Raw genomic sequence first — 72,089 nt, 5'->3', positions numbered from 1 at the left:
TGTCTGTGTGTGTGTGGGGGGGGGGGTATCTGTCAGTGTTCCCTCTTGTTCGCCATTTATATTTCAGAGCAGAAACCTAAACCTTGCATTAATACTAATTAGGTTGATATTTCCAGTGAGATGGTGCCAAATGTATCTTTGTTTCAGGTGGACCGCCTGTAGGTGTTCCTGGCAGTCTGGCTCTTTAACTCATGTCTTGCGAATAGCATCTGTTATAATGATCTAGATAGTGAGCGCATGCCTGTCAAAGGAAGAGTTTAGGAACATTTCAAATCATTTTTACGGATGGTCTAAAGCTGTGTTCAAGCTGCTATTCGGGGAATGAATAATCAATGAGCCCCAGAAGTATTAATTAGGGGCCCTTTCCTGTCCAAGAGTAGGGGGAGCAAGTTACCGACATCAAATCATATTAATACTACCTTTGTTTACCAGCCGCTTGGGTTTATGGGATTCCAGGTGAACGCTCCCTGCCACCCCTGTATATTATTCAGCTGTTTGTTTTGTTACACTCGGGAAAGGTTGCGACTTAATGTTGCATAAGCAAAATTAATTACTTAGACTAGACCCACTTTGAATTATTGATTAACTCCATAAACACGTTGCTGTGTTTTTGCATCCTAAAGCGGATGGAGCGTTGAAACGGAAGCTTGCTGTTGAAACATGAGCAAGGCTATCTCTCCCACTGTGTCTCTGACAGATCTGGCAATCAATGTCCAGGTCCTGCACGTATTGATGTCCTCCGAAGCATTCAAAGTCTTGTGGATCTACAATTAATGACCTACAGCATCCACTGCAGCCTCGATGCTATAACATTACCATCCCTCCTAGTATAGTTCCTGATGACTGAGAGCTTTGTGGGCTGATTCATGTAGCTACCATCTAATTCATTATGAAGCTGCATTGAACTCCATGTCCTGCTGCTTCAACAGTACATGTATGATTACTAACATCCACTCACTCTTTAGCTCTGTTGGTATCTCAATTTGATCCAGATATAACATGATCCAAGATCCTTATTAAATTCAAATTAAATACTGAAAATACTTCTCACTTCTGTTCTCCGACTTCAGAATGCCATTGTCAATGGACACAAAGGGCAGCCCTTCATTGTGTTTAAATGTCAAGAGCATTTCAAAGCCCCTTTTTTGGCAAATGTGTGTGTGTATGTGTGTGCACATGTGTGTGTATGTGTGTGCACACGTGTGTGTGTGTGTGTGTGTGTGTGTGTGCCCAAGACCTGTGTGCTTATTCTCCATTAGATGGTGGCTCACAGCTGGCTCCATCAATTACAGTGGCACGCTCTGTGCCTTATCATTGTTTCTCTCTCAGCGGTGCTTCTCGGCTATTGTTTGCGCTTGAGAGTGGGGACACAAGCATAGGTGTGCCGGTCATGGTGTGGCTTTCAAGCAGGATGTGGGCAATGCCAGTCGACTGGCACCTGCCTCAGGTGGCATGGCGTGTATGCCAGAATTGTCCACAGGCACAGTTTCTAAATTAGCTCTTTATATTGAACTATATTGATATACTGATCAATTGTCCTAAAGGCTTTCTCAAAAGAACGGCTTCATATAATGGTTATGATAACGGTTTTGGTGCACCATGTGGTGCTTGGTGTGCCACGAGAAAAATAGCATGCGATTGCGCATTGCCAGAGTTTCCCCCGCTGAGGTATCTTCTCCCTGCCAGGTGCTGGTGTGGGCAACAGATAACTGTCGGCCTGCCCGGGGCGTTCTTTGTTTGCCCTCTCTGGGTGTTTGTTTGAGCCCGCACACAAACGGGGGATCATTTTTTAGTTCATTTTTTGCTCGAGTGCAAGTGGCTCTTATCTCTGCACTCCTTCCTGGGCGCTCGGTCATAGAAAAACAGCCTCACTTGTTTCCTGTATCTGCCTTTTCCTTCTTCCTTTCATCTTCCACTCTGCCTGTTTTTCTGTCTGTCTACCACATTTATTCTCTCTCTCTCTCTTCAGTGGTCATCACTTTTCTTTCATTATCTAAAACCTGTTCACCACCTCTCTTTCCCTCCGTGCTCTCCTGCTCTCTCTCCTGCTCTCTGCTTTTCTTTTTCTGACTGTTTTCTCTCCCTATTCTCTCTCTCTCTCTGTCTCTTTGTCTGTGTGTGTGTGCGCGCGTTTGTGTGTGCGTGTGCGTGTGTGTGTGTGTGTGTGCCCGTGTGTGTGGCTGTCTTTCACTCACACTCTCCTGTCTTTCACTGGTACACACTCTCTGTCCATCACTGAATCTCCTCCTTTCCTGAGACACAGAGCACAGAAAGATAGACAGAGAAAGAATGAAAAGAAATAGAGTGTGAAAGAGAGAAATCACTGGGCACCATCATAAACAGCCGTTAATCAAGCCTGACACACACATATACACACACACACACACACACACACACACACACACACACACACACACACACAAACACACACAGAGAGAGATAGAGAGGTAACATATAGAACATATAAAAACTTTGTTCAGAAAATGACTTAATAAAATATCTCCTGGCTCCAGTAATCCTGTCACACAGTTGAGGTGAGCTCTACTTTCTCATCAGGTTTTCTGTATGAGCTCAATCTCGCTCTCATTCCACTCTCCTGGTGAAGTCATGTACCAGTGCTAAGGCTTTTTCTGCACTGCGGATAGAGGGAGTAATTAGCATATCACAATCAGGTTCAGTTAAAATTTGCATAAGAGGTTTCAAAAGATGAATTAGCAAGTGGCAAAGGTGACAGCAAACAAAAAAGCCATGTTTTGATTTAATTGGATGCCACATTAATTTATTTGAAGACCAGTTCATTAAACAGATGGCTTTCTCTATCAGTAAATAATGTGTGTGTTTTAATGTACTTTTTTTTTCTTGTGATGGGTAGAGGGGGCCATGTTTCATTAATCAAAGCGAGCTCCTGGATGTTTTGAGTAGATGTGGATTATAGAGGGCATGTTCATCGATAGAGAACAGTGAATCTCTTGTTCCACGCGGGTGGACTTGACTTGGTCTGGCAGAGAAAAAGGAGTGGGCAAGAGGTTTCTGTGTGATCCCCTCTCAGTCTTATCTCTCTGCCGGCTTCACTTAGCGGAGCACGGGTGGTGTGATTGCTCTGGGAGTTTGAGCACGTGCTGGCAGCTTCTCCTTTTACAAAAGTATGGGATAAAAATATTCAATTTGCTTGAATTTCCGTGAATAAAGTCACTCTTCCTATCTCTCTCTCTCTCACACACACACTCATACACACTCATATAGTACACACGCACACACACACACACACACATTCTTTTCCTACAAACTTGTATTCAATTCCTGAACGATCTACTGTTCTCCTGTATTATACGTACATACAGATAGCTGGTTGAATTCTATATATTTCAAGCAACTTCAGTATCCTGTATATTATCTTGCAACCTGTTTTCTTGTACTCCTCACATCTGTCAAACCCTGTTATTATGTCGATGCCTTTTGTTCATTTTTAAAAGCTCAGTAAACAATTGATGCATTTCAGGATTTACCTTATGCTCAAAACCAGATTTGACTTACAAGGAGCAGTAAAACCTTGGATTGTCCTTCTATATCCTTTTTGAAGGCACGACCTACAAACAAACAAATAAAAAGTGAAGTTGGCTTTATCATCACTCACTGTCAGAGAATGCCACATGTGTCACAAACAAAGCAGTCGGGAAGCGAATGTTCACTTAGATCTAATCTCTATTCACTTTTAGTTATATTTTGTATACATTTTCAAAATTCAACATGTTAACTGCCAAACATTTGCTAACCACGTAGGCTTAGTACCTGGATCTAACTGTAGACAGGGCATTACCAAATTCACGTTTAAGGTTATATGCATACATGCATGGTTGATCTTAGTTAAAGTTAAATAGAAGGTCACCTCTACCAACCTTGATGCAACACTAATGCAATTCACACATTCGTTATACAATAACACATGTGAGGGTGCTTTACTGTGAAAGGCACAACACTATATACTGCTGGCATACCGCTGTATCTATTTTCTGCGTTTTACACCAGTAATGCTTTTGCAGTGCAAATTATGAATTTTAGATATACCATGGACTCTTGTTTATAAATGATTAATTGCGGACATTCCTGGTATCATTAATTTAAGTAGTCTTAGCCGCATGGATGTTTACCATTGGTGTCTAAATATCTCTGAGGATAATTCATTTATGTTTTGAAAAATAACTTTATAGAATACCTCTCAGTTGTAATGATAAAATTATCAAAAAAATATCAATAACATAGTTCTTAACTCTACACTGGGAACGGCGACAAACAAGATGTCCTGGCAACAAACAAAATGTCCTGGGTTAATCTTTCTGTGATCTTCTCCCCCCCACAAGCATTCTCGGGCTCGAACAAGCTCACTCCGAAATGCGTTCCCACCTAGTTTGTGTGGGGGAGTAGTTGCTACTGTTATCAGCAAATATCAGCAGTCATTAGAATGCCTCTAATCTAATCACAACCTGAGCACAGAGGTGTCTGAACCGAGGTGTAATATAGAACAAGGCTTTCCTCATTTGAATTCTTATTTGAATCCTCATTTACTCACATCCTTACATTTTTTTCTGTATCAGGAGCCTTGACACTGTGTCCTACATGGCCAGAAATCAGAAACCTAAAGCCCATTAAAAGATATCAGTTTCACTGACTTTTAATTCAACACCAGAGCATACTGAGGTGAGTATCTATACGTCTAAAAAGCTTTCCTGTGGTGGCCGGGGGTGAAGGCCGGTCGTTAGGATTCACGTCACACTTGTCTGTCCGAGTAAATGGATAGCGATTAAACGATCTGTCGGATTCTTAATTTCCCCTCTTTTTGGGAAAAAGTTCAGCGTGGAGTTTTTTGTTCAGTGACAGAACGAAAATAGTCAAATATTAGCTTGCCGGTACCTCTCTCCTGCTCCTTTCATCACCGAAGATGCTGCATTTAATGAGAAAGGAGAGGTTGTTTCATCTCTGTGGCAGGAATGACTGATTTAATTTTAGATACTGCACCTCCGGGGACATAGTCATAATCAACACCAAACACAAATGTGGTCTTGTGCCTTTCTGCTCCCTGCTTTTTCAGAGTCCCTGAAGTTTCGCACCCAAAAGTGCTTTACTTGTTAGGTGTTTTAATCTCCTACTTCTGACACGAGGAAATGTTTCTGCAAAGTTTACACCGAAATTGGATGTAAAACCATGCACGTTTACCTGGTCATTCCAAAAGGTCATCTTCTAGTCGCCACACTGATTTTAGATACTGTCCTTATTTGGAGACCGTTAGGATGAGTGACTTACTCACTTAAATGCTGTTGAAGTAGTTTATCTGAGTCTACTTCAATAATTGTGACTGCCATTGGCTCTACTCTGTCCTACTCTGGCGCGCTTCTGCCAGATTCACCTGCTTTTAGAGTGAATAAGTTAATTTTACTTTGATTACACTAAAACAAATAGATGTTGCATATATAATGACCACGTACTAAACACTAACATTATATTTCTGTGGAAGCGCCTTGAGGCCCATGTGTTGATCATTGAAGGTCTGCTTGTTGATCACCAAGGCTAGCGAACCACATAGTTATCACATAACTGTGATGTTACTATCCAGAGTAAGCAGTCAACTTCATATATAGACTACTTCATAAAGAGGTACTTTCATAGTGAGCTACCCTATCATGATTCTAGTTGATTCTAAAATATGTGAATCAAAATAATAAAAAATTACATGCTACAACCATTTCAATCTTTCCTGATTCAAGTTTAGCTAAGTGACAAGCTATACAAAGTTGAACATTGAGGTAATCCTGGGGGCGACAGTTGGCCAGCTCATTTGTGGAAGAAAAACACGGGGGGTTATATGAGGGGAAGAAAAACTGAGGGTTTTGCTTTTGTTCAGTCTATCCCAGAAATGTCTAAACATACCTTCAAAATTCTCTTTGACAGCTACACCGTTTGAGCTCTACCGTCATTTTTTTCTTTTCCTTTGAAACGGGGGAAGAAGTCCATTATGTTTCGTATAATGGCTCCTTTTGGTTTTCCTTTGAACACCGTCTGAGTTGGCCAAAAGTGCTCTGAACTCTAAAAGGAGAGGACATTTGCATAATGCACACCTGCAGTTTTCGTTAATGCATTTTAAAGTGCTTACTCTCAAGAAAGACATGCAATGTCAAAATGCAAACTATCCAAAACACTTGGGTTCTGTTTTGCCTCCGGTTTTGATCACGGGAGCTTGTAGTAATGTTCAGCACTGGTGTTAATATTCATCACTGGGCTTCACTGAGGATGTGAGGGATACTGCCTATTATATTGCACTTTTATGAAACTGATTATTATTATGATTATCATTGACAAGGTTGAATTGACTATGGCTTGAAGTTGGCCACCAAGGCAGGACTAAATACTTCTCAGTAGTGGCAAATACACATCCTTTGTACACTTAAAAACATACCTAAAGAAAAATACAGAAATGAGCTGTTGTGACTCGTCAGCAGCAGATGGATTTAGGGGACTTTAAGTAGCCTACCTGAGAGGCCTCTGAGTCCTCTGCTGTTGTTGAGGGTAAAGAGGAAAAAATGAAAGACGATGAACAGAGGATGTAGCCTCGGGCTGGAATTTAACAATGTAATCTGGCACTTGGTGAGAATAGTAGCAATTCACCGAGCGGGTTGTCTAGAGAGAAGCAGCCCCTGGGCCAGATCTCACAGGCACAACACCAGCCAGGTTAGATTTTTAACACACCGTTTGTCCCAAAGAGACACAGCCTTGGGCTGAGATATGCGTCATACTATTAGCCATGTAAGATGGTGCTGGGAAACACAACATTTATCACTTAAGTAGTTTATATAAAAGAAATACAGTGTATGAAACAATGTATATGGCATGCAATGGCAAACAGTGTATATGTATATGGCAGGCCTGTACGTTTGTGTGGATGTAGAACTGAGTCTAATTAGAAGGTAAACAATTCTGCACCTCATAATGCAGAGACAATTCAAAAGAAGCACTTAGGCGTAGAGAATGTGACTCAGTATTACATCTATTCTATCTTTGGAGCTTTGGTTTGAACCATAAAGCAGAAGTACATGATGGGGGGCTCTTGGGAAAACATCTTAAATGTCTCTGAGCACCTGCTGTTGGTAAGAGCTGGCTTCGAAACAAGCTGAGAATCCAGCCTCAGGCTCAGCCTTTAAAAACGAGTTGGCCTGTCCAGGTCATAACCTGAAGGGCTGTCTGGGCAGAATGTCTCTTAGGGCCTGCACTTACAAGCACTGCACCCATGATTTGGAACAAGGCTGGATTTAAAGTTACCATTCGTACACAGGAGGACACTGCCTCAGGTTAAGTGAAGGAGATACAGTATATCAGAGGATTTGGCAGCAGAAACAGCTTTATTTCACTGACACCTTGCTATAGCTTGATGTCCCTGCAGCTTTCAAGTACAGTTCACAATTGTGCGAAAGGCTATTGATGTTTGAGCTCAACGGATGAAAAAATGACACCCCTTTCTTCTATGCTCCTGAAGCAACGCGTGGATTGGCTCGAATAATGTATGGCTCAATCCGAGCACATACAAAGAATGGACAGCTAGCGGATTGAGAGGAGCAATTCATTTAATTTGATAGAAAGTGTATTGGATTAGAATCGTGGACTTTACCTTTAGATCTACCTTTATGGTAGAGCCAGGTGCTAACAACCCCAATAAAATGGGTTCAGCATCCAGGGAGAGAAGACAGATGAAGATGTATCTGTAATACACTCTAAATTACTTTAGATAAACATATAAATGTAAATAAATGTAAAGTGTGATATCCCATGTGAAATAATCCCACACTGGGCTGGGAAAATATGCTCATTACTATGTAAAGCAAACTGTTTTTGTTTTTGCTGACTTGAATGCCCCTCATTAGTATTCTGCGTGGGACTGCACTGAACTTCTGTGGCTGTCCCAGCGCTTGCATTTCTTCAGGCCAGCTCAGCCCCTCTGAGGGAAGGCAGGAGAAAGAAAAAAAAAACACATTTCAGAAGAAAAGAAATACCATTTGTCACCTGGGCTTTGACACGTACATACTTAGGTAGGCAAGGCACATCGCGTGTCTCCCTGTAAAACATCTCCCAGTCACCCTAGAGTGTTTGTTGTTCTGTTGTATACTTCAGATTTGACAGGCTACGCTAACACACCACCCTGCTGGACACAAACAGTCTCCCAACGATTCAGGCCTGACAAATGGATCATAATCCATCTCGGGGGCTCACCTGAGATATATATATTTACAAATATATATATATATATATATTGTCAGATCATTTCCTTTCTAGTGAGTGTATGCTCAGGATAGATCCAATTCTAATGACCTTCCGCGCTCAATCATACAGTCCTCAGGTCCCAGAGCAATACGAGTTCCCAATAAACATATCTCTCCCCTCCCTTCTCTTCCTCTCTGCGGATGATCTTGAAGTGCCGGACTGGCCGAGGAGTGCATCGATTCGCTTCGGGAGAAAACGAGTGGGAAATCGAGAGTGCCGGCTTGTGTTATGCATTGCGGACATGCGGCGGTGTTTGAGAGGGTGATTGAGAGGGGGGTTTACAGTGGAAGCACTAATGACTTGTACCACTGCCCCTCAGTTTGCTCTCTCTCTCTCTCTCTCTCTCTCTCTCTCTCCCTCTGCTGCCATTTCAGTGGTGCAGGAGGGCTAAGTGTAATGATGGGAAACAAAATTTGCAGGTGGGTAACATGCTTTGATTCACCCTAGTAGTAGCTGTTATTTCTTTAACACCAGGTGGAGAGAGTTGGTTTTATAGTTGTTTCATTTGCTGTAATTTTAGTTTTTCTTGTAAAGGGAATCTTTATTGTCAGTATTGCAAATGGTAACTGTGTTATAGTGGTCTTCACATGAATATAAAGTGATAGCCAAAGTGTCTGATGCCAAAGACCATCACCACAAGTGGTCACAGGCCTTGACCCGATATATGAGCAATCCAGTTTATTATACAGCTCAGCTTTGTCCTCTTCATGCCAAGACTATTATCCGTGTCAAATGGGAATAGCTCAAAATCCCAACCACCATCACCCCACACACACACACACACACAAACACACACCAACACACTCCCCCACACACACACACACACACACACACACACACACACACACACATACACACACAAACACACACACACACTACCACTGCTCTAATGCTAATTGTTTGGTGATGAACATGCGAGGATTATTGACAACACCAATCACGTTTGACAGTAATCCCTGATGTGTGTAGACACCAGACGTGCGATGGTACCAGGATGCAGCTGTGATTGGAGATGATAGCAGAGTACCATCCGTTCTTTGATGACCTCCAGTGACAAGCATGATGTGGAATATTTCCTGACACAGAGTATAGCTTCAGCCTATAGGGTGACTGTATGTCCTCAGACGTTATCAGATATGTTCTCCTTTTGGGACCTAAAAAATGCATCCGGACGGCGTGTCAAAATCACCAAAAATGTCTGGCATTCGGCTTCTGCTTTCTATAGTCACCTCCCCGCACAACACCATTGTTTGCTTGTCATCAGTAGCTGAAACGAATTCTAAGATAAATTACAGAAAAAAAAATGTTTTCAGGAGGATTAAAAAGTGTCTTGTGAAATTTCACACTATTTTTTTTTATGGCAAATGATTTAAAAAAAATGTTATCAACGGCCATGAAAAGAAAGAGTGTTATGTATAAGGTGTTAAAAGCTTTTGTTTATTTGTTTGTTTTTATTTTAATGTTGAGCGACAACATTTGAATGGAGGAATATTTTAGGAGGAATAGATTATCTTGCCATAATGGCTATGAAGGCATTTGTTATTTGTCTTGTTAAAGACTCACTGTTGATGTATTAAAGTTCAAAGTTTAATAACATAGTTGCATCGTTGTGGATGCATTTGTCAAATATTAAAATTTGCCACCAATACCTTGAACTCCCTCACCCCCAGCCCCAACCATCCACCGACTGCATTGTCCGTCTGCCCCACGCAGCCATCCTTTTTGAAACCTAAAATATGGTCACCTTATTCATAGCACTGAAAGATGTTATCTTCAATATCAGGCTTACATCTGTAAGAGGATGCCTCCTGTAACTGTGTCTGAAGCATCCTGATTTCAAACAGCATGATTTGTGAGATATATTCAGCAATCTGAACAGATTATTCTATACAACCTCTGTGGGCTCATAATGACGTAAAGCATGGCTTTTTAAAGTTGTTGAATTAGTTCATTTAAAAATAAGAGCTCTATTACAAAATATTATTGAATTAATCTTTCATGCATTGAATACACAGGAACTTCCTCAAAATGTGACATGATCTAAGTATGTTTGTTGTGAAACCCTCAATGAGTTAATCATACTCAACTAATATGCATGTTTACAGTAGAAATTCAGCGCTGAGAATGGAACTGGCATCTGTTAGTTAGACTAATTTTTACTCACAACGAGGCCCTCTTAGCGAGGTTGAATTATTCGCTCATCTGTGGACAAATTAGCATCTGCTTAACACAGGCAAAATGAGTTCTGCAGTTGTCAGTAATTTCTTCTCCTCTTCATTTGCTTTTAATTATGGATCCACCAGCTTTGGCTATAGGGATCCAGTCATTTGTAATTTAGGATTACAGTGCAATGCCCTCAGGCATTGGGAAGAGCAGTTAGACAGTCACTGTGTAGCCTATGTCTGTTTCAGATGAATGTTACTTTTGATTTGTTTACCTAATGTAAACATTTTTTGTTTTTACGTTCCATTAAGATATTAACTGTTCATAGTCATTGTACTAGGAATACACCTTTGTAATGAAACTGTCCATCTGCGTTTTACTAAATACATGAACTGTACTTAACTGGTATTATAATTGTGCTTTACAGCTAATCTGTGAAGATCATGGGTTCAGTACCCGAAGAGCAAACATAATACAAAATACTCCCTAAATCCTCTCTTCTTTGCATAAAGCATTTATGGAAATATTTTTAGAATGTTTACTACCTTCAATGCTAAATAAACATTGAGTTCATTGAGCTCAGCTTGAGCTCAGCTTAACGCCAGTGGTGTAGCCAGAAACCCTGATTTGGGTGTGTCTGTGGGATCAGATTTTTTATAATAGCAAGGGTAACAACACAACCATATAAGACGGCAACCATTACACAGCCACAAACCTAGACGGTTCTTTTCTGACAGCCGTTGTCTGTCCTCTCTATCAATACATGATTCTTAACATGAGTCTTCACCTTCTCCAGACTCAGAGAGCTTTCTTTTGACATCTTTGTACTTTTAATTAAATCTATTTCATTTCACCATGTAGCCTCCTAGCACGCTAATGTTAAGGGGACCCCTTAAAGGGTCTTTGGACATGTCATAGTAGTCTCCTGCATGAAATCATAGATTTCAAGGGGGCTCTCACGGAATTGTTGTTGCTGGGTAATAACGTAATCGGCTGTTCTCGGGGACCCCCTTCCAGCTCGGGGCTGTTGCGACGACCCTGTGCAGGGTGTGCCAGCTTTAGATTTAGGTGGAACAAGCAAACCCGAGCACACCCATGGCTATGCTAGTGCTGCACACACTCTGGTACAGGAGGATCGGGGGTCACCCATCATCTTTGTCATGAGAGTTAATCTGCTGGCCGGGAGATCCTGCAGGGCCAGGGGTCCTCGGCGCACGACTCTCTCGCTAAGAGGATAAAGCAGCAGACAGATGGGTCATAAGAGAGAATGGCTAATTGCTTATTTGCAAATGCAGCCATCACTTTGAAATTAATTGCGGCCTCACCCAGCCTGTCCTTTAATCCTTGCGTGTGGCAGTGACACATGGATTTCAAGACAAAAGGTGTGAAATGTGTGCAGCCCCTTCACACGGTGTATGTTAATGAATAGTGTCTACAACTGCTACATTTGTAATACCCTTAATGGCATGTATGACAGTGTGGGTCTGTGTGTGTGTGCGTGAGAGAGAGAGAGAGAGAGATAGAGAGAAAGAAAGGGAGAGAGATTGTGTGTGTGTGTGTTAGATTGAGAGAAAAAGAGAGTCTGAGTATATGAGAGTGTGCTGGAGGTTGTAATTTTGAGCATATTGCCATGTATTACATGAAATCCTGTGAGCATGTGAGCGCATATTTTATGTACCCAGTTTCTGTAAGGATTTCTGAGTGCAGATGGCTTGTGCTTTGCCACAGTCCCCTTCCCATACATCAGACTGCCTGAGAGGGTTTCAAACTAGCCTCTCCAAATCGTCTGGAAATATGCCAGATGTTTTCTTTCGTCTAACTACACAAACATGTCATATCTTTTCTGAGTTCGATAATATGAAAAGACTGCGCTTTTAAACTGTGATTATTTCGTCATGATTGGGCAATTAAAGAAAAAGCCATTTTTCACAATGTACTCATTGCTGCATAGTGTATTGTGAAAACACATACGTTTGTTTGCGTCCATGCTGGCACACATGAGTGAATGAATGGATGAATGAATGAATGAATGAATGAATGAATGAATGAATGATTGAATGAATGAATGAATGATTGAATGAATGCTTGTTTTTTATAGAGAAGAAACATACATCTGTGTTTTGTGACTGGCATAAACAACATTATGGAAATTTTGTAAAAAATGTACACAAACAAACTAGTTTAACCTGCTACAGACCGTGTTATCACACCATGTGAAAACATGTTTACCTCAGAACTCCCTTTCCACAACATCAAAACAGCATCAAACCTTCATGATGTATTTTGAAGAAAGACTTTTTGACGGAAATTAAACTGTGGTGTTGTGTCATCTTTTCCCCACACTACCGAAGCTTTACACGATCCAAACCTATCTGTGCTGCTCAGGTGCTGAAGCTAATTCATTACTGAGGCTCATTTTCTCAGGGGCTGAGCTGAAGCTAAACCTAAAGCTTTCAGAACAAGCATCTTTTATAGTAGAAATGCTGATGCTGAAGAAGCCAGAGGGGTGTCTTAAATTCTACTGGTCTGGTAACCCTGGTAACCGAGTGAACTGACTCTCAGTGAGTTTGTTTCAGTATGTGACAAGCATATGACACCATGTGACAAAATGGCAAATTATTGGTGATGAAGGGACCGACATTTGCTAATTAGTTTAATAGATATATCCCATAGGCAATAATTCAATATATCTGACCTACTGGTCATTTTAGTGTTATTATTCTAAGTTTCTCATGTGTATTCTGTTCCCGGCCTACATGAGGTGTGAGAAAGCCATCACAGCTCCCCCCCCCCGACTAGATACAGATACTAATTAGCATTTAGGTATCCACCCATCCCTTGCTTTCCCAGAGTTTAAAGGACTGTGATTTTCAAGAGACAGTCAGTGAAGGAGATTTAGGTGAACACGCTCAGTGAAATCTGATTCTCTGTTCCTCCTCTGGTGCGCACCATTGAAAGAATAAAACCTGGACTTGGTTTTTCATCACAATCTGACTGAGTCTCCGATACATTTGGGATATAGAAATAATTCCTTTCAGTGAGTAAATAGCATTGACATGTTGATGTATTTTGTATGCTTCTATGTTTGAGAGGTATACATGGAATATATAATTATTTATAATACAAACAAACACATGAAGGGCACAACACTGCAGTTAAGAGTTAATACCAATAACATTTATTCTGTTTTGTTTCGTGCAGTGGCAACATGCGACCTGCTTGGCCCAAGAGTAATCATCGGGCCAAAAGCCTCTGGCCGTAAGCCCCGAGGAGGAGGCACCATCAAGCGCTGGAAGTGACAATGGAAACGCAGCTGGCCCTTGGCACACATTAGCTCGCCCGGATTTGGCCGGAGAGTAGAAACATTACTAGTTTGTTCTCTTGTCTTTATGTCCTGAGTGCATGCTCTCCAGCACGGTCCTACTGAATAAAACATATTTGACCATATATCTCAAAGTGCCGAGACTGACTGCTGCCACAGTAGCACAGTTGTTGCCATTTGTGGAGCATCACATATATTCAGTTAATAGTATGAGCTGTATGTCATTTTGTAGCTTCTGCTATAAATATCTGGTTTTACATAAACCCTTGAATTACCAATGTGTTTTTGAACTTCAGATAAAGGGCTTTTAAAGCATTCACTTTTTTTATATATCTATCAGCTTTCTCTGTCATGGGACTTTCTGTCTGTCACAAACATTAGTTTAATGTGTCCTTATCCCTACTACATTTAATTATCTGCAGCAAAACATAAATAAATAAATATATATATATATATATATATATATATATATATATATATGTTGTTTACTGTATGACAGTAGAATGAATGCATTGTAGAATTCAGATTAAGTTTACCGTTTGCTAAGAGCCTCGCTTCCATTCATGGTATAGTCTTGTAATTCTCGCAAATCCTTTCTAATGATTTAGTAGATTACAAACGGGACAAATAAAGACATGGCGGATTAAGGACCATTATGTGTGGCAGGCACACAGGCATGTTACAGATCATTTCTCCCACATGCAAATGCAGTCGGCGTGTGCCAATGTTGCTGAGCAGTTTTAATGTATTTAAATTGCTGCGCTGTTCTGTAGTACCGACAAAGGTCAGCTCAGTCTATAAAAAACAGTCGCTTGAAGGCTGAACTATTTCATACCACTGAGCAACTGCTAGTTGTCATTTGCAGACTTCCTCATAAAATCGAACTATTTTCTAGTGTGTCATTAAACATTTGCGGCAAGGAACAGGTGAGTCTGTGCACCCCGTATAAGGATAATCAGATAATCTCTAATAACGTTGTAACCGTTAAGATGTCTCAATCTCAATGTTTCTCAATCCTGTCTTCTGGCACGGTGACAATGCAGAGTCCATCACACTAAAGATTACAAGTCACAAATCTCAAGCCAAACACACATACCCAGGCATCCTATATTTACACGTGCATGTGTGGACAGACATGGCACACACACACAGAGAAACAATACATGCGTACCAAAAAAACACTAAACTATAGTGTTAATGTAATACCATAGGCCATTGTTGGAATGGAAACCCCAAAATGTTGTTAGAAATATTTGTTTTATGCGGCGTAGTCCAGTATGAAAAACTGACAGTGGCAAAAAAAAAGGTGTTATTTCTTTGAGGCTTTTGAGCTAGACAGTCAGAAGACAAATGCAGGTTTGGCCTATCAGACACAGACTGTGCTGTTAGGCGGAACAAGATCATGTCAGATAGGATGGACTGCTGTATGAATCCCTGCTGTTATTTCACTCCATCGTGTACAGTGCATGTCAGTCCTAGCACAAACCACAATCCCCAAAACTCTCACTTCTCACATGTGTTGAAGTGCACTTACACTTACACATAGGCCGATACATTTATGCACACACACACATATATATGTCTGTATACTTTTTTATATGTATTGATATACTCCTCATATATAATCTGTACCCCCTATAATGATTGCACCTCTTTAGAAAAGAGCAGAGCACATTCTGTCTGTAAGAGCTGGGCATCTTTCCTTCGAGGATGCCATTAAATCTGAAACATAAAGCATAATTATCTTGGTCATTGTGATCTTCGATGTCTCTCCGTTCCAGGAATAATACTTTATCCTGCACATGCAAGTCACATGTGTCGTGCATGTTTCTTTCACCTTAATGGAATCTCCCTGGCCCTCATCATGCCTCTGTCTGGATTGTGTAATGGATGAGGGTGTGGACAAATTGAACTCGCTTCACTGGGAAATCAATGCACTTGTTTGCTCTCCTCTGAGACGTTCTGGCATTCCCACTCTGCTTCATCTGCTCCTTCCCTGCCACCCTCTCCTCCTCCCTCCTCCTCCTCCCCACAAGCTGGCACATGCTCATTAAGGAAAGCTTCCCCACAAGACAACAAGATGATTGGGTGAGGGGAGTGGAGGGAGAGGCATGGAGAGAGAGAGTGCGAATGAAACAGACAGCGTGTGTGTGTGTGTGTGTGTGTGTGTGGGGGGGGGGGGGGGTCTAGAGGGGGTAAATAATTAGAAGTTTGGCTTGTTAAAATCTCATGGCTGTCAGCCACCGTGTTCAGATGCTATGACACACACACACACACACACACACACACACACACACACACACACGCACAGACACACACACACACACACACACACACACACACACAGCCCTAGAGGAATGAGTCTTCCTGCTCATCCATGGAGACAGGGAAGGGGGTTCAGTGGCAGTGTATGTGTGCATGTGTTATTGTGCGTGTGCGTGTGATGTGCGTGTGCGTGTGCGTGTGTGTGTGCGTGTGTTGAAAACTTCAGGTGGTGGCGGTGGTGGCGGTGGTGGGAGGTGGTGCAAGTAGGGGTTACACGTGTTTCATCCCACCCCTAACCTAACAAGGAGCATATGTGGAGGAGGAGAGGGGAAGATCCTCCCTAAAGCTACTTACCATTAAGTGTTTACGGCTTAAGGAGGCCTAAAGAAGGTCATCAGGGCTGTCAAACACTGTGACAATCACGCTGTTTGTCCCATGATGACTCGCATACGAATAAATCAGTTCAGGCTTAAAATAACAGTGGAAAACTCCAACCCTAAGTAAAGTGTGTATAATCATTCTGAACGTTTTTAGAGGTGACATTAGTCACCTATCATTTATTTGTAGACAGAAATATGAGATGACGAGGTTAGTTGGCCTGTGGAATTGGTCAAATGTCAGGAGTAAGAACTTTGGCTTCTATGGACTGGTCATATGGTGAGGGTCAAAATCTGTTTGCAAATCCATTGCGTTTCACAATCCCCCATGGGCAACAGGGACAAGCAGTGTGTTTTCTATATATACAGTCACTGAGCATTTTGCTTGCAATCTGTTCTCGCTTTATATGAATCTGTGAACTGCCCTGGCCTGTTGAGCCACCACAACTGCCTGCATATGAACTAGCTGGCTTAGCACTGATCGAACAGCAAAGGTTATAGCCTGCCTCTCTGTCCTCTTTGCCCCCTGCACATTATCACTCTGTGATAACTCTCACAGCTGGCCGAGTGTGTCTCTGTGGTGTGGTATTAACAGAGGAATGAGCTCAAAAGCTTCCATCTTTCTGACTGCGTCCTGTAAAATAAGACCACATTCACATTGCGCAGAGTCCCATATAACATAGAACAGGAGGACGCCATCCAGAAGACATCACCCTGCAGCTGTCGCGGATTATTTACATTAAAAACAATCAAAAGCACGGGGGATTTTCTCATCGGAGGACAGTATTGTGTGTGTGACATCACTGAGACACCAGTTTTGTGTACTTCTTTCTTTTTCTTTCTTTTTTTTTATTTTACACAACGTAACAACACAGCAGATGTTGTCATCCTGTACATGGTTTCATAGCCTTTAAACAAAGGCAGTATCAACGTCACTGAAAAGAATACTTTTTTTTTTTTCTTTAAAAAATATGAATTTAATAACAGGTCCTGTGATAAGTCCTTTGATAATCGTTCTTTTTTTTGTAAGTGTGTGTGTGTGTGTGTGTGTGTGTGTGTGTGTGTGTGTGTGTCATAATAGTATGAAGGAAATGTTTATTTCCTTGAGTAGAAAGGCTTTTTGTGAAATCTTTCTGGTTCCTCCTGACGCCACATTTCCTTGATCTGTTTGAAACTCATTTCTTGGTTGGTGCTTGGCAAGAGGACGACTGTTATGCAAAGGAAGGCACCAATGCTCTTTTTTTCTCTCTTGTCAAGGTAAGTATGGAAAGTCTAGGTACAGAAAAAACGTGAAAGGATTTATTTTTCCTCCGGTCACTGGTTTTGAAATGGGGGTGACTGTGAGAAGTGCCAAGGCTACTGGACTGTGGCAACAGTGCCTGCAGAGAGGTGATCCCAATAGAAGGAACGATGGATTTGATTAGTCAGGACTCATCAGACTGTCTGTTGTTCTTCATGAAAATAAAAAAGAGACAGAAAATAGACAAATAAATCCTTTGAGAGGAGAGGAGAGAAATAAAAATAAAAAACACACACACACACACACTTATTTTCATAGCAACATACATACATACGTACGTACATAAACATGAGTTACATACACACTGTCCCACTTTTACATTCACACAGTGCTTTCAAGAATCCACTCTGCGCTGGAGTGAGTGGCCTTCCCGCCTTCCAAATCCGGGTTTTCCAGCTGCAGCAGCATCCCGTTCATGGATAGGCTCCGCTTGGCCGACCACACGCTGCTGAACTTGGTCGAGCCGATGTAGCAGTGGTGTTTGGACAGGTCCTCGTTGAGAGAGTATCTGCGCTTGGCTCTCGTGCCCTCCACCGGAAGTGTCAGGTATTTGGAGCCGGAGGGCCTCTGATGGACCCTGCGGAGGATGGGCGTGTCCTTGAAGCGCGCCGGGGGCAGCTGAGGAGGTGGGTGTGAGGGGCCGGGCGCGGGGGCGGCCACGAAGTGGACCATCGGGGGCTGCTGCAGGGCAGTGGAGTTGTTGCGGTTGGTGTTCTGCGTCTCCGCGTTGAGCAGCACCTCGATCTGGGGCTCCGGGCTCTTGGCAGCGCCGGAGGAGGCCTGGCCGGGAGTGCCGGCGGGCTTTGGCGCGGCACCCTTGCGCTTGCTCTTGAGTGTGCCCGAGGAGCCCGCGGTGGTCCAGCCCTGGCTGAACTGGGAGGTAGCGGTGGAGCACTCGGCTAGAGACGTGGTCTCCGATGAGTGGGTCAGGGTATCCGGCGGTGGGCCCTTCTGGCTGCCCCCTGCTCCTCCTCCTCCTCCTCCGTCACTCCCCCCGCCGTCTTTCCCCCCCATGGCCTGCTTGGAGACGGACGGCGTGACGGTGCAGCCCTGCGACTGCGCGCCGTTGGTCTGCGAGTGCACGTTGGTGGTGACCATGCGGCCCTTGGCCGAGTCGCTGCTGTTGCACACCTTGTAGCGGATCATGAGGATGATGATGAAGACGAGCACGGACGCCACGATGATGCCGCCGATGATGATGATCATGGTGCCGCCCAGGAACTGCGACTGCATGAAGTGGCAGCGCAGGTACTCGGACTCGGTGGTGAACTGGACGCAGCCCACCACGCGCGTGGCCGTCAGCGAGGTCATGCCGTCGTCGTAGATCGCCAACACGCACAGGTCGTACTGGGTCCCTGCTGCCAGGTTGTTCACCAGGAAGTTTTTGCTCGTGGGAGGGATCATCCTGTGAGACGCAATGAGAAATAAGACAGCTGAATGGATGTCATGACAGAGTGAATAAATACAGTGAGATTGAGGAAACTTTTATGTACACTACGTATGAGCTGAGCAAAACCACCCTTTTTCAGCAGGAAAGCACTTCTGAAAAATGAATGGATTTGTCTAGACAGAATAAGCACTATCTAAATATTACACTGATTCTATAGATAACTTTGACTTTCATCAATTGTTTAGACAGGGAGACATTTGCTAAAGGTTAGACATACAACACCATAGCCTTGGTGCAAAGGGATGACTCATCATGATGGCAGCCAAGAAACATAATTCATGACTTCCTGTGCCTTGGATCCTGAGAAACTTTAATGGCTTTAGTTATCCACTGATTTTATAGTTGTGATGTTAAACACTTTTGAGATTGATACTTTTGTACATATTCAAACAGTGCACGAATACAAGTCAAATGTCAAATGATTCAAACACCGGTTTGACTTTTGAATCCATGTCATCGATGATATTAATACAATGCCAAATAATAATAAAAAATCTCAGCCGGCTGTCATCGACTTATCTTCACTGACTCCTCTCTCCCTGCTAAGGGAACATTTTCAGGAGTTTTACATGTGAGTGGCTAGCGCAGAGGGGCTGCAGCAGATCCACTCTGGCCACGCCGCTCCCTTAAGTTGTCCTCGGGGCCTGTATAACTCTCAAAGGGATGTTCTGTCACCGTGAACAATGCTTTCCCCCTTATCAACGCTGCCCATACTCCACCTGACTCTGCCTTCATCCAACCCACTGCGCTTAATACATTCAAAAAGAGAGGAAAGGGAGGGGAGGAGAGGGGTAAGAAAAAATAAATCACTGAATTAAAAAAACAACTGCAGTGTGGTTCAAAAGATGCCGGTGCTTTGTAGAAGTGGGCTGTTTTTTTTCCCCTCTCAGTACAGTCCTACGGAACTGTCCCGACTTTTATCAGGCTGGTAAGTGAATGTGGCTGCCTGGGTCTAATTTTGCTCTCAGCGCACTAAAGAGTTACACTTGTCGTTAGTGTACTTCCAGGCTTTTATCTGACTAAGCCACGCTAGTGAAACGCAACCATTATTGTCGCGATGCTTTTACCAGTGCTTATTTACAGCTCTTCTCCTTTATCGCAACTGAACATTGTTACATGTAGGACTAAATCAAAGACAAGGGAGAGTGAAATGCATTTTTATCCACGCAGACCTTTCTTTTTTTGTTCTTGTTGAAGTATGACAGGATATTGAATAAATGGGAGCTATTAAGGATGTTAATTGGAAAAAAGTTAATAGAAGAGATATTCTAAGAGCATAAATGCTGTGTCATGCAGGCTTCGGGCCAATATTTATACTCTAATCAAAATGTACTGAATCCCAAAAGGGCGTAGATTCCCAGCAGAACAATAACATTCTGTTGTAATTAATAGGACAAGTGATCGTACGGTAATTAGAAAAAAAAATCTAAAACTTTGCACCGTACACCCCCGTCATCCTCAGGAGATGTGCTCAAGAGATTGCATCTATGACTGGTAAAAGCTGTAACGCTCTGTTGTTCGCTGATAAGCAAACCGAAGCAGCGCACTCAATCATGGGCAAGTCAAGCAACGGCTGCATGAGCATGATGGGAAGAGAGAATAGGGGCATGAAGGAGGCAAAAAAGGCAAGCAAGCAAGCAAGCATGTGTGAGGGCATCCATGCACACATCCATAAGCAAAGCCATGAAACTGCATGAAAGAATGAGAGTATTATTGAGGCACCGGCGTTCAAAAACAATGCATCCAGTGTGCCGCTCCATTTTCCCCTGGCTTGAGCAAAATGGCTGACAGTGTTTGCATGTTCATCATTAATTCATAAGCACACTCACACGACTGAATTGAATCACACAGCCAGTGACTGCTCTCTCGTCGCCATTACCGATTGTCAGTCCAGTCCAGACTTCAGCTCACGACATATGATGGCAAAGCTCTGCGAATTTGTGTCGTAGTACACATTGTAAATAACCCAAACAAACAAAGTGTGTTTGACTATTGCGGAAAGGGAAGGGAGGTAAGTTGTTGACAGACAAAGCCCTCATGCCCATAGCATACCATTCAAGACAATATGCACTCTCTGATGCACATCACGTAGCTTGCCTGTGACAGATGGTTTAGGGTTTCAGCACACAGATGTGCTGTGCCTTGTCGTGAGAACGGGACGTGATAATGCCAATGATCTCCCAAGTTTGGGAAACACACATAATCTGGTTACGGTGACAGTGCCACCATAAATTACTGCAGGTTATAATCTCTGATGATCAGTTCACTGTAGCTAAGTGTATTAAATCTGATCTGTCTGTTGTATAATGCCATGACAACATAAAGAGAACACAACTAAACTCCGAACTAAACAGAATCCATAACCCACTCCTAGCGAAGAGCAGGGGCCCATGTGCTTTTGCTTTACATTCTATTTATCTATTTATTACTATTATTCTATTATATTCTATTTATTATCTTTGCATAGAGATGCAGGCCTCGTTTTGACATCCTCCCATGACAATCTATAGCAGTAATCAAATATCATTCAACCCTTTTAGGGAAGCTAAAATGGTGGTATTGTGTACTATAGGGATAATGGGTGTTAGGGGAGTGTTCCAGTTTGCCCATTTGCTTGACTGATGGCAGTGAGAAAACTGCAGTGACATTAAAGACTACTGGCAAGTATTAATGCTTTCATAAACCCTATTAGCAAATCTTCCCATAACAGAAGGGTGGCGCCTTGCCCTGTTTGTTGAGAATCCATTTGGACATTTCTCAATTAAACATCACAATATCACATTTAGATTAAATGGCCCAATGTGTTTAGTGGGATATTAAAAAGAGGGCCCAGCTGTGTTTTTTACTGAGTTATTTATTTATTTGTTTAATGTGGGATCGAGCAGCCATATTACTTTTAATCCTACTGGGGAACAGACTTAAGCATCACCGCCAGACAGGCTTGTTTGGGAAACTGGGCCAGTGGGAGTGTTGTTTTTTTCATCATCATCTTCTTCTTCACCTTCCCTTGTTTTATTCTTACTTCCATCTATATAAATCTCCTTGCTGCTGAACTTGCTTACAGCTATTTTGGCCAATCTCCTCTCTACATCCTCAGTGGGAGAATGGTGTCTGTCAGGCACAGGCAACCGTAAAACTGACGTTATGCTGAAGTCTGTGTTTACAGTGTGGTTGAGTATCGGGGACTCATCACCCAGGCAAGAGCACAGCCTCCTGCCCGCTCTGACTACTAATCTAACTGTGCAGTCCCGCCAGTTTAAGGTACAACTCCACTCACAAAATAAACGGTCAAAAAAGGATGAATTCAAAATAAGGGATTTCTTTGGTGCTGTTGTTGATGGCCTAGAGGCAGTGGATTTGTCTTTGATAAAAATGATGTGACTGTTGCCAGTAGGCAATAGGGATGCACCCGAATACGAACACGTTAATCTGGAAAACATGAATAATGCAATGTTAAGACATATTTCTTCTACCCGAAAATACCATTATTATTCGGGAAAAAAAGTCAGCTCCATGACGAACACGTCTGTGCACCAACCACTATGCTTCTTCAAATAAATTCATATTGTTGTGGATGGACACAAGATTAAAAAGTCCATTGTGTTTGCAGTGTCTGCAACGCAGCCCTTTGCATCATCAGACGCACGTTGGCAGCAGTGGGTGGCTTGTGTGAACTGGCAGCATACAATTTTGGCAAGACAAACCAATGATCATTATGCCATTATCTGTAAGAAACGTTCAAAAAAGTAACCTGGTCTGGAGTAAGGGCAGTTGTATAAATATGCTAAAATATGCGTACTCTGGAAATCAATAATAGTATAATAATATCAATAATAGTAGGTCTACAAAACATCTCAAAGCCAAATTTGGGAATGAAAAAAAGTATATAATGACAAAGGGATAAGCAGGGGGATAAAAAATAAAGAGAGAGATGAAAAGTACAGTATGAGAATGTGGAAATATATTTCATAATTAATTATATGCCAATATCCGATCAATTTCATGGTTTGAAAGCAGAACAATTGCATTGCCAATGAATAGGCCTATTAGTTTAGACAATACAGCATTTGCCCGATTTTACGCGATGTCCGGTTTAAACCACGCTCACTTCTGGCATTCTATCTGAATTTAGATACAGACACAGATAATTATGTTGATTGAACAGACACTGATAAAGATAATAATGTCACTGTGCACCTCTACTAGGCAATATGGGAAATCACTATCACAAGTTCACTCTCTGCATTATCCCGCTCAGACTAACTGCTTGTGTGTGGTTGTTTTTCTCCATATTTAACACCATGGTCTGTGGCTGGCAAACTGACCCTATAGGCTACTTAGCTTGAAATGTAAGGGATCGCACCCATTTGCGCTGCATGCATTAAGTTGATGATGGCGGAGGGGCAAAAATGAATACATATAGAAATGATGCTCTCTTCATATGTGCTCAAGCTATGTTCTGCTTTATTTCTTCTATATATTTCTCATCACATCTCAACTACTCTGCTCATCCTTAATGGGAAATCTCTCTGTGGCGCTCATTTGCAGGCATATTTGCATGTATATTTATATCCTTTTTTTTCTTCCGGTGGCGCACATACTTTCATCTCAAGACACACAGTAGAACCCTTTGATTTTCACACGTCTGTGCAGTCACCATGCAAGAGCTCAACCTATTTGAAAATTCTCCTAAAGAATGCTTTTTGGTATGCATGAAACAACTCCCTTTTCCTTTTCTTCTTTTCTATACAATGTAATCCTATGGGGTAAGCCTCTGCGTCAAAGTCAACCGCTTCTTTTTGCCACCGACAGGCTCATAATGTTATTATAAGTGCCTGACAGCATGGAAAGAATCCCTACAGACATAGACCTGTGTCTGTTTACCTTAATAACTGTAAGGAAGCTGTAGAAAATGACTGTTTCTACCATCATTGGTTCACCTTTCTCGGTATAATAAAAGGGTACACAATTGTAGCCCAATTTGTCTGCCCAAAAAGACCGTTAAACAGCTGCAGCTCATTCAAAATACTGCTGCAAGTGTTTTATCCAAGACCCAGAGAACAGAGCACATTACTCCAGTTCTAAAATATTTACACTGGCTTCCAGTTAGTTACAGAATAGACTTTAAAGTGCTGCCATACGTCTATAAATTACTGAATGGTTAAGGCCCTGAACACATCTGTGATATGTTTAAAGAATATAAACTGAGTAGGGTGAAGCAGCATTGAGCTGTTATGCTGCATACAAATAGAACAAACTATCAGAAGATCGTAGATGTGCCCCAAATGTAGAAATGTTTAAATTTAAGTTAAAAACATTTCTCTTTTCATGTGCCTATGATTTAGCTCCTACTGCACCTCACTTGTAATTATATCACTGATCACTGATTTCATTATATTACTCTCTTTTAATTACTACTTGATGGACTTTGTACTTTCTTTATGATGATATGATGTTTTATCATTTCATTTTAATAGTTTAAATTATATATTTTTCACTTTGTTGTTATTTTTCCTTTGGATTTTCCTTTTGCTTTTCTTTATGTAAAGCACATTGAATTTCCTCTGTGTATGAAATGTGCTTTATAAATAAACTTGCCTTGCCATTGTAAACATAACTCAAGCACTTAGCAAAGAGAGGGAGGTGACACACCCTTTTGATACACAGTACCAATGTCTTCTCTTCCAGCAGGCTGCAAACATGGTGATCCCAAAGATTACCTATTGTTCTTAATACGTACATCAGAGTTTTGAAACAATTATCATTAGCTAGCTACTTTAAACGATAGCCTTTGTAATTCGTTCATTTCTGGCTAGTCATATATGACTGTATGGGACTGTTTTGTAAATAGCATAGATAGAGATATGCTAATACTGAACTATTATTATTTACTCCTGAATATTGACCTAATATAGTAATGATTATATGATTATAATGATTATAATGGTTGTATTGATTAAGCATTATTATTATTATTATTAATAATAATAATAATAATAATAATTATAATTATAATAATAATAACTGTTTTTTCTTTGTTAAAATGTTGTATTCCTACAGATTTTCCAATTTCGCTGATTTTCAACTCTTTTCCTAATCCTACACTACTTGCACTAAACTAGTAATATATATATATATACATGTATATATGTATATATATATTCTTGTTACTTCCCTATTATGTATACAACTTTGACAGTGTACCGTGGCAATGTACAATAAACCCAGCTAACAATGGCATATAAACAGATTGAACTATATCATTTGGTGTAATGTGTTAATATTCAACTAGGGTAGACCTGTTGTTGTCCACAGTTCTATTTCCTGTTACTGACATACTCCGGCCCTCCCAAAGAGCCAGGCAGAGGGATCTGGCCCTCCTAAGAGAAGGTTCGGGGACCCCTGCACTAGACTATAATAATGTGATTTGCCCATCACTGCATTCTACTGCTCGTAAAGCGCCTGTGAACTCTTTGTCAATACTTTCAAGGATGTAAACATTTCCCACTACAAATAAAAGAATACACCGAGGGTTGAAGTTGAATTGGAAACTGACTGCCGACTCAGCTGAGGGGAATCAACCACACACAACTATCACTCTCAAAGGAGGCCCTTCAAAGCCAGACTTTGTGTGGGACCTCGGAGAAAGGATTGATTTCCTCCCGTCGCCTTCGTCTACCAAGGCCGTTAAGATTGATCCCCACCTCTTCATTAGATAAACACAAAAAGTGATGGATTCATTCATTAAGTTACTCAGAGGCGGTATACTTTCTGTCTTTTCCATTTGGCTCCTCTCACTGTTAATTGTTAGTAGCGAGAGAATCTACTGGTGTAAGTGTCGTGGAGTTATTGAGGAGTTCGAGCTTGGATGCCTTCTAAAACAAAAAGGCCCATCACCCCTCAGTGTCTCAGAGATGGCAGGATGTGTGCCTCTTCCAACCCTACTTTTGCTCTTTCTTTCTTCTTTTGGAAGATGCAGCATCAGAATCATTTTCTATCTGGAAATTAAATGTATTCATACTTTGTGTATTGTACATACTCTGTGTGTGTGCCAATGCATATGTGTGTGTGTGTGTGTGTGTGTGTGTGTGTGTGTGAGGGGGTGCATGTGTGCCTATGTGTGTGTGTGTGTGTGTGTGTGTGTGTGTGTGTGTGTGTGTGTGTGTTTCTCTGCAGGTTTGTATGCGTGTATGTGTGAAATCCCATAGTATGGTCGTTGTATAACTCCCTTGGCACAGAGTCATTATTCGGACAAAGGCCTCGGTCATTCTGAAACTGTTTGGCAACCGCAACGAGTTCTGCTTGTTAGGTAAGCTAATTGTGTCTATTGGCTTTCTTTTAAAAGAACACTCATATGGGCACTCTGTGCCACTAGAGCCTGAATGGCCAGATTTATGAAATGTCATCTCACACAGCTTCAGCTCAACAGTCATCAGTGGTACCGGTTCAAAACCTTATAGTTAGTGGCATTTAATAGCCATTTAGATTTTGAAAACTACTGAAGTCATTTTAAAACCTAAAAACTGATATTACCATCGTACCTGTAAACCAGAGAGTCGTCGTATGTGCCATTGTACTGGATCTGAAACATGCGGATGCCAGGGATATTCCTCTGGAAATTGAACTTGATCAGGGCAGTGGAGGACGTGGCCTCCGCTATGACCACCCTCTTGTCCGGGCTGGTCTTGACGTCGGCCGTCTGGTTGCTGCCGTTGGCCCCAGCCCTGGTGGAGGTGGAGATGTCCGAGGAGCCGGGGTCGGACTCCTGGATGTTGTTGGTGCTGTTGGTGATGTGCGGCAGCTTGATGATCATCAGCTCCACGGTCTGATGCGCCTCGCCGGCCGGGTTGGACGAGATGCAGGTGAACGAGCCCGTGTCCTTGACGGTGGTGATGGTGATGTGCAGCGTGCCGTTGGCGTAGACCACGGTGCGCGAGGTGTTGGACACCAGCTTCCCCTCCGGGGAGATCCAGTGGATGGCGGGCACGGGGTCGCCGCGGGCCTTGCACCTCAGCGCCACCTGCTGGCCCTCCAACACGCGCATCTCGGGCGAGTGGCTAATAATGAGCGGTGGCTCGCACAGGAACTCCTCCTCGGGGATGGACCAGAAGTACCGCCCGGAGAGGTGGGTGGGCGACGCGCACGTCTCTAGGTCGTCCTCGCGGCTCAGCCGCCGCAGCCACAGCAGCTCGCAGTTGCAGTGCAGCGGGTTGCCGCCGAAGCTGAGCGCGAACATCGTCGGGCTGCTCATGCCCGACGTGGCCAGCACCTGCGCTCGCTGAAAGAGTGGGTCCGGCGGCAGCTTCTGGAGCTTGTTGGACGTGACGTCCAGCCGGTTGAGCTTCTGCAGCAGCGAGAAGGTGCCCTCGGGAATGTATTCGATCATGTTGTGGTCTAGACTGAGCGTGTGGAGGCTGATCATCCTCTGGATGGCCTCCCAGGGGATGCTCTCCAGGTTGTTGTAGGAGAGATCCAGCTCCTCCAGCGCCAGGAGGTCGTTGAACGCCCCCAGACTGATGAGCATGAGCTGGTTGTTGTTGAGGATGAGGTGGTGCAGCTTGGACATGCCGCTGAAGGTGTCGTTGGCGATGCGCGTCAGCCGGTTGCTGTTCAGGTGCAGGGCGCGCAGGTTTTCCAGGTCGGCGAACGCGTGCGGCGTAATGTAGCTGATGGTGTTCCGCGACAGTGTCAGGTCCACCAGCCGGGTCATGTTGGCAAAGTCTTTCCGCTTGATGCTGGTGACAAAGTTGTCGGCCAGGCGGAGTTCCACGGTGTGGCGGTCGATGTTCGGCGGGACGAAGAGGAGCCCTTTTTTGGCACAGAGGGTGGCAAGGTTGGGCGATAACACTTGACACGAACAGCGCTTTGGACAAGTTTGGGCCTTCACTGCCATTCCAATGACGAACGAGAGGACCAGCAGTTTTTCCATTGTAAGTCAGGTTTTAACACCTGCAAAAAAAAGGAAAAACAGAAATCATTAATCACATTTGGAATTAAGAAACAGCCCATAATCAATCTAGAGTGCACTCATTTAGCAAACAGACAAGCAGCAGATGCTTATGTTGAATATTTTATAATACTTTTAAACTATATTTAGCATGAATATCTCCCTTTCGTTAGCACACATCATCATTGACAGAAGTAGACCGTAATGGTAAAATAAAAATCTGTGTGGCTATATGCATATTTCCCTCCGATGAAGCATGAAATATCCGTGGCCATTCGCACCAAAACCAATTATTTCAGTGTGTTAGTACATCGCCAGACACAACGACGAATAATGTGCATTCTGCTTGCACATATGCACGCTCATTGATGCTTTCATTGAAGAGGTCTTCGGGTTTGGAACACAAACAGTACATCATCCTCTCGGTTTCTGCCTCCTTCTCTCTCTCTCTCTCTCTCTCTCTCTCTCTCTCTCTCTTCCTTTCTTTCACTCTCTCCCTCTTCTCTCAGCATAGATTATGTGACTAATGCTTCTCTCTTCACGCTGGGGTCAGTCACTCTGAATTTGAAAAAAAAATAAAAGAATGCGGGGGAGCGGAGAGAAGCGAGAGAGGGAGAGAGAATGGGGGAACGAGAAACGAAAGAAAGAGAGAGAGGAGGACTTGTTTCATAACGCTCCTCTGTAAATGTGGGTGGCGGTGGCACGTGGCCCCCGCCGACCTGCGGATATCACCGTGGCAATTATGCCAGAGAAAAGTAATGTAATGACAAGATAAGGGTCTTGCCACTCAGTCAGCACATGAAAGGGATAGTGTGCGTGGCTGAAAATGAAATAAGACTAGGCTCTGGGATGGGAAAGGGAAGGGGAGGGTAGCCTTATGGCTGTCTGAACTGTCATCTGGCTGCCTTGCACAAGGGCAGGCGGGTCTCTTTTAAAGGTCACTTCTAGTCTACATGCACACAGGCCCACACACAGACACCTCCAGTCCTACTTGACCGAAAGAACAAAAAAGAGCAAACGTTCCACCGTTACATTCTGATGTGGGAAAAAGGACCACCGGTACATCTTTACTCTTTCCTCCTGTCAAGTTCACATGACAGAAAAAGGCTGTTATGGCTAATAGTGTAGTGCCATAACAGAGAGAGAGAGAGAGAGAGAGAGAGAGAGAACGAGAGAGAGAGAGAGAGCCATGTCAAGAGCCTGCAGGAAGGTCACTCTGCCACCGAGCAATAAAAGCACGGCTGCATCTCGCTCTCCGACAGAAAGATCATGTTCATTACCAGGCTGTAATTCCTTACCATTGATTTTCATCCAGAGCTACTGCATATGCACTAGTGCACGCACTCACGGCTTTTTATCGTGCAAAGAGACTGCCGGAGAAAGAGGGAGACAGAGAGAGAAAGATAGAGAGGAAGAGGGAGGGAGAGATGCTGGGTGGAACGAATAGAGGGTAGAAATATGAGATTGTAATGGAGAGTGCTTTGCAGTCTGCATATGTAAGATCAGGGATGGGGCATTAAGTGGCTGATTCATGGGGGCCTATCTGATTCGCAACGCAACATCCCGCTCGCAAGGGCTGGCGAGAGCCTCGAGAGCCGCCCCGCCAGATATGCATCATGCTAAACTAAATGCCGTTCTTAAGAGGCAGCGTCACGTTCCTGCTGTGACAGGCGTTCCGTTCCCTGCACACATCAGCAGATCGGAAACAGATTTAACACACATAGTCGCGCCGACGCCTCGCTGTTCCGTCGGAACATGAGATCTGTGCACACACACACACACACACACCGCTGTAGGTCCGGGATGATGCCAGTAATGACAAGGCTGGTGTTGGAAGAAACACTATCACTGCACTGTCTGTCAGTATCCCTTTCGATCTCCCCGAGCAGAGCATTCCTAACGGCAGCAGTCAAAATGGTCTCCACTGTGTCTGCTCTCACATTCGCCCTAACCTGGAACGTGAGATAACATAGTCGAGACGGCTGCCTCTTATCGGCAGATTAGCGACAAAGGCAATATCACATCTGTCGCAGGGGAATCAATCAAACCAGGCATAGTGACCCGAACAGCCTGTTGTCAGTTTAGGGTAAGTGAAAAAAAGAATGGACTGTGTTTTTGTCCAAAATAGGGGCAGGAACCACCTCATTGTGGGTTTTGCCCTTCATGTGCACAAGCCTTTTTTTTTTCACGAAATTGGTTTGAAATTGCATTTCCTGTTCCTATTAGTGACCTGCCACATGTGGAAATTGCACGGAGTGCATTTCGGGAAGCTGGTGTCTTTGAAAAGGCAAATGGAGCCATGATCGCATTAGATTCAAGTTTCATGGTTGATGAAGTGTATACAGCTCAACGTCTACTTTACTCCAACGGGAAGGGAATATTTCTATTTGGTACCACAACCCACCGTTTTTAGAAAACTGATTGGGGGTGCTACCTCCCTTGGAAACCCTGAAGCACTGAAAAAAAACTATAATGGCTTGTTTCCCCTCTCTAGGGGAGAAACACAAAGCATGTTCAGCAAGGCGGTAATTAACCGAGGTGGCAGGGGACACAATTAGGGTGTCATTGCATTGCCGAAAGTTCACAGTGACACACAACAGTAATTTATGTGGCCAGAAATTACATCTAATCATGGAGCCAAAGAGCACTGTCCATCACTGTGGCGCAGCCGGGTCAAATTTCCCCTTGCTTGCACCGCAGCGTCCCAATCCATGCCTGCACAGACACACACACACACACACACACACACACACACACACACACACACAGACACACACACACACACACACACACACACAGACACACACACACACACACACACACACACACACTTATACGCACAGGCGTTCTGAGCAAGGACAAATGGAAATGCTTACCTTAATATTTCAATATTGCTTTGGTTCTACACTGGGAACTGAGAGATGCATATCAACTGGGAAACTGCACCACAAGAGACGCATAGACTGACTGAAGATATGACTTCATCCAATATGAAGTTTTGTATTTTATGAAGCACTGAACAAGTGTTCCGACACACACACATGTTGTGAGTCCAACTTTGTGTTGAGCAGCACGCATCAGTTTTGAGAAGTTGGGATTAGTATCATACTGTACATGTCGTTGACATCTATCAAAAGAGACGAAATACATCCAGTAAAATACTGATTCAGGAAATCCAGGAGGTTCTGTTTCACATAATAATAATAATACTGGTTCTGGTTGCTAGGTGGAATCCAAATTAGCTCCAGTGTTCTTAATTGAAACCCTCTAACCCCAAAGGGCCACGGCCCCAGGTTACTGCATTAGATGCAGAAGTAAACGAGGTAAGACTGGAGTTTTAATTCATGCAGGCTGCTGTGTCAGCTTCACTCTCTCGTGGCTGTTTTATTAAAGGCCTTGCCTAAGCCCTAAAATGATGAATGTTTTAAGACCCCCCCCCCAAAAAAGGTCTCACTGTAAACACACACACACACACACACACACACACACACACACACACACACACACACACACACACACACACACACACACACACACACACACACACACACACACACACACACACACACACACACCTCAGGTGATCCACACCAGACTGTTCTCTGACAGCAGCAGGCATGCTGGGGTTGGGTGGGCCACTGGCTGGACAGCTTTAGCACTCAAGCTTGTGCCCAGGAGGTCCAAATCTATGTCAGCCCCTACAAATGAGACAATTGTGTTTCCTGAGCCCTTGAGCAAGGCCCTTAGCCCAAATACACTTCAGGGGCTTTACTCTCTGCCTGTCTTTTTCTTGCTCTACCTTCCTCTCTCTCTCTCTCTCTCTCTCTCTCTCTCTCTCTCTCTCTCTTTCTTCCTCCTCAGTCGCAACTCATTTCTCTGAAGGTAGCTGTTCCGCATGAGAAAACCAATCTCAACTGGTCACCTAGAGGTCAAGGGTTCCATAAATACATAACCAGATGCATACCCAGCCCAATGGCTATTGTTGCAAACATTTTGATCCACACAAATATTGAAACTATTTGTCCCATATATCATATGACATCGTATCATATACTCTTTTATGATCAGGATATCAGACCCCTGCCAGCCAATCCAAAAAAATTGTGGATTTGAATTGTGGAGTTCTTTGCTACCTTCTACTCCGGTGGTTTAATGTATCAGAATAAATCTGCAGTCATTATCCCTTTTATTCTATTCACATAATTCTGATGATTTCTAGTAAAAAAAATCATACAATCCCTACTCGCCACTCTTCCTAGAACCATCGTCTCGGTCCAAAACAGGCTCATGTCATAATACTTTAATATTCAATCTAGTCTCCTCTCTCCAGATCAGTGGCCACGACCTGGCGTTGGCTGACCCCTGGATGAGTGAGATGAGGGAGAAGTTGCCTGCGTGCTTTGCGGGGGGGTGGGGTGGGGTGGGGGGTGCTGGTGGAGCTGGGAGACGGGCAGTGGGGGGCAACACGCACAGGAACACGTTGCACCGATGAATTATGCACAGGCCGCACAACATGAATGGTCCTCCATAATTCACGCAGATCAGTTTCTACACATGACAGGAGCACCCGTGAATTTTTCAGATGCTCTAAAAGGAGCTGCCTCGTCACCCCTCCAAATATCATCATAAATGTTTAAGGTGTGTCAAAACACACACACACATACACGCACACACATCGTCAACCATACATAGATACTGACATACACGCACAAACACGCAGGAGACACGCGCAGATAGAGAGGCTGACACACACACGCACACTAGTACACACACACAGAGACATACACTTCTGCACGGACACACACACACATACAGAATCACACACACACACACACACACACACAGGGGGAGGGCTTGGATATATCAGCATCACATGACCAGCCTGCTGCTGCTTACAAGGTCAAAGCGAACAGCAATAGGGTGTGTGTGTGTGAGTGTGTGTGTGTGAGTGTGTCTGTGTGTGTGAGTGTGTGTGTGTGTGTGTGTGTGTGTGTGTGTGTGTGTGTGTGTGTGTGTGTGTGTGTGTGTGAGCGTGTGTGTGTGTGTGTGTGAGTGCTATGATACAACACAGTATATAGCACTGCATGTATTCAATATGCAAACCCTTGGCGATTCTGTATGTCCTCTGTACAATACTTATGGTATATTATGCAAATCCTCAGCGTCATGTCGTATTGCCCCTGCAGTATGATAATGATGTCTCTAATGAAAATGGCACATGAGGGTGTTTAAAATGACACACGTCTGCAGCTCTTGCACCATCCTCAGACCACCAACATCGGCCCCACTCCCACAGCATGCTTTTTCAAGCTTCTGTCACATGTGTTGACACTCGGTTGTCTTATAAGTCCCAGATGTGCAGGAAACAGTGAGCGTCTCCAAGGATACTGGCTAATCACGTGGCTTTTTTCTGACTAGGCTGAGAGAGAACGTTAAAAGCATTTCTTTTTACCAAGGTCCTTCCAAAGTCAACTTGCTGCCCACACATATCCATTTACTTGTCAACCATCTAAGGTGAAGGGTAAAGCCAATATGTCCACAAATCACAGTGAATCAAGAAAGACAAAAAAAAAGACTTTCTCTCTCACAAATACAACCACATACCCACCAGTATGCATATTTCAGAAATCTCACCAACCTCTCAGTCACAGTTTTAGAGGAAAACGAAAATGATGACTGAGCAATGTGTCAGTGAACAAACGACCCCCTCGAAAACGAGATGCTGCATTTTAAGGGGTTATCCTCCAAACAATACAATTTCAAATTTCAATGTGTCAGTCAACAAACGACACAAGTAAGATTTGCCATCTCTTTATTTATGGTGCCTGCAATAAGCAATTGTTCAGACGGTGTATAAATATGCAAGCAGTCTTTGTCCGGCTACCCAGTCAGCTGTCAGTATGAACGGCATGCTGGGCTGATGACGGTGGATACAATTGCATTTGTCCTCAGTTTTAAGTGGCGACTGCACGGACTTTCAGGCTGGATTTTTTACATCAATCAGCAACTGGGGACATCTGATGTTAGGAATAGAAACAGAGAGCGGGAGCGTGTGTGAGAGAGGTAGAAACAGTGGGAGGGAGAGAATGAGAAGTGACAAGGCAAAGACTGACAGCATGTATCGATGCCTGAAGCAGGTGTAACTCCTCTCGCCTGTCTATCTAAGCCCTTTCCTTTAACAAGCCTGTTCGTTAACAAACCCTCCTCCCTTTCTTCCTCTTTTTTCCCCTTCTTATTTTCTCTATCTCTTAATTTCTTGCTCCCTTGCAGTCTTTGTCTCTCTACCCCCCCCCCCCCCCCCCCCCAACCCCATCCTCTCTATTTTGCTAACGTTCCTCTGGCAACCATCAGTGAAGCATATCTGTTGTTAGGAGAGCAAAACATCAAGCAGTAAGCACACGTCTCCTACACTCCTCTGCGTCTCTCTCTCTCTCTCTCTCTCTCTCTCTCAAACACCTCTCTGTCGCTCTGAGAGGCTCCACTGCAAGCCAGAGAAAAGCAACAATCCAACAGGACCTCTGGCACTGTTCAGCTTAAGTAGCACTAGACCAGGCAGAAACTGATTGTGTGTGTACTCATCCGTGTGGGTTTGTGAGAACGTGTGTGTCTGTGTCTGTGTCTGTGTGCATGTATCAGTGTGGGCATGTGTATGTGTGTGGCTGTGTGTGCACATCTGTGTGGATTTCACTGTGTGTGTGTACATGTGAGTGCCTCACACACACACACACACACACACACACTTACTGTCTGTGTGTGTGTGGTCGGCAGGGCTGGCTCGCTCTCAGGTCAGTTAATTGGACAGGAAAATAAATTCTCTGTCACACACGACGGCATGAATATTAATAGCGAAGGTGAGCCGAGTCACACTGAGCAACTCATCTCCTGGGATCTCATTTCCCAAGTGCTCTGCCTGAAATCAGGGGGGCCACAGAGCACCTCGGCTAGCCAGCAGCGCCGTCTCTGTCTCTGGTGCCGGGTCAGTGCGCTGCGGGTGTTCCCCACTTCCGACATCAATCAGAGCACAGCTTCATGTATGATGCACAGGGGGGTGGGGAGGGGTGTGGTGTTTTGTATGTTCAACTTGAGTATATGGTGCTTCATTCTGTCATGTTTATGTCAGTGTGTCTGCCTGTGTGTGTGTGTGTGTGTGTGTGTGTGTGTGTGTGTGTGTGTGTGTGTCTATTCTTTCTGATGTCAGCAAGCACCTAATGCACTTACACACACAGACATACACACACACAGAATGACACACAAAGAGAAATACACACACGCAGAAATATGCACACACGGAAATACACACACACAGAAATGGCCCTCTATTTTGAAGGAGTGGTTGTATTAGACACCTGGTTGTGAGTGTAACATCTCTCTTTTCACGCAATAGTCTGAAACTACACAATTGAGATTCACTTCTGTCCTTACAGCAATCTGTGGATAGAGGGATGACAGAGGAAAAATTGGGCTCAGTTTTATTGAAAAAGTAAAAATCAGTTTATTTGCTCTTTTTGTGTCTGAGAGAGAGGAGAGATACATAGAGAGAGAGAGAGAGAGAGAGAGAGAGAGAGTGTGTAATGCCCCAGCTCTTTGTGTTTTCAGGGCACAGTATGAGATGACTCGCAGGTGGCCTTCAGCCTCTCTCTCTCATGTACGGGCATAAAGTGGAGATCCATCATCAGCTTCCCTCTGAAACTGACATGGTCACATCCCCGTGACAGCATTTTATCACCCTCTCCTCTTTCCCCATATCTCTCGTCTCTCTCGCCTCCTCGCATCTCTCCTCTCCTCACCCCCAATCCACTCCATCTCAAGGCTACAGGGGGTCCGTGCTCGGCCCCCTAGCCCTGCTTTCACCTCCCTGGGGGGATGGAGACTCAGGCACCCCCTGCCTGCACCCATCTCTGACTGATCATAAGCAAGTCTATGGCCAGCCAGCACTCAGTGCCCCCAGGAGAGCGAGAGAGAGCGAGAGAGAGCGAGAGAGAAAGAGAGAAAGAGAGAGAGAGAGAAAGAGAGAAAGAGAGAGAGAGAGAGAGAGAGAGGGATTTTTTGGTGGGTGAGCCCAGTTGGAGGTGAACTGGACACTTAGCCTCAGAGGCCATTTTGTTGGCGGAACTCCTGGAGGGTGTAGCGCAGGAGGGGAATGAGAGAGAGAGAGAGAGAGAGAGAGAGAGAGAGAGAATGAGGGATGGAGAGAGGGAGCGGAGGGTTGACCCCCAGGGCTTCACGTTGGCAGCACAGCAGGGGGGGAGGCTCCTGTGAAGAGCCCCTGCTGAGAGGCGACTAAGGCTATGGGGATGGCGGCGAGGTGGCAGGATCAAATCCCCCCAGCTCAGGGGCCCATGCTGTCACTCGCTACAACTGTCACCTGCTGGGATATCATTACACGCCAGAGACTAAAAAAAACCACAGTCAGGGGCATTGTGCGCAGCAGATAACATCTATCCCCCCTATCTCTCTCCCTATCTCTCTATACAGAGCCAGTGCTCTCTGTCTATCTATGCTAGATCTTAATGAATGAAGAGAGAGTGACAGTGCTCTAAGACAGAGAAAGAAAAATAGAAAGAAAGATAGATAGATAGATAGAATTAGAGAAGACCCAGCAGAAATGAGATTCTCAAACGTCCATCATGTATAAACGAGGCAGTCCAGAAACATAAGACATGACCCTCGTAGTTCCTGCATGGATGAGAATCCAGCCCCACTGTAACCATGTCTGCACAAGCACCCACTGTCACTCCATGAAAATATGGTAAGTCAAATGAATATGACAGCAGGCGTACGACAACTACACGCTATCTCTCTATTTTTCCTCTTCCACAGGGAACTGGACTGGACCAAAAAACTCGGAGTGACAAAAAACACATGTCTGTGATGGATTACAGCAGGCATTGTGCTGAGAACACACAAACAGCACACCTGCCCGCGACTGACATCATAGATCCTGTTTCACTGATGCTGCATCCCGACCACTTAGATCCATTTTATTATGCAACCAATTGCTGATTCGCCTTCCTTTGTCCATTTCATTCAGAGGAATTAATGATCATCTGATGATCAGCATTCGGGGTGAGAATCCGGTCTGCACAATCTACTTTTGCGATTGATGTTAAGTCGCCTCTTGTTTGCAAATCACTGCTGTAATGTACTGTAACATCACGGTGTGGAACATCTGTGCCAATTTTTTTAATGGAAATGCGGAAAATGAATTTATGACGGAAATTCTGTTCCCAAACTATTAGTGGTTGCACAATGCTGTGTAACACTGGTTAACCTTGTTTTCACTGTTCTATACAAATGTTCCTCTTGACTGAGAGTTCAGCAAGATTAAGTAATCTGTGATTCTCTTAGGATAAAATACTTCTCCCCATTATGGAAATGTTGATAATTGTCTCCAGAAGCTACTTAAACTGAGAAGAGGAAAAAATATTTCCTCCATCTAGAACAAAGCAACCCTGGGTTGTTGTTGGAATTGAGATGTATGGGTTTGCCATCAGCCATTTTGAGTTCTGAGGTGCATGTTCCTATGGTGTGTCCGTGTGTCTGTGGAGATAGAGAGAAACAAAGATAGACTGAGGGAGAAAGAGAGAGAAAGATAAATGTACTTTATGTGTGTGTGTGTGTGTGTGTGTGTGTGTGTGTGTGTGTGTGTGTGTGCGCGTGTGTGTGTGTGTGTGTGTGTGTGTGTGTGTTGTGAGTGTGTGTGTGTGTGTCTTTGTGACTGTATGCTTCTCTCCAGTAGCAGCAGAGTCTGATCCTCTGAATATGCAGCAGAGCCGCTGTAACACGGAGCAGACTCTGAGCCGATCCCCTGCACTTACCGGTGGGGAGAGGACGGAGATCAATAGCTTCCGCTCAGCTCGCTGGCTTTCGTATAAGAGACGAAAGCTGCAGCCCAGCCTCAGTGTGCCCAGCAGAGGTAATTACTTAATGCATGGCTTTCACTTGTTTTGTTTTGGGCCGAAGGAAACTTCATAGGTTTAGTGAATACATCTTGCGGAACCAGGCAATAGATTTTTTTTAGAACACCCAATACCCCTTACACACACACGCACACACACACACACACATTTACACACCCACATACACATCTGAGGTCTGACTTTTACCAGTCCTCATAACAGCGTAGCATTTCGCTATGAGAAAATAATCTGAGCAAAAACCATTATGGAGCTTTCGGATTTGTCCCCATGGGGATGCCTTTGATGGGACTATTTTTGGACTTCCTATTTAGAAGGAGAAAAAAGTAGATTGGCCACCATGGGTATATTTGGAGAACTGAATGCGCATCATGTTTCATCAGACAGCGATTGTCTGGCTCTAAAATGCCACTTTTGTTCACTAGCAGTTTCATTTTGCTGTTTCTGCTTCATTTCATTTTGCTTTTTAAAAAAAAATATATTGTTGTTTTCAGATGGAATGGAATCCAGTGTCCTGCAGAGTATAGATTGTAGTTACCATTTAGTTTTGACAAATTTACTATTTTTACACGGCCAGAAAACCTTGGAAGAGGGGACGTATTACCCCACACAAGAAATTTAAGACCAAATATAAATGGGCTTCAAAGCCTTCATATATCATCAAACAACAGCTTCAAAAGACAACATATATTTTTCTGTGGGCAGACCTCGGCAGCTGGACAAAAGAGTATTTCAGTGACATTTTACGGCCTCTGACATTCATCAGGCTCCATCAGACGTGAACATGAGTGACTGGGGATCGATACGACCCCCCCCCCTCCCCCTTTCTTTTTCCCCTCACCGACTCTGAGCATCTGAGCATCGGGTGACACTTCCCATGCAGGAAATCCCCCTGGTGCAACTGTGTGTGTGTGTGTGTGTGTGTGTACGTGTGTGTGTGTGTGTGTGTGTGTGTGTGTGTGTGTGTGTGTGTGTGTCTGTGTGTGTGTGTGTGTGTGTCTGTGTGTGTGTGTGTGTGTGTGTGTGTGTGTGTTGTTTGTTTCGGTGCGTGTATTTACGGGTAAATGTGTATGTATACAGCATCAGACAGCATAGAAACCCTGTGAAACCACACACACACACCCACACACATACACACACACATCTGAACAAACACGCTATTGCCTTATCACCCTGAAGAGTGCAGGCGTGCAAGTAGTCTGATGGATAATTCTGCCTGAGAACTGTGCCTGGGTGAGGCAGAAGACACATTTACACACACACACACCCACACACACACACACACACATGTACTCAGGGATCAATTATTCAACAGCAAATAGGCACTTAGAAAAGAGAGGAAACTTTTTTTAATGAAGCTTGTTTGCAATTTGGAGGCAATTAAGAATGGCCATTAATTTATGGTTGTCTATTTTCTTTTCCTTTTTTGGTATCATAGGGAGAGCTGAAGAAATTCTATTCTAACACACATACACACTCTTTATCTTACACATGAATGCACCCCTTCAAGTTATCCTTTTATCACATTTATCCTTATGACTATATCCCCACTCTGACACACACACACACACACACACACACACACACATGCACACCACAAAACATGCACACACACTCAGACACAGATTCAGCGTGTCAAACGCACTAGGCTGGTTTTAGAGCACTGATGGATGAAGAGGGTTATCTGCGGTTGCTGGTAAGACAAGATCACACAAACACACACACACACACACACACACACACACACACACACACACACACACACACACACACAAACACACACACACACACACTAAAACACTGACATATAATACACAAACAGAAATCAAGGGCAGCTCGTCATTAGGGGCAGAGTGAGAAAACATCCCTCCCATCATACATTTGTTTGTTTATGTTTTTTTTTCAGATCTCTATCCTTAAATCCTCTTGTCCCAGGGATGTGCGTTTGTGGAGAGGGTGGTCATGTGCTTTGTGCCGCGAGCGCAGGATAACTTCTGGGCTTAACCCCACGTGCCCTAGCAGAGCCAGAGCCTAAGCCATCTGTCTGTTTGTGCTCGCAGAGAGACAGAGAGAAGGGATGGAGATAGGGAGGGCAGAGAGAGAGAGCAACTGAGAGAGGAAGAGAGAAAGCTTTTTCCACACAAATTCACAGCCTCCACTATCCGCCAAGCACCAGCTGCATAGCAATGACAGTGATGCAGATAAAGGGGAAAAAATGAGAGAGAGAGAGAGAAAGAGAGGGAGAGAGAGAGAGAGGGAGGACAAAACATGCGCAACAGATGGAGGAGCCTGAGAATGGAGATCTCAAATGCATACAGCAGAGTCCAAGTCACAGGAACCAGGGCCACAGGTCCTGATACCGCCACAGACAAACAGTCCAGTTTTATACACTCGTTTCACAAACAAATACTACAGATGAGATGCCTTATGTCCAAGATGGACATTTTAACTGAATGCACTGAATTGAAAATATGGAGTTGTAAATCTACTGCTCAACCACTACTATGTTCTATAGGTATTCAGAAATGTAGTCCGAACATGTTTTTAGGCACAATAGAACTAGCGTCTTGCTTGTCCTCCGACCAAGATGTTTGCAGATAACATAGCACTCATATAAAAATGGTAGGTAGCTAACTATGCTAACTCTATACTTAGAGCTATACTGTCTAATATTACTTAAGTGATGTATACAATCAAACTGACCACAGATTTGACCAACATGTCTGAGGGACGGTGCATATACAACAGTATTTACTATGGGATCTGGAATTTCATATTCACTGCAGGAATTCCATTTCTGACAATATCACTTCACAACTGGGCCTTAGTAAGCTGCTCAAAGATATGAAATACAGACCACTGATGAAGTATTATATGTGTTTCCCACCATATGTAAATATAGGTATTAGGTGTTTAAATGGGATTTGTGTGTGTATACCTTTGTGGTCTGCATCAAAACATGTCTGGGGAATGGATTTCAACATCAATTCCACTAAAAGGGATTACTTACTAATACAGGCAACACCCATTTTAAGTTCACACGTTACTGTTGCTAAGACAGCTTGTGTAAAGGATCCTTCAAAGACAGCACTGGCAAAAAGATCATTACCACGGCAACAAAGCACCTGCAAACCTCTGTCATAGTCATTGCTATTGTTGTCTTTATCAGCACATATTAAAAAGCGCTGTGTCTTGCAGTGAGAGCAACCATGCCTGCCTCTCAAAGAAAAACGCCCTCTCAGTCCTTCTTTGGCACACCTCTGTCCCTCCCCTACATCCATAACAGCAGGGGCCTGGTTGCCACCTACCTTGCAAAGGCGCAGATCTCATTTGACTCCCCTGTATTGATTTCACATTTAGGGATTAATGCGGGACCTAATGGCCAATCAGGCTGAATAGCACCCTTCCTCACGCTGTGTTTGCCTTGCGCCTCCGGGAGGAAAACATCCGATCCATAATCAATGTGTTTTTGTTACGGCGCTTTTGCTGTTGTTTCTGGCACATTTTTTTCGCTTGTCTTAATTTCTTTTAGGATCCCCTCGTGCGACGTTTCTGTTCCTTTCTTCTTGTGGCAGTTTTAAGGGTTGCTCTGGCATTAGTAGGCAAAGCAGACATTAGCTGAAATATTAAAGTACTTTGATTTCTTATAAATAATGAAAGAGGATAAGATGATATTGCAATTCTGAAATATCTCATTTGCATCACACAGCCAATTGATGTGTGCATATTAATAGGAAGTGATGGACAGCCTGGGGAGAGAAGAACATTAGTGTTTTATTCTTTTATGTATATGATTTCTCCCCTCCTCTCAGACTTGTACTTTAATATAGTGATGTGGTGCCTGCTTCATGCATCCAGCACCCACGCAGGACTGCGCACTGCTGCCCTTCAGCAACGCTGTCTTCCATTCCATGTGGGAGTTATTCACAAAGCAACGTTACAGACAACACCCCTCCCTTCTCCTCCTCCTCCGCCTCCTCCACCTCCCTTTTCCTCCCTCCCCCTCCTTCTCCTACTGCCTCCTACTTCTACACAGATGAAGAACACCCCACCCTACCCGACCCCACCACCCCAGTATCTTTCCACCTCCACCCGTTTGGCCATCCAGCTCCTCTGTGTTATCGGAAGTGTCTGATCGTCCTTTGCACCCCCTGGTTTGATTTCTATGAATTTCTACCATCCCCCCCTCCAGACAGAGAGCTGGAACACCCCCCCCCCCCCCCCGCCCCATTCCCACCCCCACCCTTCCCAGCTTTCAGCCTCCTGATCGGCCATCAGTGCTGTGGGGTAGATAGGTTGAGCTCCACCCCCCCCCCCCTTCACCATACCCTCCCCAGCTTTCAGCCTCCTGATCGGCCATCAGTGCTGTGGGGTAGATAGGTTGAGCTCCACCCCCCCCCCCTTCACCATACCCTCCCCAGCTTTCAGCCTCCTGATCGGCCATCAGTGCTGTGGGGTAGATAGGTTGAGCTCCAAAGAGCACCCTTCTCTCTGATCACTGCTCCTCAGTGCAAGGATCATGTTCTTTTGATCTCCTCCCAGGGAAACCATCTCTGTGCTCTCCACTCTACCCCCCCCCCCTCTCTCCACTCTACCCCCCCCCCCCCCCCTCTCTCTCTCGCTCTCTCCTCTCCCTCCTGCTCCTTTGCTCTGGCCACTGGCTCTATGCCTAACTTGCACATAAACGACCATTTACCTAACCGTATTTCCCGTACGGCCGCGTTACTGCATTAGTGCCTCCCACCGTCCCACTTCTCTGTTTCACTTCTCTTAGTCTACCTCTGTGGTTCTCTGTTTCACTTCCCTCTGTGGCCCATAGCAAACAAAAGGGGGTAGTGCGTGAGTGCAGAAACTGCTTTGCATCATGTGTGAGCCAGGCCTGAGAATGGCAACCTCTGATCTCCTGCCGGTGAAAACAGATTGAAAAGAATTAAGCGATGCACATCCCATTATTCTGAAAGAACAGAAAAAAAATCTAGGCCATTGTATAATTAACTTCGGCTCACATACAGAAAAAAGAATAACAGAACCGAAAAAAAATTGCCTAAGTTGCCCCAAATTGGTTAGAGTACAGTGGCAGGCAGGCAGGCAGGGCCTGGAGAACAGGCTCTTTCAGCCCAGATAAGTCACAGTCTGTTTGTGTGTGCCTGCCGTTGCATGTGTGTGCGCGCGTGTGTGTGTATGAGCGTGCATGTGTGTGCGCGTGTGTGAGTATGAGCGTGCATGTGTATGTGTGTGTGTGTGTGTGTGTGTAGTGTGTGTGTGTATCTGAGTGTGTCTGTGTAGTGTGTAAGTGTGTGTTTGTTGGTGGAGTGACGCCTGCTTTGAGCTCCGGTGCCCCTTCTGCCCTTCTGTCTCGGACTCATTTCGTAAACAAACTGCCTCTCTCTCCCTTTATCCCCCGGTCACCACTCGCCCTGCACTAACCCCCCCCCCCCCCCCCCCAACCCCCTGCATGTGCCGTGCCACCATTGGAGGACAGGCTAGTCGCTCCTGCGGTCAGAGCCAGCACTGTGCCATGGAGGAGAGGTCACTCCACTCATTTCTCAAAGGGCCCATTAGAGAGGAGGGCCGCGGGGCGAACCGGCAAGCTGATTGTTTTGCTTCCGTCAACGTCTGTTATATCTGCAGCCAGCCAAAGCATACAGATGCCCTGTCTCGCGAATGCAAGAAGCACAATGCCACCCAGATGGCCCGATGACACTAGAAACGGCGCTCTGGCCCTGATCGGGCTCGGACTCGGCCAGATTCGTTCCACGGCAATAAGGCCAATCTCTTGCCCTTAGCAAGGGAGCCAGTTATACAACCATTCCCTGCACATGGGCGAGGCTATGGAGAGGATGAGCATCTCAATGAGAACTATGAAAGCAAAGTTGCAGTTTTTCACACGATGCTGAGGCCACATCACTGGTCTTGGAACATGTTGAGTCATTCACTTAACGTCAAAAGATAAACAATTTAATCTATGCCCTAATCCCACTACTAGAAACGTGCTAGCAAATACTGATTTTTTTCTCATGCTATCTCTATCCTCGCAAGCTTAAGGGTGACAGGGAACATGATTGACTCTGTTTCTCCTGGTTCCCAATCACGTGACAACGATTTCCTACACAGTGGAGATGCATGAATTGGTCAACAGTTGCAAAGTGACTTCTCTCGTAGTTACTGTACAAACTCGAGTGTGCCAGGAGATAATGATCGTTTCACGCAGCCGGGTGGCAGATGGACGAGTTGCGGAGAGTTACAGCGCGCTTGCATGTGCTAATCCTATAAACTTCCAGCACGCTTGGCCGTATAACCCATTTAAGGCTCGAAACCAAAGCCAGTCTAGCCAGTCGAGCCAGCCAAGCTGAGCGAAGCCAAGCGAAGCCCATCCCACTCCGGCCAACAGCCGCTTTGATCGAGAGGGCAGAGGAAAATGGAAACAACCCCAGAATTCATAGGTCGTCGTAGCGATCAGCCGGAAGGCATTAATTCAAAGCCCCGAATGGTTAGGTTCTCACCAAACATTTAATCTCTCTCCTCTGAGTCATATATTGGACCACGAAGAGGCTCGTCTCTGAAGGGCGATGATTAATACTGAGTCCGTCTCCAACGCCTCCTGGCCGTTCCCAAACGGGTGATGAACTGCCACATATCCCATCCTCCCATGGCTGGTCACCAATTCTCCTGAATATGTATAAAATGCCATAAAATTTCATGACAGTTTACCTATTCCCTCCACAGCGTGGCACTGACAGTGACGTTTGTCAAAGGGGGGATTACAGGGAAATATACAATCCTCACTTTGTAAGTCTCATAAAACATGCATTACTCTAGTACACGCTGACCATATGCGAGGCTCCACGCTGGCAGTAAATACTGGGACCAAATGGGCCCACAAGGAATATCATCCCCCTGTATGGAGAAAAAGCTGATGGTGCAGCAGGATCAAGCCATTAGCCTCCAGAACAATTACTGGAGTTGTGGTTTGTGAAAAGAGAAATGACAGTAAGGAAAACACGTATTTTTCTTTCGTTTTTTTTTGCCATCAGGTGCTGCTCCTTTGTGCTAGTTAATGAGTGTGTGCCATCACGTGCTTTATGCCATGGCGTGTGTGTGTGTGTGTGTGTGTGTGTGTGTGTGTGTGTGTGTGTGTGTGTGTGTGTGTGTGTGTGTGTGTGAGTGAGTGTGTGTGTGTGTGTGTGAGTGTGTGAGTGTGTGTGTGTTTGTGTGTGCGTGTGTGCGTGTGTGCGTGTGTGCGTGTGTGCGTGTGTGTGTGTGTGTGTGTGTGTGTGTGTGCGTGTCAGAGTGGGAGGGAAAGAGGGAGATCCATGCACTATATGTTTGCTCCAAATGAAATCATGGACCATTATTTTCGTGTTCTGAATCTAACCAGTAAGTTAAAATGTGCTAAAAGGTTTTTCTGTCATTTCGGAAGTCTTTCGCAACAGCCCTGTCTTCCCAGGCCCCCCCTGCACGCCACATCTAACCACACTGATGTCCCAGCATGCAATGTGTCACAAGCACTTCCCTTTCGAGTGACTGAGCACCTCCTCCTCCTCCTCCTGCTTTAAGCCAGTCCATAAGATCCCATGCATTCCCCTGCGCTTTAGATGGACAGCAGTGGAAAAAAAAAACGTCTCATAGTTAATAATCCACAGGTTCCCAAAGATTGGCAACCTCTGAAGGTCACGTAGACACGCCTGACAAAATTACTGGTCATCAAGGCAGCCAAACACAACAGCAAAGGGGAGGTGAATTGAGACGAATGCGCCGCACACTTATCCAATGCAGGCAGGGGGTCATTAAAAGGTCATTATGGTTTAATGGTCCTCATGACTGCACACCATGACAATCAGGCCAAAGCACCTGGAGGGGGTGGGAAAGGGAGTGGGAGGGGAGGGGAGGAGTGATAGAGAGAGAGAAAGAGAAAGAGAGAGAGAGAGTTGGAGTTCTCATCATGGAGGCTGCACGCAAGGGACAATGACGAGAGCCGCTGTCAGGAATGACACAAAGCCCTGACACAGAGGATTTTTCTTTCTGTTTCCCGGTAGTCTTGATTTATTTATTTGTTTACATAGCAGGAGGTAATTAGGCACGGGGAGGATGTATCAAACTTCAACAACAACAAAAAAGAGTTACAGAGAGAAAGAGAGGGATTGAGAAAGAGAGCAAACGAGAGACAGGGAGGGATTGAGCAAGAGAAAAAGAGAAAGGAGGGAGAGAGAGAGAGAGAGAGAGAGAAGGAGGAGGAGAGGAGAGAGGCAAAGGGAGCCATCAGCCCAACAATACATTAGCAGAAGCATTAAATGGCACCCAGCACCCAGCCTCTGGGATGGCTTACATCAAAGATATGCTAATACAAATAAACTATGTAACAACCCAGAGATGGTCCTGTCAAGAGCTGCCCCTAAAGATGCCTGTTCGAAGTAAACACAGCTGTGCTGGAAAAAACAGAGCTTTAAAACAACAAAGTGTAGCACTGAAGAAATATGGGACAACTATATGGTAATTTCACTCAAATAAGACATTGTTGTTATTTGAAAACATTTGTATTCATGGGTGTCTTTGCATTTAGTTTAGAAGACATCATTTAATATGAATGGCTATTGTTTGATGCATGATTGTCTAAAATGGCAGCCAGCCATCTATTTCCAGTCAGCTACCCTTGAAATATCTTTACTAGATGAAACGCCCAAACGTGGTGGCCAGACTACGAAATCACATTACGACTCCGTCTCTAGGCAAGGCAAGCCTCCCAGAATCCTTTCTGCATGTACATTACCTTTCTGTATGTAGATTAACTTTCTGACACTGGCTCTTCCATTGCCCCTCTTTCATCATCAAAGAAAAAAGACCTGTGCTCCCTGGCCTGGCCTTAAAGGAAAGGTGCCCAATCCCCTCTCTCTTGAAATTCATAATATCATAACCACACAACAGGAAATGTGTTGTTGTTAAGAGTGCGTATGGGGGTATAATGACAGAAAAGAGGCGTCTGAACTGTAATCATCCTCACTGAAAGAGGTAGATGGTCAGGCTGATCAGACTGATCTCCAATCAGGTTTTGTTGGGCCATACGGAGACGGCAACCTACTCAGGAGCAGATCTGGCATCGACCTGTTCCACAATCGCAAACTATATGGCCATAATTATGCATTCACCACAGCCCTATACAGTACGTACGCCTGAGCATGTTCATTAATCACGTTCATTTGTGTCGAGCAACACTGTCTGATTAGTATAGTTAATGAAATTGTATGTAGCTAATAAAATAGCAGATAACTCAATTTTGGAATATTCAGCTCTGAATATTTCATAAACTAGCAGATGGGAATATGAATGTCAGTTGAAGACTCTCTGGTCTCTCTGTTACAGAGGGAGTCTTCATGGTCAGTGAAAATGCCACGTCAGATGTGTCTTGCTTCCCCCTCTTTAATTGGTTTGATCTCTGTGCGTAACCAGTGTCACTGTGGGTAATTACCAGGTCATGCACAAATAAACCTCCTCTGAAGGATGGAGTGATCAATAACCCTGATATTTAAACACTGGCTCGTGCCAGCAGGGCCACCCACGGATCGGCACACAATCCAGAGCCGTGCTGAGAGCTGGGACCGACGCGCAGTCATCACTTCCACGTCTGATTGCTGTCTTGTTTAAGCCCCTTATTTAAGCCAGTGTCTCGGAGGAACAAGGCTACCCCTCCCTCCCATGTCATTCTTTCTCCACATGTCACTATTTCCACAATTGTGGGAGCTCTCTGTTACCTTGTGCTGAATCCATCCCCACCCCCACCCCCACCCATCCGCCCTCTGCCCTCCCCTCCATCCACCCCCACCCCTCCGACCTCCCCTCCATCCCTTTGCCACCTCATACTTTTTCCCCTCTGGAAGGGGGCTTGATGGATGTGTGGCAGGTGGGGGTGCAGCATCTGCAACCCCTAGCCACAGCTGTGTGCATGAGTGTGTGTGTGTGTGTGTTGTGAGTGCGTGTGTGTGTGTGTGTGTGTGTGTGTGTGTGTGTGTGTGTGTGTGTGTGTGTGTGTGTGTGTCTCTGTGTGTGCGTGTGTGTGTGAGTGTCTGTGTGTGTGTGTGTGTGTGTGTGTGTGTGTGTGTGTGTGTGTGTGTGTGTGTGTGTGTGTGTGTGTGTGTGTGTGTGTGTGAACAATAGTGTAGCAGGCAAGAGGTCATCTTTACAGGCGTCTCCCAAGGTGAAAATGACCAGGTGGCTGCATTTTCACTCTGCTCTACACGTTTACACCACATTGACACATCAACATGCTAACCATATGAGTTCAGGTGTTCTCCCCCACTCACTACCCCCCCCCCCCCCCTCTCTCTCTCTCTGGTTCTCTCTTTTTTTTTCCTACCTCCCACCTCTGTCTTTCTTCCTCCTCCCCTTTCTCTCTAAACCTCTTCACTCTACTTCAGTGCAATTTAACCTTCCTCACTCTCTAAGCAATTCAGTCTCTCTCTCTCTCTCTCTCTCTCTCTCTCTCTCTCTCCATCTCTCTCCCCCACCATCTCTTTTTTTACAAGTGCACAAAGCCAGCCATTGCATGTGACTGCATGGCCATTTAGCCCTCCGCTTTAGCCCCTCATTCTGCAGTCTGAAAGCACTGGCCCTCAATGCCAGCATTGACGAAGCACCAGGTTCATTAGTGTAAACAAACAGGCCGGGGAGAAGTAAAGGGCAACATCTATCTCAGCGCTCAAGATTCTTCTCCAGATAATCTCACAGAGCAAACACTGAGGCACCTCATTTCATCTGCACTCATGAGGGGCTGAAAGAGTCTTTACAGCAAGCAAGGCTGGTCTGAGTGCTTATACCATGAAAACACACGCTCCACATATCCTCATGGAAATACTGGCTCTCTGGAGACATTTGGCTGTATAAATAGTTCATTTCTCTAATAATTGCATGCCTTTTTCTTTGTCGTGTACAGACAGGATTCTACATATACTGCGCCATGTAAATGAATACATGTACTGTTGATTTTACAAATGAGCATGCAGTGGATTTTCATCTCTTGACGCATTTCAATTTTTCCCATGACTGCAAAGCATATATGTTTTAAATCATAAGAGACAAACAACCAAAATACCTGCACACAGCACAGATGATGGCAGCCTCATATTACTCTAACCGTACACCATTTTAGAACCACCACTATACCACAATCCTTACAGCATACAGACCAAAGCCACCAATCTGTCTCATTACACAGAGCTAGTGAGGGCCAGTGAGTCGCTCCAGTGGAGGACCTCAGGGAAGCCGTAAACAGTGAAGCGCCTGACGACCAAGCGTCCAAATCCACCAGACCGAGCCCTGAGGCTGGGACCACGGCTGCACAGATGCTTTCTCTCCTCGCTGCTGCTGCTGCTGCTGCTGCTGCTGTTCACATTTCAGGATTAGCGGCCTCCTACGCCGGCGAAGCAGCACGCACACAAAGCCCGCTAATGCAGCGTTCAACCACACAAGAGCAGAAAGCATGCGCCACAGGCCCCAGCTTTTCTTTTTTTCTTTTTGCATTGGAGCAAATCACAGGGTCCACCCCGACCTTCTGGAGGATCTGCCTTTTTCCGATTATATGAGAAAACCTGGGGGCACATGGAGGGACCCACTAATGACATGTTTGAGACATAATCAGACACTAAGCTACAGTGTCAGACACTGTATGTATTCAGTCTGCACTGTACACATACATCCACACAAATAATATGCTTAGCCAAGCCTGCGTTGGCCTCAGTTCATCCAATCCAGTCGCTGAAGCTAAGGTCAGCGACTGACTATTATAGAGAGAAAAGATTAAATGAATGAGAGAGATTCTACTTTTAGTATTTTTTGGCACCGGGGAGTGGGAGAACCATGGCAGACAATATGGCCCCCACCCCAGACTGTCCTCCCGTGCCAGTCAGAGCTAACAGGGTTTAGCCTTATGACCGTCACCCATTCGGTTTGGGATGGCTGGCTGGATCAAATGTCACTTAATCTCTGATTTTTAGCCTTATCTTCTAATCTCATTTTGTCTCGTATGCTTCGCACCACTGCTGTTCTCACAGGTGCGACAGACGCTTTTTAAGGCATAACAATATAATCCCAAATGCACATTGTTACAGTAATTACCATTTCATTACGGGAAAGTATAACCGTGGTGGCTATGACTCTGAGCACTGTACTGTCCAACATGCTGTGCTACTTAGATACAATCATGACATGGAGGTCATTCTTTGATGTGTTTATGCATAAACACAGGGGCTGTTCTCTTTTACTTGCCATGTATTGTGCCACAGACAACAATAAGAACTGTGGGATGAGAGAGGACGGGGGAGTCACGAGAGGGGGAGCTGTAAATCCGCCTGCTTTGTTGCAGACAAAGCCAGCTAAATAGCTTACGCACGAGTGTGCTGGGCTCCGTTTAAAGTGTCACATATCCTATCTTGCCTCAGTGTGTGAAAAGGCATATGTGTGTGTGTGTGGGCATTCATGTATGTGACTGTGTGTGTGCATATGTGCATGCCGCTGTGTGTATGTGCATGAGTGTGCCTGTGTCCATGCGTGTGTGTGTGTGTGTGTGTGTGTGTGTGTGTGTGTCCGTGTCTACGGCTGAGATTAAGGCCATGCTGTGAGTGTGGCCCTACCTGTTCATAGTAATCTCATAAGCGCACTGGAAAGCAACCCCAGGGCTTGTCCCCTCAAACCCAATCACCCGCAGAGCTCCAGCGCAGCCCAGGCCTTGCCTTATAAAGGCACACATCTGTGGCTCCAGCCTTCGGAAAATAGCATTTAGCAGCTTAGCGACGGCTTCCATGCAGAGAGCACGCCGACTGTGTTGTGCACTTTGAAGTGAAAGACTTGCATGTATAGCATAGCGGTGGCAAGAGGATCTTTAGGTATTTCAGTAGTTCAAGTACATCGAAGGCTGCTGCATACAAAAATGAAACCCTGACAACAGTAATTTAACTTGTTGTGTTGCTTGAGTTGTACTCATTATTTGCTCAATTCATGTCATTCAGACTGCATACTCTACATGTAGACCCAAACTGATGCAATTAGAAAACTATTATTATTATTATTATATAAAACATAAAATGAGATGATTTGTGTCAGAAAAGCCTGGGAATCAAAGGGAATAACCAACCCAGAACAAAAAGATTCTACCAAACAATACTTGCTATACAGAGCTGTTGTCTCTTAATCCCCCTGTGTGGATTGATTTCAGTTTCTCTGCTCCTCTCTTGGCCAGGTCATTCTTTTGAAAGCGACGTTAATCAGTTAAACGTGAGCCCCACAGCCACTTATACGGCTATTCAGTATGGTTTCTTTTTTAAGCGATACAAATGTGGTCACATTTTGTAAAAGCATACCCCTCTTCTGCCTGTTACGCTCCCACTTTAAAGCAGCGCTCGCAGGTCTCAGGGCTAGTCACTGTTAGGTGTGACAGAAGGGCTGTCAGATGAAGGCCTACTCAAACTCATCTACATAACATTACACTGCACAAAGCTGGAGGAAATAAAATGCTAATGTTCCTGACATTCATTACGAAAATCATTAATGAGATGTCAAATCACTAATACCTAATTAGAGGTGCATTATGAAAATCATGGGGGGAAAAATCACTGACGCGGAACATAGTAGGAACCACTTCCTTGCATTTCTATAAGCAGTTGGAAACCAAGGCGTGCGGCGAGCCCCCCAATCAGAATCACCCAATTAAACACACCTTGAAAAAGACGGGGGGGGGGGAAACACACACAGGTCTGCATGTGATGCCGGTGAGGTGTGGTGATTTGTATTCCATGCAACACGCATGTCGGATAAAAACACCATCACACTGTGGCAGTAATTCTTCTTGATTCCTCTCCTGTAATAGCCTTGGTGGACTCTCGGCCCCGCATTCTCCCCCCTGCTTTGGCGCCTCTGGCTATTTATACATCGCAGTGGTGGGCAACACTTAATTGTTTACATGCAATAAAAATGTGATGGTATGGGAGGCATGACTTTCCTATGTCATAGAGCACAGGCTCGCTGAATGGATGGGCATCAAATGGAACGATTCAATTATCCAGGCACTGGGGAATATAAAGAGGGCCTATATGAACATTCTCTGCATGACCAAAGCAGAGGCACGTGCAAGATGAGATTTAATTCATGCTCACAACGGAGGGAAAATAACAATACATTAGTAAAATATTGTAATAAAAAAAACACACAAGCTCAACATACTCAAACAAAGCCCATCTCCCTCAGGAGGTCAATTAATGAATGAACGAAGATGCCCTTAAGCCTGCATTGGTTTGATGGAATCCATATGCATCAGCTGAGTGCTTCGAGCTGTCTTGGGCTCTCATGTGTTTTGCGGATACAACAACACGTGCAATTCAAACTCAGCCTTCTTCCCTGCCTCATAGCTCCCGCCTGTGCACCTTTGGGCCTCGCAGATCCATACATGTCTCAAAGTCTAGCTGCATAAGCTTTGGATGCACTGTATGATCCAGTGGCCCTGCAGTGAAAAGAAAGCAATTTACACATTTCTTTACCACTCCTTTCCCCTTTCAAAACCCTGCTGGGAATCGGGTCTGTGATGGAGAACAAAAAAACCTACTCCTCCGCTTCAGAGCTAACTTTGCCAACACAGACTCCTGACGTCTCTATTTTGCCCTAGCATGGGGTCAAGGGTGCCATCCCCTGCACATTGCTGTACAAGCTCTGTGGTCCTCCCCGAATGGAGGAGACGATTCCTCTCATAGCTGACACTTTTATCCAGTTTTGCACCAGCAGGGTGGCGAGATCCAAGCAAGCCCCGTCTGCCTGTGTGGCAGCTCATTATCACTGACGAACACCCCCTGAAGTCACTCGCTCACACACACACACACCCCCTCCCCCTTCCAATACCACAAAACCTCAGGATTTGTGTTTTTTTTTCACACACAAGCCTTGCAGTGACATGTTGACATCCTCAGTCCTCACCTCCATTAGAGCATTTCTCTCTCTCTCTCTCTCTCTCTCTCTCTCCCTCTCTCTCTCCCTCTCTCTCTCTATCTCTCTCTCTCTCTCTCTCTCTCTCTCTCTCTCTCTCTTTCTCTCCCTCTCTGAGGGTTGGTGCTTAGGGTGTCTGGATGCAGCATGACACTGCAAACCTGAGGCAGAGCAGGTCCACATGGACATAATACTGTAGGCCTACAGGCAGTGTGGGTGTGTGGGTGTGTGTGTGTGTGTGTGTGGGGGGGGGGGGGTTGTGTGTGTGCTTTTCTGGTATTTTCTTTTTTTAGGGATAGGGGGTTGGAAGGCACTGGGAACAGACTCCTCTGAGTCATGATTTCTCTTCACACACGCCCTGTCCTGCTGATGTGATGTTCTCTACACACACGCCCTCTCCTGCTGATGTGATGTTCTCTACACACACGCCCTGTCCAGCTGATGTGATGTCCCACCACACTGACCGTTGCGGTGTCAGGGCTGTTTTACACACAGCAGTTTGGCCTGAGAAAAATACATAAATAAATAAATAATAAAAACCTCACGCAATGGAATCATGTTTCATCCCTAATAATCCATGAGTCAAACACAGAGCTGACTGAACTCCTCATCCCAGCAGCAAAAGAACTGTAACATTTGACAGCATGTTTTGTCTTCGGTCTGTATGACCTCAATGTGAAACGATTTCAGTTCATGAAGTATTGCTCAGTGGTTCATGTCGCTTCACACCGAGCTTCTGATTTTGGTGACAAGAACATATTACTCCAGCTCCACTCATTGATCGTTAGTGTTGAACACAACTGACCGAAGTAGAAAATCATAAATTGGTACATTTGTGTGACCTACTTGATTTTGACCCACATTGCCTATTAGAAACAGGACTATTAAGGAGGACTGTTGAGAGCCTAGGGGATCGTCATGGTGATCATCATTGGCAATACAAATACATAAACAGAGGTAAAAATTTCCTGTGTATATCATGGGTACACTGATATCTGTGAGTATTATGTGGCGTGGGTTGCATAAGACAAATTCCCAGCTTAATAGCTGCTGGCCACAAAATAACCCACTGTAAAACATGTATGATCTCAGAAAGGAAAGGAAAAATACATAATGATTTTAAAAAAAAACACACACACAGCTGGCACGGATGCTTACTTTGCTGTGGTTATAGCCATGATTCACTTTTTTTGCTGGTTGACGTAATCAGACCAACATCATACCTGAAAACATGGTGCCCAAATTACAGAAGCCTTCTCATTGAGTCTGATTGTTTAAATGTATCACTACACTGCATAGTACTTATGAAATATGTAGTCTATGTAATCTCAAGATTTAATAGCCAGACCATATAGAAATACCACATCCACTTAGTTATATCAGTGTTTAATAGGGGAAACTTATGGGAGACTTACTAGTGTTATATTACTAGTATTGCTAATAGAAAATCATACTGGGGTTGTCATAGCATCACACAAGAAAACACACAAATAGGCCAGTCGCCCCACCACCCGCCCACCGTTTCGTTTCTACGCACTCTTCAGCTGTCTCTCTTTTCTTCTGGGAGCGCTATGCTCCTCATGTTCTCTGCTGCGGCAGCTGTTCCGTGTGCCACTGCTGCGGCTTTATTTTCAGAGCTCCCTCACCACTGATATAAAACCTAAAAAGAAAGCCTGCGATGGTAGCGAGTCGGGCGCTGGCTTTATATAAGAAGCCCAGCCCACGGAAGCCGAGGGAATGAGGCGTGAATCGAGGAGCTATCCGTGGTGCTGACTCTGTCTCCGGGCAGAAATATACTGTCCGCGGCGCTGAATTTCACAGCGGCACAACAGTGCACAAAAGACAACTGCACTTGGAGCGTCTCACTCGCATCCTCTTTAGAAAACTTTCATTGCTAATTAGATGCCACCGTTTTCAGCTCAAGAGCGCAAGCTCACACTCCCAGTAGTGCGAATGAACTAAAATACAACCATAGTCCAGCATTCTATGCATTTGGATACCCATATAAATGCAGAGTGCAAGGAAAACTGACCCCGTCTAACATTCCCCATGTGTAAACAAAGCGACGTTAAGTTACACCCTCTCAGCGGCGGGGTCTGTTGTTCCCTTAAGTGGTCATGAGCGGGGACGGCGCCCATTAGTATTTTGTCAACCAAATCTGTCAACAGGCACAGCTGTCACAACTGTGACATGGTGCCAACAAAGCGCATTAGAAAACATGTGTGAGGAGTCCTGCCATCCAAGTGTCTAAAGTTGGGTCAAATTCGTTTATTCTCATAGGCACAGAAGGCCACCTCATTTACTCTGTTATCAGGTTTGATTGAATCTCAGAGAGAGCACCAAGCAATCTGTAATGCAGCAACTGCCCTCGACTTTGCAAAAAGGGAAAAAAAAGACTATTTACACCTTCGTGGTTTTGCCAAACACTCAAGAAGGGGTGTGGTAATGTCAAAAGATCATTTTCATTTCCTTTGGCTCGGGCGCCCGACTCAACCCGAGACATAATCACGCGAACAGCGGGTGATCTCGTGCGTGTCCTCTCGGACACCTTGGCTCAAGCTTGTAATGTCATAGGGGTAAGCTTAGCAAGTGTAATTAAACAAGTCTCAAGGACCCTGCGTTCTGCCGCCATGTCCAGCCGGCGAAAGCTGTCAGAGGGACAGACGTCTGAGGGAAGTAAAGACAGACAGCCGTCTTTGTTTATGTCCTATCTTTTTTTTTTCATAAAAGCTATTTGATGCGCCATTGACAGTCGTCGTTTGCACTCACTTCAATTCGGCCTTAATAGTGTTGTCCTGTCTGCGTACCAAAAACTGCGGCTCCCACCCCCGCCCTTGTTCCCTCCACAGACACTGCCCATCTCTTCACAACTGCAGCGCGGAGCATAAATTGAATTATAGCACCACCAGCCAGCGGAAGCGGTCCTGCAGCTTAGTTAGCCAAGTGTTCCGTAGGAGAACGACAAGCACGGAATGTCTCCGCTGAGTTTTCCCCTATAATATAATAAGCTGTGTAGCCTACACCCTATGTGTTATTGGCCTATTATCAATGATAACGTTAAAGGGTATAAGCGCCAAACCACTTCTAAGAAGCAATCCTTCAACAGCTTTGGAGTCATCGTCCTGCTGGCTGTTGAAATATTAGTATTTGAGTATGGTGTGATCTGTGACATGCCTCACGTCACTGTTAAGGGTGTATTTTTAAGATTTCATTTTTTTTTTTTAAATAACCTACTTCAACCAGTTTTTTTTTCTCTTGACAAACGACCCAATGTATATCGTTGCCCTGCATTTGATTGACTTCTGCTGGTGTTTGATCCACTTACAAAGGCACCTTTATTTCGGATGTTGTAGTGCTTTCATGCTAGGATGGGTAGAGGCGTTAAACCTTCAAAATGAACATTACGCATACCGAACAGAAGCTAGTGTATTTTATAAAGTTATACAAAATTATTGCGTTTTTTTCTTAGAGTCTCAAAAGGTTGTTCTAAAAAAAGGTATCAGCACTTTGTGCCGTTGCATACTGTAGTCTATACCAATCATTGTATCCACAAAGTATTAATGTGGCTTTCATCTTGCCCAACCTCTTCTAATGCATAAAGAAATTCAGCAACTCTTGAGAATATCTAACATGGAACATAACTGTCCATTAATTGCCCCATTAAGATGGTTGCTAGAACTATTCTACAATATTTTCAAATCACCAAGTGATACAATAGCGGTAATACGATTTCTGGGACCAACTTATTTTTTATCAGTCCCGTTTTAAAGTAGGCAAAGACAGGACGACGCCTGAATCCTCTATGGTCGTTTGAACCTATGCCAAGGCGGAAGGCACACTTCTAGCACGCTTTTTTGCAGGTTACGCCTATCACAAATACACTTGGTTGAAGACAATAATGAGAGAAATCACTGTATACTCGACGAACCAGCCTCACAATGTGAAGAAACAAAGGGTTGTCTATGTTAACCCACCACCAGCACCAGCATCAGCACACAAACACACGCACACACACACAGCCGCGCGCGCACAGACTCATACAACCATCACAAGGATAATTTATAGCCCCCCCCCCCCCCCTGACCAACACCACCTCCTTGGACAGCATCAGAAGCAAACCACAAAAAAATCACCCACAGAATACAGAGGCACAACGGCACACATAATTACTGAATTAAACTGAATATTACGAGTTATCCTGTTACTCACAGTTTTGGAATGAGGAAAAATCCCCAGACTTAAACAATGCATTTAGTCTATGCTGCAAGGAATAATCGATCTACATTCATACTGAAAGCTATTTTGAACACGTTACGACCTTGTAACGTACCTGGGGTGCAGGTTAGACTATTCCCACCCAGTTTTCTAAAGGAACATTCTGTTTTCGGGCTGCCAGTAGCGATACGCTTTGCATTCTATTTCTCCCATATATGTTTTTCATGTCGGTCGTACATACAACAGAACCCTACAACACTACACCATGAAATAGCAATATATAACACTTTAACGTCAAAAGTTTACCTTCAAGAAGGAACGCCAGCCCTGCTCAGAAAACCGAGGACCAGGGGAATCGAATCTTCTCACATCTCGTGTTTTCCCATATTACTCTTCTGCTTTGCCCCATTAGATTTCGATTAAATCATTTCGATGCAAGGTGCGCTCGATTTCATTCCATATAACTCTGCCAAGCCTGTGTAGCCCATATCCCCCTCCGCGTGCATGCGATATGCCATTCGTTTGTATTCTTTAAGACCTCAGAATCCACTCCTATTCGTTCTCTTCTTCCTCTTCGTTTCCCTTGCTCCGGTAAAAAATCCAAATACGCCAACTCTGAGACAGTTCAAATTCCTACGCAGTTCGCCAGATCCCCGTTAGGATAAAAGCGCGCCTGTGTTGCCCATTGAAATGCTGAAGATCGTTCCATTCTCCGGCCGCCCGTCGACGTGCCTCGCAAGACTGGATGCTTTGCTCCTCGTTAAAAACGGCTTGCTCTATTTAGTTGAACGGCCGCAGTTTGCAAATAAGAGCGACCGAGTAGCCGAGATGGGAGACTCAGATCAAATCTTCGCAGGGAGACCTTCGCAGCGCGGCACCTTGCTAGTATACTTCCCGTCGCTCTGCTTCAACGCCGAGTTAATCCAGAGAATGAGTGCGCTGTGCGCTTGCCCTCCATCCAAGTCATTGAAAAGGCTGCTCCCACGTCCTCCTCTGACAGTCTCCTCGTTCCAACCTAGCTCAGTGAATAGACAATATTTGTGCACCTTTAAGAAGTTGTTCTTGATGGCAATTTAAAATTAAAGGAGTTTTATGATAGTAATGACGGTAATGATGTTCCAGCATAAAATCACTGCATGCGGTCTTTAGCCATTGTGGATATATTATGGAAATCCTTTACCAGTGCAAATAGTGGGTCAGGCAACCCTCCACCGTTCAAAACGTTTTATCAAAGTAAAGAGACGCACCAATACCCGGGATATGCAGTAGATTCTCTCATCTACCTCCGCGACTGGAAACATAGGAGGAAGTCATCGCCGATTGGCTGAGACTGACGTTCGCTCTCATCGATGTCTGTCATTCTGCGAGTCGCACTGAGAAGTACTGTGGGCTCAGCCTTTGCAGGCATACGGGACTCTCCTGCACTGAAGACAAGCCAGAGGAGAGCACAAGGCGGGACTACCCTATCATTACACGCCACAATGAATAGGAAAGAAACATGCTATCCCCGATAAAGACTCCAAATGGGTTGCAACTTTCATAGTTAAGTATACGTCAGCGAGTTGCGTTAAGGTCGGCACAACCGAAATACGAAGTTTGTGTAGCCATCAATAATTTCATGTTGACAACTAGGAAAAATAAAGCAGGCGTAAGCGAGATTTTCTTTTGCAAAATGTAAGGTAAACAGTGTGCAGGGTCGGAAAGCTATATTAGGAAAAGTAGCATTCCGAGAAAAATATTTAACTTGAACCATTCGGATTTCTGTAAATGGCGTGTCAATGTTCACTACGTCCCGGCTGCAGTAGCAAATCAGGAAACTTTTGCAAGCAGACGCTGCCTGACCATAATTTGCACGTGCACGGTACATTTAACGGAGAGATGTAAGCGTTGCGGAAGTTAGCACGAAATGCTACCTTTGCTTGCAGAACCTATTACAAGCAAAGCCTAAAGTGTCTGAGGAGGCAGTGTTAAGCTACCCGGCTCTTAAAAGTGTCCTGTGAACGTTAACGTCATATCAACTTGTATAAATTGGGAAACACCGACTCTTACTATATACTTCAAAGGCGAAAAATCTGCTGTTGACGTCGGTTACTAAATATGACTTTGAATATGATAACAAATGAGCTCATCGTTCTTGTACAATGAAGTGCAATCGATGTAAGCTATTGATCGGTTCCCTGGACAATTTGCTCATCCACCAATAATCATGAATGTGTAAGATGCCATTAACTGGATTTTCTATAGTGATGAGGCAATGCAAGTCTGGTAAATCAGCACTTTGACCGGAACACTTATTATTTAGTCAGAAACAGTGGGGGCTCCATTAAACTTGTTCGCGGTAACTACCCATATATATAAGACAAATTGACTCAATGTTGATGTTCGTGATACTGAACACTATATGACAGTGGGAAACAGCGTCCAGCGTCACCCGGTAGTGATAGAATCAGGACCATGGACAGCTCCTGGTGTCGCCATGGCTTTACGCCACAGCGCTCCCCCCACTTCATCAGGCGTGTAGCAATCTGGAAATGGAGTTTTGTGTGGGTCTGGTAAATTGGAGAGTTGCTGGGTAGATAATACTACATACTATGTTATGCTATCTATTAAAGCTCGATTTAACCTCTTGGAATGCAGCAATTAATGACACCTGCGGTTCCGAGGTAGTTCTGAAGTACACCCCGTGAACTCCAAGTAAACGTCAACAAAAAATCTAAACAGCATGAACATACATTACAAATTATACCGTGCATTTCATTATTAAGAAGCATATAACGTGTTTCCCAACAATCTCGCAATCTTCGCCTGCTTATAATGAAAAACGCGTTTTTCTCTCTTGTCCAATCATGTCTCATTAGGGGGGGGGGATTCTCTACATCAGTGAGAGCGTGCGGTGAGGCAGGCCCTGGTTGGCAGTTGGCATTCACAAATTCAAACTAGATGCATTTTCGCTGTTATTCGGGAGCAGCACAGGATCGCTAAAAGTCAAAAAGTCAGACACGAGAATGAAAGCAAAGGAGTGCACAGAAAAATACGGCAGAACTCCACTCCACAACACAACCACAACACAACTCCTATACGACAACAATGACTGAGCAACAGCCTTCTGTGATTGGCCCCCAATAAATAACCTAGGTGGATTACAAGAGACCTTCTAGAAAGAAATTAGCCACTTTCAGCAAGCCACTCACATTACTTAGCAAACTTACAATGTGACCTCATTGGCGTAATTAGTTTAAACATCATGTAGCCCTATAAAGAATATTCAGATTGGAACTCCATTGATTTGAAAGTGGACCACTGAATTTTCTGCCGATTAGCCTTGATTGGCTTTGCGCGTTGGTAGACTACTTTTGCCTAAACGCGCATACCGTAAGCAGTGCTAGTGCCAATGAATGGTTGAATTTGGTCCAGTGTTGAGTTAGGACGCTATAACCGGCTACTGCAAAACGCCTATAGTCCCATGGAGCGTCAAAGTAAACCGTTTGTTTTCGCCACTGAAAGGCTCATAATATTATAAGTGTCTGACAACATGGAAAGGATCCTTACAGAGACAGGACTGTCTGTTTACTTTAATAACTGTAAAGAAACTGAAGGGAATTGCTGTTTCTACCATTTCTGTAGTTCAGGTTTTAGTTTCTGTTTCTGTGGAAAACTACTGTCATTTTTCTACAATTTCTTTACAGTTACTGAGGTCCCAAAAAGGACCCAAAAAGATCTAAAAATAGGGCTCAGGTAGAAAAATCCCGAAGTTTCCCTTTAAAACAGTAATGAAGAAAGCAGAGCCTCTTGCCATTGAAACGAAGTGAGCTTGTGAGCCATGGTGATTTTCTCTCAGAAGGTTATGGACTTTTAAGATAAAATCATATCACAGCAATATATCACCATATACTTAGATACTATACATTTGTATGTGTTTAAAAAAAAAAATAGTTGTATAGGCTAGTTATGGATTAGTCTACATGGTGTCTACACTGACCGCAAGGCATTGCTCTACATCATGTAAACAATGTGCATTCCCAAACTCACATTAGCATCAAGCTGTTTGACAAGCTGACAAGCCCATAATCCCAAATGTCCCAGGCAAGTGGGGAAGATACCGTAATGCCTTGTTAAAATCCACTTAAAGTAGCATTATGCAACAATTTTACCTTAAAAGAACAGCTTCACACAAAACCTACTCCAGTAACCCCTCCTACATTTCATAGTCTTTGAGCTATAATACTGTATCATTAATTTATATGGCATGTTAAAGTACTTTACATCTCATATCTCACAAATATAACCTTTCCGTTTCCATCCTCCATAAAGAATTGACTCTGCTCTCGTGAAGACATGCTCAAGAGAAATGAGAAGACAGACATGAAAAGTAGCCGGGGAGGAGGAAAGTGATCAATGAGCTGAATTATTTACGTGATCATGATGTCCACCATTTCCCTTTCACATTCCACCATCTTCATCTGCGGTTCTTTCTCTGCTGAGTGATGAAGAGACAAACATGGTTAAACACAGTTATGCTTGATGTAATTGTGTGAGAAAAATAATCATGCCTCTCACTAGTTAATGATGCATTATTATGAACAGAATAGAGAAGCAGTGTTTTATATGATCACAAAGTGTGTAGCACATGTTTGAGATATAATTTGGTTTAAACGGAGGACGTATGTGACTTGAAAAGTGTAAAACAAATACTGTTCAGGTCATTTTGATTAAGGATTGATGATTTAACCTGTCCATCCCCTGTGTGGTTCATTACTTTGATTTTATCTGACTTTATCAATTATCATGGCTGTGGAAGTCTACAGTCATTAATTTTCCTTCCCTTACAGACTTGACTAAACATTGGCTCTTGATATTCTCCAGGGCCTCTCGAGCCTAAAGGATTCTGCTTTTAAACTCGCTCATCAAGCAGGAGAATTTTTTTTGCTTTTTGGAATGTGCACAAGTGATATCAAAGCAGAAAGGCTGCTCTGAAAATGACATTTCAGAAAATGGCTCTTATGTCTTTCAGTAGGTTTTGAAGTGGATAATGATGTAGAGCTCCCGTAAAATAAAAAGACTCTGAGTGCGGTTGGCCTCGAATACAAAATATGAAAACACTGCAGATATTTTTCATATAAACTACAATATCCTTCCCAATAGCGTTTAACAGCAGTCATGGTTAAGTATCCATGGCTTTAAAATATAATTTTCAAGGACTGAAATTGGACAGGATCTCTTAATAAATGTGTTGCTGTTTTTTTATTTGCTTTCATTTGCATTGCCTCATGTTTGACTTTGCACTTCCCCTTGCCCAGCATTTAGTTTAACTGAGTTATTTTGTTGTTGTTGTTGTTGTTATTGATGATGATGATGATTATATTATGATGGTGATGCTGTGTGTTTTATTGTCACACTCATGTGTTCCTGTCACACAACTACCGTTTATTCTCTATATGAGTGTTGACTTTCTTGAGACTGGCAGGTTCCTGCCTTCTTCTGTCTCATAGAGCTTATTTAGTCTCCTCCGTGGTTTACTCAGTCAAGCCATTTGTATGTGGGTCTGCATCTGGAGGGTGGTAATTGTTTGATGGAGACTAAGTAGCCATCATTTCACTTACACCAAATGGATTAAATCACTGAGACATGCTCGTCTGTCACCCATGTTGGATAGTTACCTTGGTAACCTTACACAAGTCACAATTTGTATTAAAAGCATCTCTCTGTAGCTATGAAAAACAATATTTCATCACGTAAGAGATTATGGCCAGATGCTGAAGGAAGAATATGCTGTTTTAATTTTCTAAAATCTTTTGTAACAACTCCAACAGAATTTGTAACAAGATAATACAAAATACACTAAAACCAAATACATTTTGTAATGGAATATTGGATGTAATGGAGGGAAATATGGCTTTGGTGCTGCCCCTGTGACCTAAACGTCAGTGGAGTAGCACGGCGTAAATACTTCAAATACTTTTCCACACTACTCTAGAACCACCACCCTGGGATATAAAAGGCATGTGGGGGTTGCATTGATGTCCTCAGTGATGCCTATAGATGAGATGGCCTGTCTGTGAATGATCATATGATATGCTACTCATGTCCCCCCACTTCACCACGAGGTGCCTAATGTCCAGCTTTGAACTCGCCCGGCAATGAAAGCGTTAATAGCACCGCCACTGTGGGCATCCTGCCGCTAGCATTTCCCACTCGCTCAGTAGAGGATTCCCCAGGCTCCGACCCTCTAATAACACGTCTCAACCCAGGAGAGAGAGAGAGAGAGAGAGATGTGAAACTCACTCTGACCCGTCATGGCTGCCGATAGCCGTTCCAGGAATGCTGAGGAGCCGCAAGACAGCAGGTCATGAGCCTTCTGATTGAAGTGTTTTCAGCTCAATGTCACACGGAGGCCATTTTGTCCCAATTTTTTTCCTCTGTCTTTGTCTCTCTCTCCTTCTTTCTCTCTCTCAACATGCAGTTTATTTTCCTCACACCTGCTGGTAATCCGCTGCGCTCTCCTTTGCCTGCTGAGAGTAGCCGGGCAGAAACCTGCGCCAAGAGATATAATCACACCATCTCTCCTGACACCTAGCCGCGTCCCTGCCACCAGGGGAATAAAATTCCTCCAAAAAAAAGAAAGAAAGAAAAGCCAATGCAGAAAAATAGACTCCCAGTTATATTCCTCTGGCACAAATAGTTGCTTTCCTTCAGTCATCTCCTGCAGAGGACAGCTAAGGGTGTCTCTTCTCTTTTTCCTTGGGTTGAAGTATTCTGCCTTGCGTATATATATATATATATATATATGAATGCTCAGCTATTTGCAGGGGTGCAGTGAGGTCAAATCCTTGCAGTCCCACTGCTAATTCTCCCCGTACCCCCGAGGACAAAGATCCTGACCTGCCTGTGTTTGAGTTTGTGGCTGGAGATTAGTCCTGCTCTTAGTGTTTTCATGCACCATTAAAGCCCAAAAGCTGGAGCACAGACAAGTTTGCTGAAGCAGAGGGCTGGGGGGGAAACATCTGTTTACAAGGAGATGCTAATTCATTCGGATTTTACACCTTATTAAACCCCATTGCATTTTGAGGATTTCGGTGGGAAGTGCGCATTTTTTAAACACACAATTTGCCATTCTGGTCTGGACAAAGACGCTTGCGGTTGTAATTTGTGCAATTGCTTTTTTAAATTTTTTAATTGCTTGCACGTTTTGATGTCAAATTCAAATCATTTTTTTAAGCTTTATGTGCCAGAGGAATGTGTGAGCATTTGCACAAGAAAAGCTTCAGAAGATTAATCAGCTTACTAAATAAGAACTGACAAGAAAAGTATCTGTGCGTGTTATGTCTGTGTCCCTCACCTTCACCATCTGCTCAGATGAAACCGCATTTGAAACACACATGGTTTGAAACACACATGGTTTGAAACACACATGGATAACTTGATCGGTTTGCCTTGTGATTCCCCACACATGGCCTAGGAACTGTGAGATTCTGGGCGAGTAGCATCCCATGGTGAGAGAAATCAGTCATGGTGCACAACATTGCCCTGCCTTATTGAATCTGCCACGCAATCTTTAATGCTGCTTCAGACACAGAGAGGAGGGGGGAAAAAGGAAATTTTATCTCTTTGGGATTAATTAGGTTTAATTCAGAAGTCAACCATGATCCAATTTTGGGGTGAGATAATGGCCTTGGAAATATGCCTCTCCAAACCATCCAATACATTTAATTTGCACCCCATTATCCAGTCTCCCATTCAGCACAGTGGAGTTGGAAGTGGTAATACTAAGTGGCAAAGCTACGAGCACAAGTTCTACCAAGAGTACTCATAGGTTTAGATCTACCAGGTTTTACTATTTTTTTTTCTTCCAATGTCCATCTCTTATCTCGAGGACTGTTTTTCTTTCATGGGTCCGCCTCCAGCCTGGGTCTGGTTTGGAGTCCTTTAGCAGTCCTGGGCCTGCAGGGCTTGTCATGTCCAGGGTTATTGGAAGCTCTCTGCTGTGACTGTGCCTTATCCCAGCTCATTCCTCCCTCCTCCCACTCCCCTTGACGTGTTCAGCTGTGGTATTTGTAAGGGAGATTCATGGATATTGAAGCACAAAATGATGGAACAATACTGTGGGGTAACGCTGCTGCGCTGGTTATGTTTTTTTTTTGCTATGTGTGTGTTTTCAGTGTGTGTGTGGGTATTTGTGTGTGGACATTTATGTTTATGTTTGTCTATGAAAGTGCATAAGATGGCTTACAGCAGCTATTCTCTCTTGATCTGTCTGCTGCATGTTTTATACGGCTGTGTGGGTGGATTTTGGGAGAGGGGCAAAAACAAGCCCAGTATCGTGGAGAAAAAAAAACACTGAAACATGTCAGATCTAAAAGTGCCAGGGCTATGGGTTCAGGCAGGCGAATATAGTCTTCAAAGACAGCTGTGAATGCAGCCCCCACGCTGTGCATTTGATTGACCATTGTTGCAGACTGGCTGCAAAACACTTTTAATGTCAGTGCCAATTCGCTTTTAGTCCCACTTGCCAACAGCACAGCTTAGACCAATCCTATACTGCCGTCTGAATGCCAGAATATGTGCAAAGGCATTTGTAAGCGAGAGAAAAAGGACCATGTGAGCTTCACACTAAACTTCATGACAAAAAGCTGGTGAGTGTGCCTACTGAGTTAAGTAAAAAAGGGTTTCAAAGGGATTTCATTTAAATCGCTGCATTACAGCCGGATGTCACCACATTACTGACATCCCATTCCTCGTTTGTCTACACAGAACTGCATTTTGAGAAATAGCACAAATTAGCTTTGACCTTTAGTGTGAGAGTGTCAGTCCTTAAACCCCGACAAACTGAACACTGGTGCATATGAGCCACCAACCTCCCACTTGTGACTGTCAGAAGTGAACTCTTTAACTGCACGCTTTTTATCCGAGCCCCACTGAAATGCGGAGGATCCATTTTTCAGGAGCTCCAGTGTAGCTGAAACATCTCCGTAAATAGGACTGGGTCTCAGGCAAAGCGCTTCCTTTCCCCTCCAGAGAAAAGCTTATTATTACCGCATCGGGGCAGGCAGGTCGGACACACAACTCGCAGTGCCACACTCCTCTGGCTGGTTAAGGGCAAGGCCTGCTCAGTGCATAATACTGCTGTGGATTAAAGTGTAAATGTATATGGGCAAGGCCTGCTCGGTGCATAATACTGCTGTGGATTAAAGTGTAAATGTACATGGGCGAGGAAGGCGTCTCCGTAAGCCCCAAAAGGGTGAAATTGAATCGTGATGAGATACTGCTTGGCACGAGTTCTGGATGTGCAGGCTGGAGTAGGCTTTTCTATTTGGACAGGACAAGCGCTAGGGATGCAATGTTGGGGTGGTGAGGCGGCTCAGTTTTGTGATCTCTAACAAAATATAGATTTTGGATAAGAAGTAGGTGCCTGCATGCCAACTGCAGCTCACGCTGACCCAGAGAACTAAAGCAGCCGCAATAGTCTGCCCAGTAAACACAAGCAGAACAAAATAAAAGAGATAGAGAGAGAGAGAGGGAGGGAGGGAAAGAAAGAGAGGGAGAGAAAGAGAGCAGAGTGAATGAGTCTCATTGAAAAGGAGTGGTCCTTTCAGTATGCCCCTGGGGCAGCTGCCTCGAGTTGTCCCAAATAGAGAAACTGGGAAAGGGTAAGGGGGGAAGAGTGTGACAAAGAAAAGTGATAGAGAGAGAGAGGGATAGAGAGAGGGACTGATGGTGAGAAATAGAGAGAGTGAGAGAGAAGGAAAAGAGATTGAGAGAGATAGAGAGTGATGAAAAGAGACAGAGATGTTTATTCAAGTGAGAGGGTGAAAAATAGATGGACAGCAAAAACAGGTGGGAAAAGTAAAAATCTGCTGGGAAAAGTCAAGTGAAAATGATGGAGAAAAAAGCATGACAGAGAAAGACAGCGAGAGAGAGAGAGAGAGAGAGAAAGAGAGAGAGAGAGAGAGAGGGAGGGAGAGAGCGAGAGAGAGACAGAGAGAGAGAGCGAGAGAGAGACAGAGAGAGAGACAGAGAAAGAGAGAGAGAGAGAGAGAGAGAGAGAGAGAAAGAGAGAGAGAGAGAGAGAGAGAGAGAGGGAGGGAGGGAGAGAGCGAGAGAGAGACAGAGAGAGAGACAGAGAAAGAGAGAGAGAGAGAGAGAAACAGAGAGAGAGAGAGAGAGAGAGAGTAAGGGACACACGTGGTTGGAGGTGCCGTGTGGGCCACACTGTGATTGATGGCTTCACAGGTTTGTCTCAATCTGTCAGGTACGGATCAAAGGACAGGGGGCACATTAGCTGTGAAGGCCACCTGGTGAGCAGATACAACACATCATTTAGCACTCCCTAGGGGCCACACGTGCATATAATCCAGTTATCAGTGCAATCAACTCCAACGCCCCCCTTCCACCTCCTCCACCTCCTCCACCTCCTCCACCTCCACCATCCCAACACACATCAATCCCCCTGCTCGCCCGCAACACCTCCAGTGCTTTTGGGACTTGACAGCAGAGCATCCAACTGACCACTGCAGTGTGAGCCTATCAGAGAGTATGAGCCTTGCCAAAAGGCGGAAAAAAAACAGGTCAGCACACATACACAAACACACACGCATACACGGACACACACACACACACACACACACAAGGATGCACACACAAGCTATTTTTTGTTGTTCACTCATCCTAGACAGACAGAAGAGGTTTTGGCCACCAGAAGAGGATTTGACCATCTCTGGAAGCGAAAATGTTATGAGATTTTTTTTTGGTGAGCTGAAAATGAACAGTTTGGTGTCTGTTGTGTGCTTGGGTATTAGTGGATGACCTAAGCCTCTTACTTTAAAAAAAAAAGTTTATTTTTTATTCAGATAGAACTGTGGAGAATGACAGCAAAGGAGTGGGAGAGGGGGATGGGAGTGGGGTCAGGGAATGACCGCGGGTTGGCCTCAAATCCAGGTCCCTGTGGCCTCTAGGACCCGCGTATGGTTGTGATGCGACTGCTTGCACCACAGCTCCCCCCGCCTCTTTCTTTTTTATGTGGGTTTAGCTGGATCAAAACAATATCTTCTGAAACCACTCAAGCTCTTAGATGTTTTTCCATGAAAGAGTGAATTTAAAACCTCGACCCAGAAAGCAATTATGTTGGACAAATTATACACACAGACCAATGAATCTAATCACAAAGTCCAATGCAGTTTTTGTTTGTGTTGGTGTATTTCAATTCTTTCCCCAGAGGCAGCAAAGCTTCATCCGCTGACATAATCACATACCTCTTGTAAAACCAGTAGCAACTCAATCTGCTTCAAACTCCCATCCAACATCAAACTGGCCTCACAGTGGCAGAAGTTCATGACCTGAGACACAATGTTGGAAGGAAGCCAGAGCACGGAGCACCACATGCTTGTATGATGCAACCTCTCTAAGGTCAGCAATAGAGTGTACCAGGATATGACTACAACGGCAGTATGGGCAAGCACATATTTGCTGTTTTATTGATGTGAATATGTTATATTCTGAAACTTGACATGCCACTAGATTTGAAATTGGGGCTATTGATATGGGTTTCCCATTTTTTCCCCCACATTTACAGCATACATTATCATAGAATAAAAACCTTGCAAAATTATGAAAGCTTCCACTAGTATCTAAAGTTCCTTTATAATGTGCAGTAAAAGAGATGTGAATGGGCACCAGCTAGATATGCACTACAGATAAGCTGACTACAGTCTGCTGTGGTTTAATCCATCGACTTCATCAAACAGCTCCACCTCTTTGTCTGTCCAGAGGCTCCCATCCCGGAGCATTATCACCATGGCGAGTCCACAGTGATCGGCCAGATGAAACCGTGCCTGTGGAGTACTGGCAGCGCATATCTGTGATTCCACTCCCATGCCAGTGGAAACCCACTCTCAAACCCACCCCTTCTCAAGAAATGGACAAAGCTGGGACTACTTATTTTTCCTTTCTAGGTCGTTTTTCTAATTCTCATGTAAAGTAGTACTTATTGTTACACCATGTTTTTTTTATTGCTCTTAGCTTGACTGTTCTCTCCCTTGTACGTCGCTTTGGACAAAAGCGTCTGCTAAATGACTAAATGTAAAATGTAAATGTACTACTAGTGCTGAGACTATTACGAGTACTTCATTGCACTCAAATAAAAACATTATTTGGGTTCATGGTGCTCATCCAGATGGAGTCAATCTAATAGCAGGGGTTGTCATTTCTCTTGAGGTTATCTTAAATGGTTCCAGGCATAAAGGACAATTTGGCAACACTTTACTTGATTCCTCTGTCATAACACTATCATAACCATCTCATGGAGAAGCCATGTCATGTCAGTCATAACTGTGTGTTTATGTCTCAGTTCCATGATGTAACCGTGTCATGATCCAATTGGCTGGAACGGTCTTTCAAATTGAATACAATGACATTTTAGTAGTGTATGATATAATTTAGTAGTGTATGATATAATTTAGTAATGTATGATATAATTTAGTAGTGTATGATATAATTTAGTAGTGTAAGATAGATGCTTTTACAGCATTTAAATTTTAAGCTGTCAGGATCATCACCAACAATAGTGATGCAGCAAATCACTGGACACTAGTTGTCATGGTGACTGATGGCAGTATAGGATACTGTTTCTGACATGGTAATGTCATTCCTAGGGACAGAAGACTCAAGTGAAGTGTCACCAACATATCATTTTTGGAGCACAAAATGAAGGGTTATGGAACAGCATGACAGCAAGAGGATCCAAAGTGGCAGATTTGCCGAGTACAAGCACGTCAGCGAGGTGAGTTCACTGCAGGTGACCTCAGCATGACATCCTGGGCTCCCACTGAAAGTCCTCCACCGGCCCCTTTCACAACAAACAGCAGGGAGGAAGTGACACGGCAGTAACCCCCAGCGGACCAAAAAACAGAGCTTCCACTAATGAGCAGAACAGGTGACAAGAAAAAAGGGAGAATGGGTAGGAAGAGAGAGATAGAGAGAGAGAGAGAGAAAGAGAGAGAGAGAGAAAGAGAGGGTTAACACTCCTCTCTTAGACCACTGTCTAACTTTCTTCCCTGATTACTCCAATAAAACACATACAATTTTATAATGCCGATCAACAAGGCTTACACCATTACATGAAAATCAAAGAGGGCCCATTTCTCTACACTTAAGAAATGATTTGCCTCTCCTCTCCGAGAGAGAGAGAGAGAGGGAGAAAGAGAGAGAAAGAGAGAGACTGAGGGAGAAAAAGAAGGGATGTGAGAGGAAAGGGAGAAAAAAGAAAGGAAAAGAGGGGGCAGAAGAGAGAATGTGGCTTAGAGAGCTACAAGCATAAATGACAAAGAATGAAAGGCAGAGAGATGGACAGACACAGAGAAAACAAGAAGGAAGAGAAAAGAAGGAGAAAGATCGAATAAAGGGAGAGAGGACCAGTACCACCAGAGAGAACTAGAGAGTAGGTGTGACAGTGGAAGAAGGAGAGACAGAAGAGAGGTGAGAGAAAAAGAAAGGGATAGCAGACAGATGAGAAGGAGAGAGAGATTGAGGGAGAGAGATAGATTAGGAGACTTAGAGAGGGATGGAAAGAGAGAGGGAGAGGAATAGAGAGAATGATAGGGAGTAAGAGTGATAGAGCAAGAGGCAGAGAGATGTAGAGAGAGAGAGAGCTAGGGAGAGCTAGGGAGAGCTAGGGAGAGAGAGAGAGAGAGAGAGAGAGAGAGCTAGAGAGAGAGAGAGCTAGGGAGAGCTAGGGAGAGAGAGAGAGAGAGAGAGAGTGAGAGTGAGAGAAAGAGAGAGCTAGGGAGAGAGAGAGAGACAGCTAGAGAGAGAGAGAGAGAGAGAGAGAGCAGCGTGAGCCCCCTGTCACCTGCCAGTCTGCCCCTGGTTGGAGCTCTAATGAAGCATGCGCGGCTGTCAGGCCTGGCTGGCTGATACCCCCGGAGCCTGAGTCGCCCTGACAGGCCCAGCCCTCTGCTGAACCCTCTCAGCCAGGACCCATGTGGCCGCACACACACACACACACACACACACACACACACACACAAACACACACACAAGCCGGCGTCGCCTCTACCCTGCCGCTAAAACACACCCTCAAAATAGACCCGCGCTTCTCACTCGCTCCTTCATGCAAGTTTTTTTTTTTCTTCGTTTCTTTCTGGCCTTTTGGCTTTTTTGTGTTTCAGGTGATAAAATCTTGGTCTGACCTTAGGTTCTGGGTGCATGTTTCAAAAAGAGAAAAAGAGAGGGATGAACAAACCAGGGTTTTTTTGGTAACAGTTTAACCAAGTCATATTCTTGTCAAGGCAGTTGTCATATGCTGTTATAAATAGTTATACTTATCAGTGCCCAGTTATGTAACAGTGTCATGTCACCATGATCTGTAATTGTTGCTATGACAGCTTAATAACATGTGACATTAAGCAGTTATGGCATATTAAATGTGGAGTGCTGTCATGGCAATTACTGATAATGGTAAAAGGTCATTGGACATCAGCTGCCATGATGTGTACGACATCTGCCATAATATGTTTATGTCATGGTTATGTCAGTATTATGAAGCCCGGTTCAAGTAAAGTATTACAGTATTATTTTACTGCTAAGGATACTGCTTTGATTGCTGTTATCCTCAGTTGCCCTCCATTTTTTATTCCAAGTTAGAGCACCTAAATGGCAACCATCGGCAGTGCATCCCGTCAAGCCCGCAAAATAACCCCAGATAAAAGCACGAGCAACAGCAGCCCTCCGTATAATCCAACTCAAAATGATCACATCCCACCAGAGAAAACAATAGCAGGAGAGAGGAGCGGCTTCCAAATTGTATAATTTGCCGTGTTTTAGTGTGTTGCGTGTAGCCTGGCTCCGCGGTGATGTCCGCTGACCGGATTGATTACAGCA

At 44.3% G+C, this 72,089-nt stretch overlaps 1 protein-coding gene across 1 annotated transcript; it reads right to left on the bottom strand.

Annotated features, from left to right (window-relative positions):
• Positions 1 to 17,251: 17,251 nt before the first annotated feature.
• lrfn5a (leucine rich repeat and fibronectin type III domain containing 5a) lies at positions 17,252 to 58,946 on the bottom strand. The gene is made up of 3 exons (XM_031580373.2): positions 57,525 to 58,946; positions 26,723 to 28,130; positions 17,252 to 19,136 (listed from the first exon to the last, which is right to left on the bottom strand). Exons 2-3 carry the CDS (start codon positions 28,108 to 28,110, stop codon positions 18,053 to 18,055), a joined length of 2,472 nt encoding a protein of 823 aa, XP_031436233.1. The 5' UTR covers positions 28,111 to 28,130; positions 57,525 to 58,946; the 3' UTR covers positions 17,252 to 18,052.
• Between the last annotated feature and the right edge of the window lie 13,143 nt (positions 58,947 to 72,089).

The sequence above is a fragment of the Clupea harengus genome, chromosome 14, assembly GCF_900700415.2.
Source record: "Clupea harengus chromosome 14, Ch_v2.0.2, whole genome shotgun sequence".
In the NCBI taxonomy this organism is placed as follows: Eukaryota; Metazoa; Chordata; class Actinopteri; order Clupeiformes; family Clupeidae; genus Clupea; species Clupea harengus.
Note: the sequence above shows the minus strand (reverse complement) of the source record. Positions and strands in the feature narration are given on the sequence as shown.

Bases quoted from the DNA above. Each gene is read 5' to 3' on its own strand.
- lrfn5a (XM_031580373.2), bottom strand. From the start codon at position 28,110: ATGGAAAAACTGCTGGTCCTCTCGTTCGTCATTGGAATGGCAGTGAAG. The intron at 19,137-26,722 runs GTACGATGGTAA...TGCGTCTCACAG, and splicing joins GACGACTCTCTGGTTTACAG to GATGATCCCTCCCACGAGCA.